Source organism: Oryzias latipes, chromosome 16 (genome assembly GCF_002234675.1).
Source record: "Oryzias latipes chromosome 16, ASM223467v1".
Lineage (NCBI taxonomy): Eukaryota > Metazoa > Chordata > Actinopteri > Beloniformes > Adrianichthyidae > Oryzias > Oryzias latipes.
In genome coordinates, this window is record NC_019874.2 from 2613033 (window position 1) to 2685121 (window position 72089).

Here is a 72089-nt window from a genome sequence, read left to right on the forward strand (position 1 = left end):
AGATTAATTATTCTCTATGTATGGGTCATAATTATACGAGCACTGATCCTTTCCGCTTGCCGTTCTTGGGCACTTTCTGAGTATGCCTTGAGTTTCAGATAATCCATCAAAATGTTCACATATTCCTGTCCTTGGGTGGCTTATTTATTTACAGTTACATATTCATTCCTTAATGTGAGACGTTTGGAAAGTTACACGGCATGTTAGATCAGTCTAATCTATTGCTTTGAGTTCTCTGAGCAGATAGACCTTTAACATCAAAACTCAATATTAATCAAAATATCGCACTGTCTGCACTTTGAGGCAGACGTAAAAGCTTTGACCAAAAAAACAACAACAGTGCACCTTATAATCCAGAAAGCCTTAGATATGTTGTGTTTACAGATGTCAAAGTGATTTTAAAAGGTGCAAAGCGCTTTGTCGAAGTGTTTGTTTGGTTAGGTGGCTAACTTGTAGTGGTGTTGGACTGTTTTTTTTTTTTTGTTTCTAACAGGGTTAGGAGTTAGCATAGTCACAATAACGTCTAATTTAGTGGTATCAGTGTATTTCTACGTGATGCAAACAAGTTTACCCTGACGTGGCTAACGCTTCTAACATGTAGCGTGTTACAGAGCATGTTTCAAACAAGTTTTGAGTTACTGTGAACACAGTTAAAAAGTCTGACTGACTCTTATCTGACTCTTCTGTCTCACTGAATGTGCCTTATAGTTCAATGCACCTCATTAATGACATAAGATTGAAAGTAGACCTTTTATTGATGCATTATAATCCAGGTTGCCCAACATTGCATATATATATATATATATATATATATATATATATATATATATATATATATATATATATATATATATATATATATATATATATTACATTTTGTTGAATCTTTCATACAATTATAAAAGCCTGTGTGGTGTAATTCAAAAGAAAGAAAACTTAAAAAAAAAAAAAAGAAAGAAAACTTTGATTTCAGTTATATAAATTTTTCAATAATCCTAGGAATGTTGAAAATATCTGTAATCATCAAATATGCAACATTTTCTTTTCTGCTGGTCTTTAGGTTGGTGAATATTTTCAGCAATTGTTTTTTGCATGAAAACGATCTTAAAAGTTTGCGTAACTTGTGATCACGAGAGTTTTGAATGCGTAAGTCCGAAACGCATTTACATGTGTTTACACAGACTTTTCATTGGTGAGGCTGGTGTGAACATACATACCATAATAAATGTTCCCTGGAACTAACATAAAAGCGTTTTCCGTTTTTTCGAATTGCTGATTAGGTGTTAATGCACAAAGAGCCACAAAATCTGTTTGATTTTAACCAGATTTTTTTAGCTTTTCCACATAAAAAAAAAAAAACTGCTACGTGCCAGCACTTTTTCAGATGATCTTTTGCCTGTGATGTGGAGACCAGGGATGAAGATCAGAGGAAGAGGAAGCAATTTGCTCCAAAGTGAGTAGAATCAGTACTTGATTTAATAAATGGCTATGAGATGCTCCTTTCTAGCACCTTGAAAAGCAGACCTGGCATGTGCAGGAGGATTGTAAGCGTGTCCGTCTGTGTGAGGGGGGGGAAGGATGACGGCCTAACAGGGATGTCTTAATTCCTTGACATAAACATACACACAGATTAATGAATCCTTGGGAGATTGTGAAGACAGGGAAAGATTGCTTATCGATCCATATAAAAATTTTCATGCTAATCCCAGTCAGGAGACAGAGTGTCTGGTATCAGAGTTAATAATCTGATTTCTAGGCTGTCCAGGACAATTCCAACCAGCGTGAGGCCCTAATCACGGTGCCGTCTTCCCATCTGAGAGCAGCTGCCTTGGCCCAACTGCATGTCACCTCCCCCTCTTCAGCACCTTCTCCCCCAGCTCATGGGCCCCTGGCCCTTGCCACTGGCGTGGACAGTGATGAAGCATATGATAGAAACATGTTGACAAATTACATTTTTTACTTTTCAGAGGAGATTTGCCACAGTGAGATTGGTTGGTGACGGTGGTGTGGAGTGGTGCAGCACTGACCGTTGTCTGTGAGCATGCTCATGGGAGTCCCACCCCACCCCCCCACCACCACCACCACCACCACCCTGCTTGTCTGACTGCTGTGCAGTTTCAGGTGAAAAATCCAGAATCCAGATTGTATTGTTGTAATGTTGCTAGTATGATACTGCAGATACTGCAGGACCCTCAAGCTCGCAGGACTCTGGCAGAGGACCCAAGCTTGTGTAAGAAACCACCCGTGGAGGGTGAGAGGGGCGTTAGTATGAGGATAACATCAAAAATTGTGAAAATAAAGTCCTAAAAGTATGAGAAAAGTCAACATTTTATGAGAATAAATGTGAAAAATTATGAGTAAAAAAGTTTATTTTACTAGATTAAAGTTAGAATATTTATAAGTTATTAACTGAGAATTTACTAGATTAAAGTAATACATTTTTGAGGCAAAAGGCTGTTTACTAAGAAAAATAGAAAAAAATAACATTGTGTTTCAGTGGAGATGTGTAGCACATTTTTAGCGGTTGCATCGGTTTCATCACTAAGGAAAGTCTTTTAGTGAGTCTACATTAATTTATTCCAAGTATAAGGACATTGACAAGAATTTACAGGAAACTGGGTCTCTGTAGAGGAAGGTTCTAGACCAGGGGTCGGGAACCTATGGCTCGCGAGCCATATATGGCTCTTTTGATGGTCACATGTGGCTCGCAGACAAATCTTCAATTTTTTTTTCTTTCATCAGACCAGTCCTTCTCGGGCGCGATGCGATGCCAGAGGCGCGCAGTAGTAGCGGTGCTTGGAGAGAAGGATCTGCGCCAGCATTATCACTTTACTATTATCTATTATTTCACGGAGTTTGTACCAGCCGGAAACCTGTGAATTGCCGTGCCTAAAACTGCGCGCTCCCGTCTCTGAGAAAGAGCGCGCAGTAGCGGGGACGGGATGTGTGAGGGAGAAAGCAGAGGGTGAGGGTGGGGTTGTGGGCTCGGTCAGTAAGGTGAATCGCGCAGGGATTGTAAAAACGTAAAACCTGCTGCCCGTCACTCACTGCAGCGTGTGAGTGTGTGTTTGGCTCCCCGTCTGCATGTGATCAGTCCGTTACATCTACAGAACATTCAGACCTACGATCACATTTAAAGTCTCAACGCCTGCATGAAGCAGAAACTCACCACGTATCAACCAGACTAAACCATCAGCAAAACTACCACGAGAAATACTCATCATTTATTAGCAACAGCATAACGATGTTATTAAAAAGAATCCACAGACTTATTGTACTTTAAAAATGTTGAAATTACACCAAATGCACACATTCATTTGTATATTTAGTTTTAAACATATTGTCGCGGACTGAGTTTAACTGGGTGGCTGTTGGGCCGTGTTATAAGTTCTGGAGTTCAATGAACGCATCATGCAGAGATCTGATTGGCCCCCAGTTCTGTCGCTCAGCCTGTTGTTAGGTAGTTTGGACCAATGGGGTTCATCTATGGGCCGAATAAGGGAAATGGGAGGGCTGGAGCGGGAGCAGGAGAATATAAAGTTAGGAGAAGCGCTCTCGTCTCGGCGGGAGAGATCCAGGAGTTGCTGAATTAATTTACGGCATTTGTTACAGCCAGCATTAACCAGAATAAAGAACCTTAAAAGAGGTTAAGTCTCAGTGTGGGAAAAGGACACCACATTATTGTATGGCTCTTTCGAAATTACATTTCAAAATATGTGGCGTTTATGGCTCTCTTGGCCAAAAAGGTTCCCGACCCCTGTTCTAGACCCACAAGGACTGGATTTCTTAGCAGTTTAGTTGCAGAGGTCCAAACATGTAATGGCTCATGGATTCCCATGATGAACTAAAAGCTTATGGCATCACCATAAATGGATGCATTGATGGATTCAGTCAGCATGTAATGTGAATGGAGGCTTACACCACCAACTTATTTTCCAAAAGATATGGCTTTTTCCTTGTAAAATTAATTTTATGATCTTATTCTTTTAATTTTTTTTTTTAAACAATTTAAATATTGAACAAAGCGCTGTAAATTAAAAGCTTAACTTAATAAAAACGGTTAAAAACCATTTCATAAATAAATGAATAAAAACGTGGAAAAACTTGAAGGTCAAAAGCAGAGAATAATCTCATGTGTGACCAAAAGCTTGGCTATAAAAACAACTTTTCAGTTGAGTTATAATGTTTGGTATTATAATGCAATGCATTTTTCCTCATATTTCTTGACTTTATTCTTGCATGTCAATGTATTGTTTCTTTTATGGTGGCGCCTATACTCAGTGGTACACTTTCTAATAAACCCTGGAACACAGAATCTTATTTTGATTTGCTGCGTGCAGCAGGCTTTTATTTTTTTCCTCTGGACATACTTGTTTCCTGCTGTTGATAAAAGGAATCCTGGAGAGAGGCAGCTGATGTGTCTTAGTTAGACTCATATCCTCGCCTCACATTTTTCTCTATTAAATCTTAATCACAGACTCGTCGAGAGTCACTTGACATTTGCATTTTGCCAGGAGAAGCGGCGACGAGGACGGCTCTCAGGGGTTGGACAGCTTCCTTCCAACAAATACTTTGTTCACTGACCAGCTCTCGTCCTCAACAGATTGGCCATGATGAGTTTGAGTATATTACTCCACAGGAGTGCTGCCTTTTGCAGAGAAAGACCTGTTTAACCATCAAAAAGCTGCAGCAATGAGTTTATGCACGACTAGCAAGCATTTAGGATGTAAGGAGTCAGGGAGCAAAAGAAAACCTATTTTAACAAATACCTGTGTGAGACAAGATAACAAAAAAGAAATGACAAGGACATGTTTAAAGAAGCAGTCAACACTGCTTAAACTTCTCTCAATAATCAATCTGCCCATCTTGATGTTTACAAAAAGAGTCAATAAGTGGAGAAGGAGCTTTGTGATTAGCTTTGATTTCTACCTCCAGTCCAAAGCAGACATTATTGCCTCCATCCCTGTCTTTTTTCATGCCCAATATGACATTGATGACAGGAGACTTGGTAAATACTAGGTAGGCTACACAAACACCACACAAACTAGACACAAACAAAAAACACATTCCTTTACTTGCTTTCTGATTCAAATCTTAAAGACCCACTACTCTGAAAATGGTGTCTTTGGTGTTTTTTACATGTTCTTGTGGCATTTTTATCATGATGGAAGACATATACAGAAATTAAGATTAAAATTGAACTTCTTTTTTTTAATTCAAATTGCTGTGAATCAGAAGGCAGAAGTTGAGACAGGTCCTGGGTGGTCAGGATGAGCTTCCAGATGACTGGGAAACTACAGCAGAAATGATCAGGGAAACAGGTAGGAAGGTGCTAGGTGTGTCATCTGGAAAGAGGAAAGACGGTAAAGACACTTGGTGGTGGAATGAGGAAGTACAGGACTGCGTCCAGAGGAAGAGGTTGGCTTAAAGGAAGTGGGATGTAGAAAGGACTGAGGAAGGTAGACAGGAGTACAAGGAAGCGCAGCGTAGAGTGAAAAGAAAGGTGGCAAAGGCCAAACAGAAAGCTTACGATGAGCTATATGACAGGTTAGACACAAAGGAAGGAGAAAAGGACTTGTACAGGCTAGCCAGACAGAGAGACAGAGATGGGAAGGACGTGCAACAGATAAGGGTGATTAAGGACAGAGATGGAAAGGTGCTAACAACTCAGGAGAGTGTACAGAAAAGATGGAAGGAGTATTTTGAGGAGCTGATGAACGAGGGAAATGACAGGGAAAGAAGGGAGGAAGATGTGGTTGTTGTGGAGCAGGAAGTAGCAGAGATTGGAAAGGATGAGGTTAGGAAGGCTCTGAAAAGGATGAAGAGCGGAAAGGCCGTTGGTCCTGATGACGTACCTGTGGAGGTATGGAAGTGCTTAGGAAAGACAGCAGTGGAATTTCTAACGAGTTTGTTCAATAGGATTTTAGAGAGTGAGAAGATGCCCGAGGAATGGAGGAGAAGCGTTCTGGTTCCGATCTTTAAGAACAAGGGTGACACGCAGAACTGCAGCAACTATAGAGGAATAAAGTTGATGAGCCACACAATGAAGCTGTGGGAAAGAGTAGTGGAAGCCAGGCTTAGGAAGAAGGTGGAGATTTGTGAGCAGCAGTATGGTTTCATGCCCCATAAGAGCACCACTGATGCCATTTTTGCTTTGAGAATGTTGATGGAAAAGTACAGAGAAGGTCAGAAGGAGCTGCATTGTGTGTTCGTAGATTTAGAGAAGGCGTATGACAGGGTGCCGAGGGAGGAGCTGTGGTACTGTATGAGGTCGTCTGGAGTGGCAGAGAAGTATGTCAGAGTAGTTCAGGACATGTATGAGAGAAGTATGACGGTGGTGAGATGTGCTGTAGGTCAGACAGAGGAGTTCAAGGTGGAGGTGGGACTACACCAAGGATCAGCTTTGAGTCCTTTTTTGTTTGCTATGCTGATGGACAGGCTGACAGACGATATAAGACTGGAATCTCCCTGGACAATGATGTTTGCGGATGACATTGTAATTTGCAGTGAGAGTAGAGAGCAGGTGGAGGAACAGCTAGAGAGGTGGAGGTTTGCTCTGGAAAGAAGAGGCATGAAGGTCAGTCGTAGTAAGACAGAATACATGTGTCTGAACGAGAGGGATCAAGGTAGAAGCGTTAGGTTACAGGGGGCTGAGGTGAAGAAGGTGCAGGAGTTTAAGTACTTGGGGTCAACAGTTCAGTGTGATGGGGAGTGTGGAAAAGAGGTGAAGAGGCGAGTGCAGGCAGGTTGGAGCGGGTGGAGGAAAGTGGCAGGAGTGTTGTGTGACAGAAGAGTGTCAGCAAGACTCAAAGGAAAGGTGTACAAGACAGTGGTGAGACCAGCTCTGCTCTATGGGTTAGAGACGGTAGCAGTGAGACAGAGACAAGAGGCTGAGATGGAGGTAGCAGAGATGAAGATGTTGAGGTTCTCCTTAGGAGTGACCAGGTTAGACAGGATAAGGAACGAGTACATCAGAGGGACGGCTCATGTTGCCTGTGTTAGCGACAAAGTCAGAGAAGCCAGACTGAGATGGTTTGGACATGTTCAGAGGAGGGATAGTGGATATATTGGTAGAAGGATGTTGGAGATGGAGCTGCCTGGCAGGAGGGCAAGAGGATGGCCAAAGAGGAGATACATGGATGTCTTAACAGAGGACATGAAGTTGGCTAATGTTAGGGTAGAAGATGTCCATGATAGAGTGAGGTGGAAAAGGATGATTCGCTGTGGCGACCCCTGATGGGAAAAGCCGAAAGAGAAAGAAAGCTGTGAATCAGAAGCAGAGCAAAAACGTGTTTGTAAAACATGTTTTATATAAAATATGTTGGGTGGGCCATAAGCTCCCTGCTCCGCTCCATTCGGATTTTTAGACAAATAGATTTATGTCCGTCTTAGTTTTCCATAACTGAGTTGGTATCTGCATCAAAACTGTACAGATGGATAGCTCCAATATTGCTGGTCTATTTTTGCTGCACCAATGATGTTAGAATGGGGGTAGAGGGGCTGTAAGCTAGTGGGAGCGTGAACAGACGGATGACGGGAATTGTGGGGAAGCTTACTTTACAGAAGGAAAATTCTAATGAACCACTGCCACTTTGTAGAAACTGTCCTAGAAAACGATACAGATTTTTTTTTCTTTTTCGCTAAAACATAAAAATTATGATTAAAAGGCCACTGGGAACATTTGAAAATACATTTAAAGATGATCAGAGTGGGTCTCCAAGATATAGAAACGGTTACCAGAAATAACTCTTGTCGTTCATCATAAATGTTCATTTAGCCTGTCGGGGACAAAATGGCTCTTTAGACGTTTGATGAAATTCTGCTTTTTACTGTTATTATGGTCACACAATACTATATTTGTGATTTTTAACCCACCAAAAAAAAACCTCAACTTTTTATCAAAACAAGCATTTGTATAAAGCTGAAAGGCGTACAAGTGGCCATCTATCCATCTTCAAGACCAGTTGAAACTCTTTTGGGGTCATAGCACTGTGACCCCAAAAGACCCTCACGAGTGGGTCATGGCCACACAATCACACACACTCACATCCAGGGATCAACAAGAATCATCAATGAACCCATGAAGCATGTTTTTGGGCTGTGGGAGGAAGCCGGATTGTCAGAGAAAACCCACACATGCTCAGGGAGAACAGGCAAACTCCAACTCCACACAGAAAGGATCCAGTTGGGATTTGAACCAGGGCCTTCTCGCTGTGAAGTCAGATGGCAAGCCACTGGGCCACAGAGCCGCCCTTCCAAGTAGCTCAAACATTAATACCTCATCCGCCCAGGTGATGTGATAAAATCTACTCAAAACCCGATCTAAACAATTTAGTGATGGCGGTTGTTCACCACAAAGTTTGGGAGATCAAATTTACAGTTTCTATCCAGACAGGTTCTGAATAGAAAGATATTATTTCTTTTTTCTGATTCAAATCTGACAGTTTTTCAGGAACTTTTTAACCTAATAACAGCAGAGGGAGACCCAGAGGAAGTCCACGGACAGTCTGTCTGCACATCCAACCTTTCGTGGATGTGATCATTTTATTCATCCAGGTTCCTCTAGGATAGGAGGCAAAATGTCTTCTACTTATAAAACTAAGACAGATTTCCCTCACTAAAACTTTTTCTGATGATCTAAACGTAACTTCATCCTGAAATTATTTGAAATGCAAACATATACGTATAATAAACAACCTCTTTTCATAAATAACTTGTCTTTCATTCTAAATTGTTGTCACATTGGAGCTTAAAGAAAAAATAATTGCTACTCTTATCTTACTTTTACAGATCCTCCGAGTGTAAGTTCCACTGACCCGAAACAAAACGCTTGCACATGTGCTGTTCACATCTGGCAGTGACTCTAGTTTGTTGGGATTCTTATCTTTAATTTGAGCAATGCTGGTAAGTTAAGTTATACTTTTCCTGTGGAAAGGTTTAATGAGAATGCAGAAAAAGAAAAGTGTTTTGCTCAGTGCTTCCAGAGAATAATAGACTGCTTGACAAAATGACTTTTAAAGCTCAGACATTGAACCTTTTATTGAAATCCTCCATTTACGCTTTTTTCATCCATGCTGTGCATCTTAAAAACGAGCATCTGAGAAACTGTGATTCATTTCTGAGTGTGTGTGCTGTTTCTGTGTTCATGATACTCATATAACAGTGTGCATATGTTCAGGCCTTCTGTGTGAATTGCCTTTTGCAGTGCCTGCCAGTAAAAGCTATAATTTGACTGTAATGCTGCCAATGCACAAACAACACCCGGTTTGATAATCTGTATCTTTTTCAGAGAGCATAAAGATGTGTGAGCATGGCTCAGTATTCCATTGTGCTGCAGCGTTGTCATGGCGGCTCAGGGGAAGACTTATCCATATGAGAGGCTTAGAGAGGCCTGTTCAGATCTGCCAGGATTAGGCCTAGGCTAATACACTGGGTCAGCAGCATGGTGCTCCTAATGAGACAGGTGTACAGTACTTACGACTGTCTCTTCACGTAGGGGAGGCTCAACAAAAGCTGATATCATCCCTCCTGGCTTAGCTGGACTCATATCATGCCTCCAGTGCTAAATACAGTTGTTTTTATCCACTCTAAAGCAGACAGCAGGAGGCTCAGAGGTGAGCTGCGCTGTTTATGGTGGTTTTGTTATTCAGCCAGTGGTCATGGGTCTAGTGGACCCACTAGAGCAGGGGTGTCAAACTCATTTTGGTTCAGGGGTCACATTCAACCCGTCTGATCCCAAGTGGGCCGGACCAGTAACATAAAAGCACAAGTTGGAAAAGTTGGAAAAAATGCCTCAACCAACATGGTAGCCTAATCCCTTACTATGTAAGGGTTAAAGGCCGACGAAGTGTGCATAAACACTTTTTTATGCACGCCGTGGAAGCCTGAATTGTCCAACGCTATATTTCAGGTTGCTTCCTCGAAGTACGTTAAAAAGTGATAACGCATACTCTAGGCCATTAACCTGCTTATACCATGGTCACTTACAAAAGAAATAAATAGTTACCAGTTTTTAGTCCTTAATTCTTGTTTTTTTCCCAATTTCGATCGCTTTTCCCACAAAAAGCGGACTATTTGTTTCGTGGTGCGGTGCAACAAATAGTCCGCGCCGCGCCGCACAACCGCTGCAGTCAAGATTCGGCGATATAAAGTGATATATATATATGCAGATCTTTCCGATGGGTTAAATAAAGCATCAGTTCAGAGAGAAAGTTCACCTCTTACCACTTGTTTTTTTCCGAATGATGAAGCTAAAGGTTGTTTCAAAGAAGCCGGGGCAGTGATACAAAACATTTAAGCTAGGTGACCGGAACTTCTTGTTTCATCGTGCGGTTATCCTGTGGTATACCACTTTTTAATGCACACCTGGCAGCCAATCAGAATCGAGTATTCACCCGGACATTAGTATAAAGACCGAATATTTTACATCCGAGAAAAATTAAACACCTGCCTAAAATGTAAATGTGCAAATCAATGAAAAATTAAACTAAATGAAACTTGCAAACATCTGTGAACACAATAATTTGGAATTAACCTCCCTTTCTTTCCTGAAACTTCACCCGGCCATCAGGATCAGGATTAGGATTCTGTGCAGAAACACATTTACTGTCATTTACGTGTCCAAAACACAAAGAAATGTCCAAGAATATTTTCCTGGTTTGCTGCCTAAATTTTGTGGCAACACCTGCCTTCTTCCTGAGCTTTGATGGGGCGCCAACAGTGACCAGACTTACTTTACGTGACCAGTACACTCCAACATAGTCTAGCACAGTAACTAGAGAGCTGACTATGTCATCAGCTGTTGTTGTGTCTGTCAACTGTCACTGCTCCATCACTGACGTCACGGCTGCAGTAAATGCAGATGGTTATTTTGTCAGTCCAGCTAATAGTTGGTAAATCTTCTCTTTTCTCAACTCCCCTTGCAAATGGTGAAACTTTTCTTTATGGTGAGTCTCATAGGGGTGTTGAATCTTATATTCGTTGAGAACTGCGACCTGTTAATAACATACCAAGCATGCAGGTTTTGCATTCAGCTCCGTGAACAAATAAGTTCCGAGCCGAGTGCCAAGTGTCGTGGAGTGCCTTTTTTCTTTTTGACAACATTTTGGGGGCTGCACGGTGGCGCAGTGGTTAGTGCTCTTGCCTCACAGCAAGAAGGCCCCTGGTTCAAGTCCTGGCTGGGGGACATGAAAAACACAACATCAATGGGGGATCTTTCTGTGTGGAGTTTGCATGTTCTCCCCGTGCATGCATGGGTTCTCTCCGGGATCTCCAGTTTCTTCCCACTATCCAAAAACATGCTTCATAGGTTAATTGGCAACTCTAAATTGTCCATAGGTGTAAGTGTGAGAGTGAATGGGTGTGTGATTGAGGACATTCTACCCTGCAACAGACTGGTGACCTGTCCAGGGTGTCCCTTGCCTTCGCCCACAAATGGATAGACTCTGGTAGCCCCGTGACCCAAAAAGGGACTAAACGGAATAGAGAATGAATGAATGAATGAACAACATTTTGGTCATTATTGTGTCACTACTGATCATTCTTATAGCAATGTAACAGTGGTGAGACTTGTGGGGAACCAAAGTACATCTTACCCAGATGCAGAGCTGATAGGTTTGGCACGTGCAGAGATATGCTGTTTCACCTGTTTTGCTTTTCCTTTGCTCTCCCTAGTGGCGGAATTGCGCATTTCGGTTGTTTCTTTAAAAAATCATAACTCTGGACTAGAAAATGCTTTCTTTTTAAACATCCTTATAATTTTTACTCTTTACGACTGGGCCAGATTGAACCACCTGGCGGGCCGGACACGGGCCGCGGGCCGTTTATTTAACACGCCTGTGCTAGAGTTTTGGACAATTTTATGTTGACAGATGTTTACTTCTTCTCAATTGCAATGGTTAATATTTGTCCTTAACCTTTTTCAGATCACATTTATGCATGAATGTGCAGCTCGCTTTTTAAAATTAAACATAAAAGGAAAGAAAATCAGTCATCATTACCTTTTTTTAGCCCCGGGTCCAATGGTACCAAAATCCCTGTGTGTAATATAAAAGTGTAGGGTGGGTGTACAGAATTATGTTCTTCACAGAAAATGAGGAAAAGCTTTTAAACTTCAGGTTGACAAAATATATATTTATGGTTCATCTTTTGGACAGGATCAAGGAGTAACAAAGAATCAGATTCTTTATAATCCGATATATTGAGCTATATTCATAGTAATAAATAGACATTTGTTATGCATAATCATTTTCCTGCATTTATCGCATATGTGTGCTGAAATAGCATTATTAAGCAAAGTAAAAGGGGTTTACTTAGAGAAAAAAAAAAGGAAAATATGTTCAACAAAATGTATAAACCTAAAATGCAAATCTGTCTTATATTATATATTTATAATGAAAAGCTATTTTAGGAAACAAGCTAAAAAAAAGGAAATGTGTGGTAAAACACCAAGGTGTTCCTATAATTATATGCTGTGCTTAAAGCTCCTCTCTGATCATCTTTTGTAAAAGTGTTTCCAGTGGTTTTCTTAAAATACAATTTGCCATTTTTTGCCAAAATAAAAAACTGTCATTTTCTAGGACATAGTTTCTGTAGAGCGGCAGGAATTTATTAGAAATTCACCTCTGAGTTGTGGGTAAGACTGTTGGCGCAGAACAAGCTTGCTCTGATTTCCCATCATCCCTTTGTTTTTACTGTTTCCCACAGCCCCTCACAACCCCAAGCTAACATTGGCATAGCAACACAAATGGTGAGAAATATTGGAGTTTTCCAGCTGTTCAGTTTAGATCCAGATTCCAGCTCAGACGAGGAAAGGAAGAAAACTTCAGAAAACACAATTTTGAGCTTAATTTACTTCTAATATGTCCTCTGTCATGATAATGAACATGTTAAAAACACCAAGAATACCATTTTCATTGCGTATGCCTTAAGCACTTATTTTCATGCATTAATAAATTGAATAAAGTTTGTTAATCTATTGCTTATTAAGCTTTTTTGTTTCCTTTTTCTTTAATCTAGTGAAAATTAAAAAATTGTAACCCTTTAACACTGCAGTTTCAGCTTTAGTTCTTTTGACTGTTGAAGCTATTTACGCATCAATTACCCAAATTAATTTTGCGGTGCAAAGCCAAAATGAAACGTCCCCTTTGTTTGTGTCAGAATCAGCGGATTCACGTTGATCATGTGAAGGATCAAAGAGTTACGATACGGCAAAGCGAGTGTTATTTAGGTGTCCTGGCAACATCTCTGATGTAAAAGGGTTAAAACTAATTTAAAAATGCACATTTATGTATTTATGTTTTGTACACAGTTGCTTATGATACAGCTGTTAAGCTGAATCCCTGAAATGACCCATTTGGGATCATTAGGGATATTCTGACAAGGTATATAAAACTTTTAGCTTTTTGTTTCCAATAACTTTTCTGTACCTGGACATTTGACACAAACATTTCTCCCATAGCAGAAGTCAACAACCCCCCCAGCATCCCACCCTCTACTCCCTTTGCTTCTCCAAACATTTGTGAAATCCTATTTTCCTTTAATAAAGTATAGTTCTGTCCTGCAGATGTATGCTTGGATAACATGTCATACTCTGTCTTTGTTGAGAATGCGGCCTCGCTGATGTTCCTCGGCAGCGAGAAAATTGCCTTATTGAAACACGTTGCTCGGAGTGACTATAATGCCACACTGAGGGCCAACATTATGCACATGACATATTTGCGACCTTGGAGTGGAAAAACCATGAATATAAAGTAATCAGTGACAGCACCCACATGTTTCTGTACCGCGATAGCGTTGCTTTTGCTTACACCTTTGTCAAATATGATGATTTCATGACTTAAAAAAACCAATTGGTACTGAGCTGACTGCTGCAAGGTGAGTTTTTTAACCCTCTGCAGGATTTAGCTAAGACTGACCAGCAAAAACTAGGGGAGAACGATTCACTCTAGTGAATTCATAGTAAAACTAGGGGAGAACGATTCACTCTAGTGAATTCATAGTAAAACTAGGGGAGAACGATTCACTCTAGTGAATTCATAGTAAAACTAGGGGAGAACGATTCACTCTAGTGAATTCATAGTAAAACTAGGGGAGAACGATTCACTCTAGTGAATTCATAGTAAAACTAGGGGAGAACGATTCACTCTAGTGAATTCATAGTAAAACTAGGGGAGAACGATTCACTCTAGTGAATTCATAGTAAAACTAGGGGAGAACGATTCACTCTAGTGAATTCATATCATCATTTGTGGTTGACCATACAATCTAAGCAGACATCGGTTATTTTGGAACAATTCAATCGACTGTCCTAAGATCAATCCTGGATATTTTTAGCCAAGAATATCAAGGTACCTAAATAAATACCTCACTAAATTCCTGCTACTGAACAGTGAAGTTTTCCAGATTCTTGGATTTCTTCCAGATCATCAAATCTAAATGAAATCTGTGTCCAAACAAACAAGAACACTAGAATAAATGTCAAATTCATTCACATGTTTGTTTCCTAAAGTTCACCACTGTTGTTTTTCCACATCCAAAGAATCCAAAGGGAACATTCTTAGAACATTCTAGACACTGGATGGTCACATGACTTTATTCAAAGTCTGTCCACACATTGGACTGGAAGGATGGACTGATCGGTGTTAAAGACTGGAAGGATGGACTTATCCGTGTTAAAGACATTACATGTGTGATGCACTTGGTCGTTTTCATGTAAAATAAACCTAATGTGGCTCAATTCAAGTGGTATTTTCCAATATCGATTTGATGGATTGATTTCTTTATGAAGTTCTTTTCATTGGTATAGGCCGATTTGACCTGAATATGTGCGAATGTTTTTACAGGCATTTAAAATATATACTCCTAATGATTAGAAACAGACAGTTTGTGAGAAGGCTCTTTTGCTGTGCACAGGGCCTGAAAATAATGTTGTTTCACTGAAGTCAGCGCTAGCAGTTTGAGTTTAATGGGCCAAGCTCTATGTGTGAGTTTGTGTGTGTTTGAGTGTGCATGTGTTTGTGAGACGGAGAGAAAATGTTCTGGGGAGCTGTGTAAACAGAAATCCTAAGCTACCCCAAGAGTGCACTTTTCTGTGAAGTTAAGAGCTGTGTACACATGTTTATTACAATTTCAAACAAAATGCAGATGCTATTAAACAAATGGGGTTGAGGCAAATTAGCCAGGAATTTAATATTTGTCAAGTCTATGATATAGGACATGCTGTTACGAGACAGTGGTCTGAAGTACCAGTGGCGCCTTTCATCCAGCAGGCTCTCTGGAGGATATTTGTAATTAGCATCATTTGCCTAATACTTCAGGTTAATTAGAATATTTAATTGAATAGCTCTAATCTTCTGAGATGACTATATTATAATCAAATTAACATCAACACTATGCTGGCTATTGAACATGGCAGACTGCCTGGCTCCTGGTCTCTTATCTGTTCAATCTCCATAGAGCATTCTCACATACTTAATGGTCCATTTGAACTATGCTATCAACATTTGATTATGCCTGAACAACAAAGGCCGCTGCACAACCATGAGGAATAAAAAAAGGAGATGATAAAGAAAAGCGCTATGGCTCCCATATGGCAGGTTGGGAGAGCATTGGCTCTGTGTGAAGCAGTGGAGCCAGGGAGACCATCAAGGGAAGGACTCAACTCTTCCTTTCCTGCATTCGTCTCTCCTCTGCTCAGCCAAGTGTTTGCCAAGATAAACAGACGAAGGGACATATGTTTGAGAGGCTTTTGGAGGACTATTGAGAGAGTTTTAGCAGTTGAACCAGATGAGAAGAGCTCCGTAACCCTGAGTGTTTATGTCGCTTCATACAATAATTACTCATTTCTATTTTTATCTTTTTTAAGTGCATCAATTACACACTAAGGCTTTTTCTCCATCCCCATTCATTAAGAATCGTAATAGTTTTGCCGGCATTAATTTCAGCTGGAATTAAATCCATCATCCTGGATTTATGAACTCCAAAAAGTCTCACACTCACGCACAATAACCTACCTCACACAGAGAAAAACAAACTAATGAAAAGCTAAATATTACAGTGCGTTCAATTGCAACTAACAGATGGTAGCTAAATGAAAAGAAATTACATATACATTATCTCTGCTTTATGGCTTCGCTCTAATTGAGGCGATTATAACTCCTACCTTTCTACTCTGTAATGAAATGAATTTATTCATTTAGGCTGGAACGTGTCACAATTGTACTCGCCAGTATTTGTGTTTTGTGTCTCAAGTGATATTTTTTGACAGTGCCATATGCTTCCCAGGCGATATTTCTTCTTGGTTGAGTTTTATGAGATCATTTTATTTGTCCCTGCACTGATTTCTTTATATATCTGCAAATGAACTCTTGTTGCAAATAGATGCCCATATGCCATGAGGATGCAGAACAGAGGCCAACAAATATTCCTTAGGCTTTTTGCTAATTTGTTTTCTCAGCCCTGTCTCTCTGTATTGCAGCTGATTGTGTATTGTGGCCATATTAAATTGATAATGAATAAATGTATCATCAGCCCTACCCTGCCTTCAGGAACGAAAACATAATTGTCTTCTCGGCCTGCTCAGTTTCACGCATTGTTGGAAATTACAAAAAGCAACGCAGCAGGTAATCAAGGACCCTGTTAAATATGAAAAAAAAAAACTCTTAAAGAGGAGATAACGGCATCTTTAGAATTGCAGACACTGTATATTTCTTTTAGTAACAGCAATGAATTCAAATTGCTTTCATGCAGCGATACTTTTCTTTCAATTAATTGTTAAATTGTGCCTTTCTTTGCTTTACTTTAGTAATTTGTTTACAATTTCCCACATGAAATTCACAGAATGTTCATTTTAATGTTTCCCTTTGTTTTAATTATTGCAGCTATCATTATCATTTTTATCTGTTATCTCTACTCAACAACGTGTTTCTCTGCATGCAACACAGTGAGGCATTTCCTGTCCAGCTTTACTTACTGGAGTAAATTAACTTTAGTACAGATGCAAATAGTGATTCCCCATTCTTGGGTCAGACTCCATGTGGTCGGTGTTTGAAAGCAGAACTTGATCAAGTCCGTAGATCAAGTAGCCACCAGCGAGATGGACTTTGTTCACTTGAAAAGATTATATGGTTATAATTCCTTTATATTGGCTTTGTCTCTCTTTTGTGTGGTCTTGCAGGGTTTGCTATCATCCTTTCTTTCGTTATTTGTTCCCTTCCTGAAGAGAACCACATTGCATGAACATGTTCAGTACTCCACATACAGAAGGTCCAAGCATCTTCATGACTGGAAATGATCAGTGAGAACAATACAACTTATTTTATTTCTGCCTCTGGATCACATCTTAAAAAAAGGAAAAAAATGAGAGTCCAGATGACATTTACCGCCTGCCACTAAACACTAAACTACACATAACATATTCCTCAAATTTCTTATTTACAAATATATTTTTGAAAATGATAGTTTATTTGTACAAGTTTTCATGATATCCTATTGAGCATTCGAAACTTTAACATCAACAAAAGAAAAACATGTCTGCCTTAACCCTTGTGCTATTCTACGGGGTCGAGATGACCCCACCCTTCCATTGACGTGTTCTCCCTACCATGACAAAGGTGGATAAAGGTGGAAAGATTTCATGTAATCCATGGACACCAGTGAAGATCACAAATCATTGAAGAAAAAAGGTTCAGCGCTCTGTCTAGTGGGTCTAGATGACCCAACTCCCAATGTTAAAGTGCCTAGGATAGCACAAGGGTTACGGCAGTGATAGCAACTTGAAACTTAAATTCATATGTTCTCCTGGGATTTTCATCTTCTGAGGTAAAAACAAATAACATTTGAAAGCTCACTGTCATCTCTCTATTTTTAACTTAAAGCATCTCTAATAACGTTTGCTGTTTTAAATATTACGTTGATTATTTCTATGATGTATTGTGATTTTAATGCATTTTTCTGTTTTGTGAAGCACATTGAATTACTTTGTGTACGAATTGTGCTATACAAATAAACTTGCCTTGCCTTGCCTTACTAAATAATTTTCCTTTAAATGTCAATAATCTTGACTTAGTAAATAAAGAATTTGTTTGTTCCAAATTTATAAATTGTTCCATTAACTCGTTTCTGTTGTAATGTAAATAAATTAGTTTTTTATGTAATATAAGGCCATAAAATTGAACAATAAAACATTTTTAACACATTACAGGACATATAGTGCTTAATGTTTTTCAAAACAAAACATTTCTAACCGCTTTACTTTTTTTCCTGTTTTTTATTAGTAGAAACCATAAGCTCAGTCAGTCTTTTCCAAATAAATGAAAGCTTATAATTATTAAACCAATTTGAGTTCAACCATTTCAGTTTCAGTATCTTCTATCAACTGTTACAATTTTTTTTCCTGAAAAAAAAATCTGTTGCATCATAAGAAGCAAGTACAAGTTTCCATACATTTGAGACGTCACAGATGTCATCTTTATATACAAGAAAAAGAAGAGGACCCGATATGGAGCCTCGTGGGACTCCACATTCAATATTCATGCTTTTTGAGGAATGACCTAACTGTACAAATTGGCTGGTAAAGCAGTAAGTTAAGGGAAAGTCCTCTAACCCCAAGCAAGTAAAACTTTGACATTGAAATAGAATGATTAACAGTATCAAATTCCCTTTTTTTAATTTATAAACAGTCCCATTGTGTATTTATTTTCATCAATTGTTGTTGAAATGTCTTTTGTTACTGTAATAATTGCCAATGCAGCTGAACGTTTGACGGAAAGCCATTTCCACGTCCACCAGCGGCCACCAGTGTGTGAATGTGTGTGTGAATGTGTGTGTGACTGGGTGAATGGGTCGGTGACTGTAAAAGCGCTTTGTCCTAGTAGGTAGAAAAGCGCTGTATAAGTATACACCATTTACCATTTTGACATTTAATAACTTAATAACTAGACTCTGAACAAGTAACTTTTCTATTATTAAAAAAAATGAAGAAAGCAGTGATGGTTGTCTGTAGTTGTTAAAGAAATGTTTGTTGCCTGTTTTATGAAATGGGATAACTTTGGCAGTTTTTATACCTTCCTTATACCATTGTGATCTCACAATACAATTAATGTATAATAATATAATCTATAATTAACTAATGTCTTGTTTTTTTTTTCTTTCTTTTGGACCACTGAAAGTATTTTTATTTCATCCACCTAGTGACCCCTTTTTGACTTTTGTTCTAATTTCCTTGAGTTTCTATGTCTTTTGCTAAATTTGTAGCATTTCTAACAGTCAGGCTGCCTGAATGAAGCACGTAAGGGCACACAAGGACCAGACACTCACCACTTGAACAGCACTAATGTGCTCCTTTCAAGGGTTGGAAAAAATCAAATATCCATACAACCTGGGGACTCCGCTTTGGTAGTGATGTATGGGTAACGACCTTTACAACACACGGAAGTGTTAACCGTTTGAAAATTGGTTATAAAGAAGAAATTATCCCGACCACCCGTGAGTGAAGCCAGGAGACATCCTGGACAGGTCACCAGTATGTTCCCTTTGGATTCTTTGGACGTGGAAAAACAACAGTGGGCGGAAAAACAGCTTAAGAAGATGAAGGAATGAAGGAAAAGAAAAAATTAATACCTGCAGTTTCAAAATTCAGAATTTTTAACTGAGTTTTCCGACTTCCTATCGATTACTATTTTAGATTCTGATGAAATTATAATATTAGGGGATTTTAATATCCATGTTGATGACCCCAGTGACTGTTTAGGAATTGCCTTTGCAGCTTTATTAGATCATGTTGGTTTTCCCCAAAATGTAAATGAACCCACTCACTGTCACAAGCACACCCTGGACCTTGCTTTAACCAATGGTACCATGGGTTAAAATCTCTACACCCATGGTATAGAGATTGGCCAAATGAGTGTCCTTCCTCATAACCCCATCATTTCTGTTCACTTTCTGATTACCTTCCAGTTTACATTAGAACATGCTACTGCCCCAGTGAATAAGACACAACTTAGAAGAACCTTATCTGACCGTTCTGTGTCTGAGTTTAAACTCACAGTTCAACCAATACTTAGTAACATTCTGAGCAAATACTCTGAGACCAGCTCCCATAGTATCAGTCCCAGTACAAATGATCTGTTTGTTAATGATGCCTTACAAGCCCTTAGGAGTACACTCGATGTTGTTGCCCCCCTGAAACCTAAGCTCGTCAGACAAAACCGAGTAGCACCGTGGTTTAACGCTGAAACACGTTCTCTTAAACAAGTAACCCGTAAGTTGGAAAGAGAATGGTGCCGCACCGGTTCAGAGCAGTCTCTGAATACCTGGAAACATAGGCTATTAAATTATAAAAAAGATCTGCATAGAGCTAGAACCCAGTTCTATTCCACCTTAATATCAGAAAATGGAAATAATCCAAGATTTCTTTTTAGTACTATTGCTAGATTAACTCGCAGTCAGAGCTCAGTAGAACCACATATTCCTGTTTCTCTCAGCTCTGATGATTTTCCTACATTTTCAACAGTTAAATCTCAAATTTTGGACATAAGTTGAATCCAGTTATTCCTACTATCGGCCCAGAGAAGGCTGAAGTGGTAGAAGTGAAGGCATTCATAGAAATCTCTAACATTGGACTTCTTCACTGCTGTGGATCAAGCGGATATATTGTCAGTTATGTCGTCCTCCAAATCCTCAACTTCTGTGTTAGACTCAATTCCCACTAGACTTTTTAAAGAAACCTTCCACCTAATTAATGATTCCATATAACCATAATAAATACGTCTCTGGAAACAAGTTACATGCCACGATCTTTTAAATATGCAGTTGTTAAACCGCTTCGGAAAAAGCCCAGTTTAGATCCTAGCAATCTGGCCAACTATAGACTAATATCAAGCCTCCTCTTTATTTCTAAAATCCTAGAAAGAGTTGAAGTTAAGCAGCTTTACTGCCACCTACAGGACAACAGCCACTTTGAAGACTTTCAGTCAGTGTCAGGTTGGGGGGGCTGTGGTAGCGTGAAGGACCCAGAATGCAGAGACTGGAGCACACGGTTCCAGGGCAAGGGGTTTAATCTTAACAAAAGGCGCTGTAGAGCTGGGTAACAAAACAAAAACTAAACTTACTATTGCATAGCATGAAAACATGACATGACGGAAGAGCCTATAAAGACGTTAGATGACATTAAGGACGTTAAGACATTAATGGACCAGCACATGAGGAAGGCAGAGACAAGACTTAAATACAGACAGGAATGACAAGACAAAGGTGAACATGATCAGGGCAGATTGGGACACAGGAAGTAAAACTCAAGAACATGACAAAACAGGAAACCTTTCAAAATAAAACAGGAAACAGAACTCAAACATGACAGAACAAGATATAAAGGAAAAACCAATACAAAATAAACCCAAACCACGACAGTCAGGGTTTACACCTTACCACAATACTGAAACTGCACTAGTTAGAGTCCCTAATGACTTGTTACTGGCCTCAGAAAAGGGAATACTCTGTATTCTGGTCCTGTTAGACCTCAGTGCAGCCTTTGACACTATCGACCACAGTATTTTACTCCATAGATTAGAGCAGGGGTCGGGAACCTTTTTGGCCAAGAGAGCCATAAATGCCACATATTTTGAAATGTAATTTCGAAAGAGCCATACAATAATGTAGTGTCCCTTCCCCACACTGAGGCACGGAGACTTAACCTCTTTTAAAGTTCTTTATTCCGATTACTGCAGACCGCAACAAACGCCCTTCAATTAATTCAGCAACTCCTGAATCTCGCTTCTCCCAACTTTATATTCCCCTGCTCCCGCTGTAGCCCTCCCATTTCCCTTATTCGGCCCATAGCTGAACCCCATTGGTCCAAACTACCTAACAACAGGCTGAGCGACAGAACTGAGGACCAATCAGATCTCTGCTTGACGTGTTCAATAAACTCCAGAACTATTAACGCGGCCCAACAGCCATCCAACTCAGTCCGCGACAATTTGTTTAAAACTGAATATACAAATGAATGTGTGCATTTGATTTAATTTCAACATTTTTAAAGTACAATAAGTCTGTGGATTCTTTTTAATAACATTGTTATGCTGTTGCTGATAAATGATGAGTATTTCTCGTGGTAGTTCTGCTGATGGTCTAGTCTGGTTGATACGTGGTGAGTTTCTGCTTCGTTCAGGCGTTGAGACTTTAAACGTGATCGTAGGTCTGAATGTTCTGTAGATGTGACAAAGACTGATCACATGCAGACGGGGAGCCAAACACACACTCACACGCCGCAGTGAGTGACGGGAAGCGGGTTTTACGTTTTTACAATCCCTGCGAGATTCACCTGCTGCCTGTCCCCACAACACCTCAGCCCCACCCTCTGCTTTCTCCCTCACACATCCCGTCCCCGCATCTGCGCGCTCTTTCTCAGAGACGGGAGCGCGCAGTTTTAGGCACGTCAATTCACAGGTTTCCAGCTGGTACAAACTCTGTGAAATAATAGATAATAGTAACTGATAGCGCTGGCGGAGATTTCTCTCTCTAAGCACTGCTACTACTGCGCGCCTCTGGCATCGCATCGCGCCCGAGAAGGACTGGTCTAATGAAAAAAAAAAAACTATAATTAAAGATTTGTCTGCGAGCCACATGTGACCATCAAAAGAGCCATATATGGCTCGCGAGCCATAGGTTCCCGACCCCTGGATTAGAGCATGACATAGGGATCAGAGGATCTGCCTCCAGTGGTTTGAATCTTATTTGTCCGATAGGTACCAGTTTGTTAATGTAAATGGACAGTCCTTTCAGTGCACTCGAGTTAATTATGGAGTCCCACAGGGCTCAGTTTTAGGACCCATCCTGTTTATGCTTTATATGCTACCCCTAGGAAACATAATCAGGAAACACAACATTAATTTTCATTGTTATGCTGACGATACGCAGTTGTATGTATCCATGAAACCTGACCAGAATGACAATATAGAGAAACTGAATGCCTGCATCAGAGACATCAAGAACTGGATGACAATTAATTACCTCCTCTTGAACCCAGAAAAACTGAGGTCATTATACTAGTTCCTAAAAACCTCAGAGATGCTCTGTCTGCTCAGATAGTCTCCCTGGATGGTGTAAGTATAGCCCCTAATTCCACAGTTGGAAACCTTGGGGTTTTATTTGACCAGGATTTATTATTTAAGGCTCACATATCTCAGGCGTGTAGAACTGCCTTTTTTCACCTGCGGAATATTGCTAAGATCAGAAATATACTTTCTAAGAGTGATGTTGAAAAACTCATCCATGCATTTGTTACGTCGAGGCTGGATTACTGTAACTCCTTGTTAGCAGCGTGTCCTAAGAGTTCCTTAAGAAGTCTCCAGCTTGTTCAGAACGCAGCAGCTAGATTGTTAGCAGGAACTAGCAGAAGAGATCACATCACTCCTGTGTTGGTTTCCCTCCATTGGCTCCCAGTTGATTCTAGAATTAAGTTCAAGATCCTCCTGTTAACCTATAAGGCCTTACATGGACTGGCCCCGTCCTATATTAAGGACCTCATAGTCTCTTACCATCCAAACAGGACACTTCGCTCGCAAAATGCAGGACTGCTTGTGGTTCCTAGAATTAGTAAAAGTACGGTTGGAGGTAGAGCGTTTAGCCACCAAGCCCCTGTCTTATGGAATAAACTCCCAGCTCATGTAAGAGAGGCCGACTCAGTTTCTACATTCAAAGTTAGACTGAAAACGTTCCTCTTTGGACAGGCTTATTGTCAGACTAGCTAGTATTCAGAGATTATTTAACTTAATGTTAATATGTTTAAATTAAACTTAATAACAATAACTATTTGTTTTAAAAGGCTGCTAGAAGTTGAAGCTGGGGTAACTATGGTGCACTGGGGTTCTGTCCTCTTTTCTCATCTACTTCTCTCCTCCTTCTCTCCTCAATTCTTGATCATTTAGTTCCCTCTGTTTGGTGCAGTGCGATTCATGTACTGTCCCTCTTTCCAACTCCCCTCCGGGTGAGGGCGAGTGCTTCCAGATTCCAGTTGGCTCATCTGTGCCCCTGTACCTAACCGTGTACCTAGGCTCTGGCTCATCTCTGCTCCTTCTCCTACACCTGGCTGTGGTTTCTGTTTCCGGTTCGACTCACGCCCCCGACTGTCCCCCCAACTCCAACTGGATAAAGCTCATCTGCTGAACTTTAAATATGTAGTTGTAGAGTTAGATAAGGTAATTTTTCTCTATGAATTCTGGTAAATCGCCTGTCCGTCCTGGGGGAGGATCCCTCTTTCATGTGGACACCCCTGAGGTTTCTTCGTTTTGTCCGGAATCTGTTTTCCTTACCGCGAAATAGGGTCTAAGGGCAGGGATGTCCAGTTTAGCTTAGTCAGTTTGTTAGTTCAATTTAGTATTTTCCTATTGAATTATATGTATTCATGATCCTTTTGATTTTATGTTTTACTTTTTCAATTACCGATATGAAGCCCATCAAGACGACTTTTGTTGTGAATTTGGGCTATACAAATAAAATTGAATTGAAAATGATATGACATCAAGTCGTTCATATATCGGAATACAGCTGTGAAATAAAAACGTGGAGCAAGATCCATGAGATTTGCACTGCTTCTACATTTTGCACCAAGCCTCCTCCAACTATAAGTACATGCGCTAGTATCGAATAGCAACAGTCAAATGTGAGATATGTGTGCTAAAAACGCATTCAAGAATGCCCATTTAGTGTGTTCTAAAGTTCTGAAGTATCCGCTTCGGCATGCTCGTAGAAAAATGTGCATTAACGTCTCACACTACAGGCTCTCTGAGCGGCAGTCTATGATCTTACCATTTTGGGGCCACCTGTGTGTCTAAGCTTCTTTAGGACCGGAGAGTCAGGCTGTGTCTCACAACAAAATGTGCCCATGCAACAACACTGGCTTACTTCCATACACAGTGTCAAAATTCCTATTTCATTTTGTTTACTAGGAGCAGACTATGATGTTGATAATACAACTGCTACAATTAAGAGTCGATGGAAAAGCAAATAATGTTTAAACGCAGTCAGTGGAGAATTTAGGAACTTCAAGTCTCGATTGGCTTCTTAAAAGCCGCTCTCTTAAAAACACTCACAACCCTGTTGACATAGTAAAGCTGCTCTGGCACATTCTGGCAAATTTACAAAACGTTTTACTCTCCCTGCCAGACGGAAATGAATGAAGCGCGCACCCACATGAGCTGAGTGTACTTCTTTAACTATACCAGATAATTAAAAGGTTCAACATGTTTGTCCAAAGCTTTAAAGGTTCTAATCATTTCCACAAGAAGCCAGCAGTCCTGTAAACATTTCAATTTTAGAATATTTTTGTGCGGTTAAACATGATTAAAGTCAGACCGGTTATATGAAATACTTCATTATGTTAAACTTGTTACACTTTTATTCAGGAAGTGCGGTATGGTTAGTTGAGATGTTCGGATTAAATACAGTTCAAAGTGTGTGAGTCTCAATGCCACATGTTTTGATATTAAAATAAAAGAACAGAAAAGTCTGAACCATCTGACAGCATGCTTTGAAGCTCACACAAAATGGAAACTATTGCGTCAAAACAGGACAGTAAACGCTGCATGTACAATTAAAGTGGCAAAACGATGGTTGAGGTGTTTAAAAGACTGTGTTGACTAAAGGCTGAATCACACGATTCGGCTGGATGATGCCCACTTGCTGAAAATCCTCCTGGATCTCCTACGGGGAGAAAGAAACTGGTGATCTTTATTAGGATTGTTTAAAAAGGCCTGCGCCGGCCCTCTCCTTGATGGCCGAGGCAGTCAGACCCCAGTGTATGGTCAGAGGCGGTTTGATGCTGGGTTTGATGGAGTATGTCAGTCCAATCAGCCCAGCTTCCAGAGTCTGATTGGGTCTGCCAGCCTGAGAGGCAGCCCTGATATTAGCTCTACAGCCAGCTGACAGCCGGCATAGAGGGCAACTTATACGACACACCACAGAGCTGGTGCGCAGATGGGCCACACTCTGTGTGTACGGCTCAGTGCAGATCAGAGAGGGAGAAATTTAAAATTGCATGGTGTTCTGCTGGAGCTAAACTACTAAGCTATTGCGACTCTTGTAAAGTACATAGTGCTGTCTTTTCATAGAAAACATTTGGCCACAAATCAGCAAATATTGAGTTGTCTTAAAAGAAAATGTGACAAATGTAAAATTCTGAAAATCGCTGCTGATATATAAAAAAAAGAAGAAAAAAAAAGTACTTTATTTATCCCACAATGGGTAAATTCTTTCTCCGCACTTGACCCATCTCCTGGGGGGAGCGGTGAGCTGCAGGCTAGCCGCACTCGGGGGGGCAACAGCTGGCTGGGGGGATCGATGCGCCAACCCTTCGAGTGTTGGACGACCTGCTCTACCGCCTGAGCTAAACTGCTGCCCAAATGCAGTTTTGATAGCAAGTCTTCTCATTCAAATCCATCAATGGAGGCGGAGTCGTGCACAAAGTGTCACCATTTGGATTCAGTTTACCAGTAAACTGTTGACCGTAACATCTATGGGCTACCACCTTAGCAAACACCTCTCAGTCAACACTGCTGACGCTCAACGGTTTTCCATTGGTGGTGGGAAGAGTTCTGCCAGCCCGACACCCAGCCTCTAAGCTGATCAGATGCCATCCTTACAGTATAAAAATCACTCCTAATCTACGGAAGCCCCACCCAAAAGTCTCATAGGCGATCCGGCATGGCCAAAGTGGGAGACCGACTGAAGACAGCTAGCTGAAGTCGGTGTTTTACTGGTGAGAGTTAAAAGCTTTGGGAAAGTTCTGGGGGATTTTCTTTCCTCTAGAGTTTATGAGCCATAGCAGATGAGTAGATGACCCAAGTTAATTATTATTGAATTTGTTTTCTCTGCTTCACTGACACTTACCTCAACCCCATGCAACAATGACACCCAGAGCTTCCATTAAGGCAGACAGCGTGGCTGCAGAGAATGGTTTACTGTTCACATGGCAAATTATCACTTGTCTAAACCTGTTAGGCATCATTTGTTGTGTTTAGTGTCTTACTTTTATAAATTTCACAGGAACATCATAAATCTGGAAACATGGTGTGCTGTTTGTTTAAAGCAAAAGAGCGGTTAACTGTTGTCACAGCTTTTGTTTTGGTCCTAAACACATCTTTAAGTGACAACGTTTTACAAAAAAGACTAAATACACAACTCAATGCGTTAGCAAAATTAGCAGAATATTGAATATGGAGAATAAGGAATCAGAAAAACAAAAAATGACTTTTGGTTCATTGAAATAACTAAATGTGTCTTGTCCAAACAATGTATGAAATGATCTGCAAATTTTTTGATTTGATTTGATTTGAAATGGTTTATTTCAAGCAATAAAATAAGAATAGTACACAAAAACAATACAATCAGCAGTTACACATTCATACAGAAACGTATCAAACTTAAGATAAATAGACATTTTAATAAATATTGCTTGAAAGGGAGTGGAAGGAAGCGACCTTATATAATCCCACCCCTGTTCTACCGTAACCATTTTATTACATGATTTATCATTATCATTATTCATAACTTTATCAGACAGAATTAAGAATCCTTAGCTATCAATAATATGGTAAAGAAACACACGTCTTCTTTAAGATGTTCACTGGTCTTAGTTCTGCATTGAGGGACATTTTCGTCAGCCACTAATAAACTGATCTAAAATGGTCAAATAATAAATACTCTGCCTCATACGTTAAATGCCAGGTTATTGAGGTGATGATTTGCTTCTTAAACAATGAGAAATGTTGTTTCTTGTGAAGGCAGCAATTCCCAAAACATACAATTTATAACAATTTTACTTTTGAATTTTTCATTTATAGGATGGTATGGAAATTTACAGGATATTTTTTGAGAGAGTTTTGACTTTTTAATCATTCAAGCATCTCCTATCCAAAAGGGATTTTTTGAATCCGACTGTTTAAAGATGTTCTAGCATCAAAGAAGCGTTTGAGAATCTTGTAGAACAGAAAAAAGCTTTGTATTTGGTAAATTCCTGATAAGAAAAAGAAAGATTCATTTTGAAAACTTTTTTCAACCCTGTTAATTTGAAAAACCTCAGTGAAAGTTGAAAACACTTGTTGTGAAAATCACAAATAGAAATGTAATGATTCCAATGCATTTGAAAAAAGAAAACACTCGTCAGATTATGTTCTAAGGAGTAGAGACATTTTCAAATAGTGTCACCTTCATTGCTGTAAGAGTACATTTGTTGTGTGATTGGAGATGAACGATTTGGAAGAAAAGGATGACGGCGCCATGTTCACCAGGCACCGCTGCATCACTGTCATCCTTGAGAGTGCTGAGGGCGGGTCTCACAGGAGTCTTCACTTTGTCACGGTGAAACTACAAGAGGGGGAGGTGACAGAAATAGAAGCCTCATGTTATCCATGGAAAGAATGTCATTCCAAAATGCCTGAAACCGTTTCAAGTGTCCATACACTCTGAAAAAGGAGACTGAATATGAGAAATCGGCCCGCCAATCGATGGTTGTGTGCTGCAGTTGCACGGGCTCCTTCTTTTAACTCAAATGAGAGACGCAAATTCAAAAATACTCAAACTTTTTGTCAAAAAATATTCTGATAAACATCTCTAAATATTTTTTGCCCTTCCTAATTTACTTTGTCTTCAGTTATCAGGAGAGAAAATATTGGGTAGCCTGAAGAAAATAATTCATCTGGAGTGTAAAGGACAGAATGTATAGCTGAAGATAATCACAGAGAGTCCACTGTGGACAGAACCGACGTCTGCTTGTCTGGCAGATGCTGGTTCTTCATCAGTTTTACCACGAGACGTAGCATAAATCTCTGAAACCGTCTCTGTAAGTAGTAAAACCTTTTTAGGCTCAAATTTAAACATGCATTACTTCATAACATTTCATCCGCTCTTTGATAACCCTACTTTTTATAACTTTTGTATTCATATATTGTTAAACGCCCTGCTGTCTCCCAGCATGAATTTAATGTCATCCTTACCATTCCTGATCCGTTTTATTGAAACAAAAAACACAGTTTGCTTTCCCTTCTGAAGGCTTGTATTCCCACCTTTAGTGTGATGTCTGGTACTTTAGTGAGGTCTTCCAACAGCACTTTTACGATAGTTATCCTTGAATGCAGCAAAAATATTCATCTTTTTGCTAAAAATGAAACAGAATTTTAAAATTTTAGGGTGTATTCAGACTGGAAAAATCCTTTGTTTCGAATCGAGTCTGCTTAATTTGTTCCGGATTGAGTCCTTGCGTTTGGTGTGTATTCAGACTGGCATCACGCGGCCCATTCTGTTACAAACCAAAGCTTGTAAACAAAACCATGTGACTAAAGATCTCTTCAGTCATTGGTCAGGAACTAAGAGTGCGGGTCAAAACAAAGAAAGACAGACGGACGTGCTGCGCTTTATCAGGACAGTTAACTTGTCAAAACTTTATATTTCAATGACCAGTTTTGAACAGCGGGAAGAACCCTTGTTACTTTGGTACAGCGGTTCATGCGGCAAAGTGGTCACTGTACAGGAGACGTGCCGTGTGCTTTAACTCAGAGGATGCTACAAACTGCAGGGATGAGGAGACAGGTATGAAGGCACACTGAGTGTTTATGAAAAGCACTGTGTGTCACATTGAAAAGTCTGAATTCATCCCACCACATTTCAATGAGTTGCTGTGTCTCAACGTTGTGGTGTTATAGCATTGGTTTAAGAGAGTTCCGTTAAGGACCTACCAGGTAGCTTCTAGGAAGTGTCTGTCGGGCGCATGTCGCGTGTCGAGACACAGAAAAGCATGTAAGAAAAATACGTTGCTACATTCCTACTCTGTTTACGGTGGCCATTTTAGCTCTGTTTCCCCGCCGTGGGAACAGATCGCATTCAGACCAAGGAATCTCAGAGCAAACCGAAGCGATTGGAGACGAACCGAGACCCCCTCCAAAGATGGGACCGCTTGGATCAAAAAGAAAGCAAGTTTCTAGTCCATTCCTGTGTAACCTTTTTATTTATATCATGAATCAGGAGGAGACAAGATAAACAATGTTAAAAAAGTGATGTAGAACGCACGCTGTGGCACAAGCCCTCTGCTCCGCTCCATTCTGACGCATCTACATGTAGATCCATGAACGACTTTGTTTTCCTCGTCCAAGCAGGAATCTTGATTTAAACTGTTTGCTGCATAGCTCCAATTCTGCTGAGGAGGGGCTGTAAGCTAGCAGGAGAGAGTGTTAAAAGATGGATGACAGGAAGTGTGGACAGTCCTAGCCAGCACTAACAGTCCCGCCCACAACTCAGAGGGGAATTTGTGATGAAGTCCTGCTGCTCTGCAGGAACTGTCCTAAACAACGACACAGGTTTTTGGATTTTGTCTAAAAACATGATTAAAAGAGCGCTTGGAGGGCTTTTTGAATAAATCATAAGATGATCAGTGGGACTTTAATAAGCAAGGATATTTCAATATGTTTGATGCCATTTTGCTTCAGGAGCACTGATCTATCAGCAAAAGCTTCTCATCTGCTTTCTACCCCATATATTAGTTCCTCTGTTCCACCTCAGCTTCACGCTGCTGCTCTCTTATTGACAGGCCCCCACTGAGATATTTATGTCACATATTTAATATGGACATGGGAATGATTATCAAATCCATAGTTGCCAAGAGAGTCCGATCATCCTTAAATAATGGATGAGCAAGGATGCGACTCAATTTGTGAAGCTGCACAAAAAAGACTGGGCAAGTGTCGGGATCGACCCCCTCCGCCCACCCCTAACGCCTCCCCCCCTCTCTGGAACGTCATTATTCTGGTCGATCCTTTCGCCCCTCACTTGACATCATTCAATGTAATCATCCTTCAATAAAAAACCTGCTTGTAATAAAAGGAACAAACCGGGTCAATACACAGAATATGGAGAAGGATGACCCTGAGCTGGAAGACAGCGTATAAATGGGCCTCTTCATCAAAGCAGATAGCTGCCTGGTGCCTTAACAGGAATTCGACCGTGGCTGGAGTTATCATTACTGTTACCTTTTGTATCATCAGTGTTTGTGCTCTGTGAATATGAGGAAGAATGATGGCTGCATTAATGAATCAATGAGCTAATGAAGCAGCCATTGTGTTGGTTTATTGAAATACATTGAGAACAATTGAAGACTTCTGCAGCGATGAAGCTGAGTGCTCCGCTGTCATATTACCTGACAGTCATGCACAGCAGAGAAGGAAGAATGTCAAAAACTGCAGTTACATCCATCCTGCAAACCGAACTAAACCTGAGAAAAAAAGCGGAAAAGAAAAGAGCAAAAGTTTCAGCAAAGGCCAAAACATCGTATTTTTCCAACTACACTCAACAGACTATGATAACCAAGGAGCTGTGTGGAGTGAAGATGTTTTGAGAGGTCAAATTAGCTGACTGGGTAATCTTGTTCGGGCGACATGCAGAGCGGCTGATTATCCCTGAGCTAGCATCATTTTTTGTTTATCAAAAAATGTTAATTGCCTGTTTTTACGAGTTGGAAAAAGATTAAAAGTTAATAGGAGAGACTAAATAAACACAATGCAATTGCGTGAGGCTGTAGAAGTTGGTAATTAATTTGTGGCCACCCCTGAGCTAATTAGCCGATATAAAGGAGGAAAAAAGAAGTTAATGAGGCTTAATGTATCTGATACTCTGAAAAGTTTGAGCTAATGAATTTATGAATGTGTGAGGAAATGCTCGCTCCAACTTTCACAATCTCCTGCAGATAAAAAGAGAAAAAAAAGACTTTCTTACTGCTTTCTGGCTTTATCACCTTGAGTGTGCAGTGTAAGAGGCTGGAGTTATATCAAATTTCATAGCTCTGTTTGAAGCAGCGAGTTAAAGGAAAATCAAAAGTACCACCTCCATGCTGAGAGTGAGATAGTGGCCCACAGGAGGGCCCATAACAGCCCAGCAGTTAGCTGCTTTCTAAATCTTTTGGGTCTACCTGGTCTGAGGAAACAGAAGTTTGGATATTAGAAGATCTGGGGAGGTCACTATAACAGGAAAGCAAGGAACACATTGCAAAAAATCTGCTTTCAGCATTCAACAGGACTCATTGTGATGAGTGTAATGTCATCTGCAGGTTACTTACCATGTCAACCACATCCTACCCTAACCAAGTCATTGATTCATTTGATATAGATATACATATACATACATATATATACATATATATTTCTTTGAGTGTTGGTCCTTTCAGTCATTCAGATACTTATATATTTTAACCTTTACCTCATATAAACAATTGTATATTTTAATCATAAATTTTCCACATCTCATTAGCATTGGTCCAAACTTTCTTTTAAAACCCATTGTGTATAATTTGGTCCATGTGTTCTGTCCTGTAGTTCACTGCTATTCCATTAGGGGCAGTAGAAGGACTTTTCCTACTCAATTCAAAATGACCTCCATGAAATCTCAATGACACTTTTGGCGAGTAAAGTTTAGTTAATTTTTAAAACTTTATGATGATAATATTTTTATCTGTCGTTCATCTTTTTTTTTTGAAAGAATACTACATTCATTGTTAATGAATTCTTTTATAATTCAGTTACACTATGGATCACATTTCTGACAGTCAAGACCATTGTTATGGAAAAAGGCCTCAGGGACAGCGCACAGCGGTGTGTTCCCATAGTGACATATATTTAAAAAACTGGGAATAACTTCTTAATGCAACAATTTTCTTCCTCATTTATTCTGTACATTCAAATATGTTTTTTGAGCTGTCTTAAAATGGGCTAAGTGTTCAACTCAACTCGATTCAAACATAGATTATTAATTCAATTCTTTCATTGTTGTGCCAGATTCACATTAAAGTGAAAGAAAAATCATAATTTTTCACCACATTGTTCTTCAATTTTGCTTAAAATGCTGCCAATAATAAAAAGCATGACAAAAGCAGCTAGAAGGCTTAGGCCATTTACTACTTTTAATCCCAAAACAGAAGTCAAGACGACCCAATCAAACTGTTGCATGTTTGAACTGTATATCATGCTTAAACACAACATAAGGCTTAATTAACAATAACATAACCACATTTATTTTTTAATCTCCACTGAATAAATACTGCACATGATAAATCATATCTGACAGTAACTTTTGTCAAAGCACAACAGTTTTTCAAATATCTTAAAGTTTTTGCAGTGCTTGACTTGAAAATGTTTTCTTACTGCAAACTTTTTTTTTTACCACAATTTTATTTTTTAATTTCTGTAACTTTCTCCACTCATTTTCCAAAATTCATAAAATATGAATTAAATAATCCTAAATGACATAAGATGTTTTGGTTTGTTTTTTGCTGTTTTTGTATGTGGAGATTGTGTGACATTTTTGACACTTTGTTATAAATGATGCAGTAAATGCTGGGACGACATTTGTTCATGCATACATTTAAGGTCAATATAATGCAATTTTATTGCTTGTGTGCATATCTTTACACATTAAGCATAATTCAAATGGTGACTAAAGTCAGTATACACTGTTAAACAACCTGCATGTCAGCTTTTATGTCATTTTACATCACATTTTGCAGCCTAATTATGAGAAGCTATAATTGTAGGTATTGTTTCTGTAAATATGTATTCATTGTTAATCTGTTTCCTTTTGTTTATGACATTTCAATGCATTTCAAAGCTTTTTTTAAAAATAGAATGGATCATTTGTTTCAAAAGTTATTATAGCTTTGAATACATTGCATTAGTTATTCTACTAAATATGACATTTTGGTTAATCCTAAATTGGTTGTCAACATTAACAATCATTTTTTCCATCCACTTTTCCTCTTTTTGGTCTTAATCTCATTAAATATATTTCACAGCAGCAGAGCGGTTCTGTTCATCAAAACATAAAGATCCTCACTGTTGAATTAGGTATTTTGCTGGAAAATTTCAATGTATTTCCCAAGTTTTGAGCTTGAGGGCGAACAAATACTGACATCGACTTGGCTCGCCTCAGATCTATATGAAGCTTGGTTTTCCTACCTGTTGAGGAAGCATGTCTAAAGCTCAGTGACAACAATTTGTACGGTAATTCAAAACACCAACACAGACAACATGCAAGGCTCATCCACGTACAGCCTGACTGACAGGTCAGGCCACATCATCACGTGAAGAAGGACAGAATCAGAAAATGACCCGACGGCCGGTGTTTTCTGTAATGACCCTTTGTTTTACCCCCAGAAATGGCCTTTAGGGGAAAGTCTGTGAATGGAAATCACAAGAGGGAGATGACAAAGGCTTTGTTCATGGGTCAAATACTCATTTCATAAAAGCCTCCAGCAGAAAACTGAAACATGATAGGTCAAATACAGGTCTAAATGCCTTTTCCAGTTTTCCTATTTTCCCATTTCCACATATCTGTCCACGTTCTCCTGCCTCTGTAATGGAAAACTATTGCAGAAGCATTTCTCCGTCAGAAGAGGTCAGGGGGTCATCACTGATGTCACTCTCAAAGTAACCAGTGGCAAATAGGTCCTGACATGTGCTCTCCAATGAGAGAATGAGACCGGACAGCTCCTCTGGCTTTTCGAATGATAAGCCATAGAGAAGAGCAGACTAACACCAGCTGCTGCATTACGGCACAAATAACCATGGGTGATCTGAAGCTTGGTCAATGCATTATTCCTTTCCTTTTGTTTGTCGCCAACCACTCCTGACAAATTCAAAATGTGGCTATTGGATCTCTGTTTCCATGTTTTGATGAAGCTTTAGACAGCAGACGAGTCCTGTTTGGGGTGCTATACAACCTGACCAAAGACCCACTTTGAGGAAAATGGTGTTTTTGGAGTTTTTAACATTGTTTCCCTGTCTTATTTATCTGATGATGGAGAACACTTTTTTTTTAGGAAAACGTGGCTTAAAAATTGTGTTTCTGAGCATTTCTTTATTCAAATGTGTCAAATCAGGAACAGATGGAAAAATGCAACTGGAAAATCCTGAAGGTGTGATGCAGAGAACCAGTGACAGGCTCCAAGCTCCCTTCTGATGAGTCTACTGGACGACCAGATCCACGAACGTCTCTGTTTACCTGGTCCGAGCTGGCGTCCAAACTGTACGGCTGGACAGCTCTGATATTGATCACATTTGTGTTGCAGTTAGCTAGCGGGGAGGAGTCTAAACAGATGGACACAGAATCGAACCTCTGATGAATTACTGCTGCTCTGCAGAAACTGTCCTAATTTTTGCCTAAAAGCGGCATAACCATAATTAAAGATTCCTGCGAATGTTGAGTAGGACTTTCATAAAATGTAGTTTAACGTTTCAGATCAGCTGTATGCATCACTCCATGGGAGTAGCACTCCATCCCGCTTTTTTCAACCTTGTTGTCATCAGAAGTGATTAGTTTTGTCTTGTTCAGATCTTCATTTCTGTTGTCTGTGTGCAGACGAGCAGTTTGTTACCATTCATCACGGCTGCTCTCTGTCCTCTCCTCTGGCCTTTTTTGCTTTAAATACTTCAGATGTGAATGTTTATAATAGAAAATTTTATGTTTGAGTACAATTTTTCTGCATCACCTGCAGTTAGAAAGAGTGAGAGGTTTAACTCTCAAATGAACTCAATCAGAAGCTTAGAAAGAAAAAGAATTGATCCCAGGTGCCTGCAGGACTGTTCAGTGTCCACGCTAACACAAGACATGGGGCGGCAAATGTTTTAGGGAGCATTGCAGAAATCCTCCTAGTCACTTTCCTGCCACTCAAACAGTCATCTTTCAGCTGTCCATAATGGTCTTTTATAGCAATTATTGCCCTCACTGAGCAGCTGACAGGCTTGTGATGTGACGGCAAGTGGCTGTAATCCTGAAATGACGGATTTGAAGGGAAGCTATGCAGTAATTTGTGACAAAGTAAGTGAACATAAACGTCCACGCTTAGATACATGAGAGCGGTGTGTCGTCATGCTGATGATGCGTGGGTTTTAGTGGGCATCACTATTCAAGTCATAAATTGAAAAATTCCTGCTGCGTGTCCGTTTGGTGTTTACTGTCCATTAATCAATAAAATGTTCCATTTGCTTTTTTGGCAGAAGGAAATAATCTGCAACGGTTTCTTTTTTTTATCTTTTGCATGGTAGATTTTGTTTATCTCACTGCTTTGTTTGCCCTGAAAGGAGCTGAAGCAGGCATATTCACAGACAGGTCATGAAGATAGTCGCTTTGTTTGACTGTTACCCATAAAAAACCCACAATGCCCCTGGCTTGCAATTTTTTTTTTCTTTTTTAGCCAAGTCCTTCAGTCTTAAAGCTTCCTGCCTGTTATATTTCCTCCCCATCAATATGTCACCTAGTTCCGCTACGGCAGGATGTCAGCTTAATGCAACTCTGGGGTTAAGAAAACACCGTCTTTGCTCGCTGACTGATCGCCTGTCGGCACTCTCACAGAAAAAGTTTAGAAATTTGATCCACCTGTCATCTCGCCTCTGATTATGAATCTCTTCCTCCTGCCGCTCTGAGGTCCATTCAGATTCATTCTAGCTTGACCTCGCCCTGGATTGGTTACATTGATGAGAAAAGGCACCTCAGATCACTTCATGCGTGTGCGTCTGAGAGAGAATCGTCTTGATGTAAACAACCGGGCTCAGAGTTCAGCTCACCGAAATAGACGCTCCATCAGGGAAGGTCTGTTGGAGAAAACCCTGTAATCTGATTTTACTTGTAGCACAGATTAAAGCACCTGGATCAAATAGTCTTCTGCTTGTTAGTAGACCTGCATTCACGGCCCCCTTTGTTTTACTGTTTCTTTAAGACAGGTACACCAAAAAGGAGAGGATGTGTTCTTGTCTTTACTGAACTGCAGATGACCCTCTGACTGAACTGCATTAGCTTTTGGGTGGTCAGGCTAACGTGTGTGTGTGTGTGTGTGTGTGTGTGTGTGTGTGCGCATGGAGGGTGTGAGAAGTGGGTAAAAGAGAAAAAGGAGGGGGGTTCATGCTCTCCATTAGGGTTGTTTAGGTTATGGGGTTAACTCAATGAGGCTAAGTAAGTTTGAGCTGTGAAGCACATCAGCAGAGTCGCACATGCACTCATGCACAAGTGCAAACGTCCAACCAAGACGTAATAAAGTTAGCAGGGCTCTAATGCATCAAGCTCCATTTGCTTATTGTGACGTGTGTTTGTAGAAAAATGGGAGCAGCTCTTGTTCATGAAAGGTTTTACTTTACTGCAGTCAATCGACATTTACCAAGCTAAAGGAATTTAGAAAAGTAGAGTATAGTTTGCAGCAGCCAAAAAAGCACAATAAAGAACAAAAAAATCGTATTTAAGTACGATGTTTGGTAAAAATGTATTGAACAAAATACAGAAGTTAGAGTAGACACTTAATCTTGAAAGGCAAATCAGCAAGTCGGTTTTTATCACTTGTGGAATTGTGGAATTCTTGCTCTTCTGTGTTGCAGTGGAACAATAGGCATTAGACGGAGTGGCACTTCTTCTTCGCTGCTGTCAATAGTAAATACTGATACACACACTTACACTGCCCACTAGCTGCTGTTGCTGTTTCTTTAAAATAAAATCACATTATGCTACATTCAGACTGGTTTATGTGTCGTGTTTTTAAGAACGCGACGAATGCGACTTCTTCAATGCGTTTTTGGTATGCGGTGTTCACACTGGTCTGTCGTCACCCAAAACCAGCTTGTGTACCCACAGCTGGAGAGGGCTGAGTGCGACATGTCAAAGCAAATCTCACGAATCTTAGTCTAGCTAGTTTCTTTCACAGCTCTGTTCCAATATCTGAAAGGCTTGGTGTCATTGAATTCTGACCCACATTTGACCCTCCATGGTCAATTTTCAAACAGTTTGCACATTCATGAAATAAAAGGGAAGCCATCCAAACGTCCCTAACAAATCCAAGTCCCTGATTGGTCAAAGTTCGACTAGTTTAACCCTTGTGTTATCCTAGGCACTTTAACATTGGGAGTTGGGTCATCTAGACCCACTAGACAGTGCTCTGAACCTTTTTTCCTCAATGATTTGTGATCTTCACTGGTGTCCATGGATTACATGAAATCTTTCCACCTTTATGCACCTTTGTCATGGTAGGGAGAACACATCAATGGAAGGGGGGGGTCATCTAAGATAGCACAAGGGTTACCGTCCAACGTGCGCTCAGTGGCCGCGCGTTTTAGAGTCCATAAACAGACTTCACGACTTGAGTAGCAACATGAGTTTTGAACGGGAAGCTGGACATGCACCTGAGTGATCATCCTCCGGCCAAGCTATGCAAAAATCCAGATTTATACTCTGAAAAATACCGCATTTCAAAGCTTTTATCCCATTTGTCCATGAATCGTCTTGGCAGCAAAGTCTTTCAGTTTTCCAACAGTGTTTTTCTCTTGTTACGGATAGTGTCTGATTTATGATGGCTTTTCTTTGTTGTGATTGTTTTGTTGAGAAACAGTAGGGAAAGATGGATCTTCCAGCTGCTTTAGATGCTTGGGAGTCCTGGGAGTCCTGGCCCGGCTGCCCTACCGGCTGGACCAGCAGAGCGGGCATGCGCTGTTGAGGGCCGCAGCAGGGGGTTGATGGGGCTGCAGAGGCTGGGCCACAGAGGCCACAGATGCCTTAAATGACTTGGCATGATGGGATGGCAAAGGGTTAGAGGCACGATTCGCAAGTAAATCAAAACAGTTTTTCAGTGAAATGTGAGCGTGTGCTGTATTTGACAAGGAACTGAGGAAACAAAAAAGTAGGTGAAGAAAATAAAGCCACATAAGAGTCATATGTTAGAGAAACGTTTTTTTTTTTTTAGATAAAGAATCATGTTTTTGTTATCTTTCTTTTTCATACTAATAGATGAAAAAGAAGGGTTACTAGACCTGATGGACATTTGTACCCATCACACCTGGCGTAAATACACCATCAGGTTTTTTTTACATTTACATTGAGCAACACAGATTTTTGCGCTCATCTGATATCATTTGATCAAAATAATGTTTTGATATATTTTATAAAGCATGTTTTGTCCCAGTGAAGCTGGAATTCGGAAGTATTTTGGAAAATATTCATTTTCCCACTGAATACCATCTCATAAGGCAACCTGCAGGTTTGGTACTAATGATTGTTTTTTAAATATGTCCAGGAAGAATCAATATTGATATGAGTAAACATTTTTTTTATTGCTTGTTTTTAGTATTTTAAAAAAACCTACTCTGATGAAAATTGTGTTCTTGTTGTTTTTAACATGTTCTCGTTACTCCTGTGAATCAGGAGCAGACGAAAAAATATAGTTTAAAAAGATTTTAGCTGTGACGTGGGCGGAGCCACAAGCTCCCTGCTCCGCTCCATTCTGATGCATCCACTTCCAGGTAAATAGGTCCATGAACGTCTTTGTTTCCGAGCTGGAATCAGGACGGCTGGATAGATCGGATGTGGTTCGCTATTTTTGTTGAACTGGTTATGTTCGGTTGGGGGGTGTGAAGGGCTGTAGTTAGCAGGAGAGTGTGTAAACAAATGGATGATGGGAAGTGCGGTGAGGCTGACTCTTTACTAACAGTCCTGCCCACAACTCAGAGGTAATTTCTGGTCAACTGCGGCTGCTCTGCCAACACTATGTCCCATAAAAGGACACAGGTTTCTAGATTCTGGCTAAAAACGGCAGAATCATATATAAAAGACGACTGGGAATGCTTTGAAAATAGATCAAAATATGATCAGAGTGGAAATGTAGGAGTTTCCTGTCAGCCAAAATACACATAAAATGTACAGAACCCATTACAATCTATTAAACCATGAATACCAAATATTGTAAACTAGTTGATAAATCCCTTTTTCAAAGATAAAATACAAGGAATATTTGCTAGAAACAAAATTAATGTATTTGTTTAGTGCAAAGCTACAGCTTTGCAGTGTTTTTTATGTATTTGCACTTCCATTCTGAGCCGTTCCTCCGTTCCCCAGCACCAAAGCCCCCAGTGTGGAATGCCACAACAAACATAGGTGATCAGGTGGAACTCAGGAGGGAGAGGCACAAGCCAAACTAGTGGCTTTCAACTTTCTAAAGACTTTTTAGCATTTGTTCTGCACACTTACCTACGCAAACACTATGGGGCCACAGTGACTGGGGTCCCATTTCGGGCCCAGCATGGAGCCAGAGAGCTCCTCAGCTGTAAAATGAGAGCGCCGGAGTGCGGTGTGAAAATGGATTAGGCTCGCTGAGATAAGGGGAGTCCTCAGCGAGCCGTGCACACTTTCAATGGGGGAAAAGAGCTGCTGTACAAATTGTTTTTGCTACATTAAGTACCTGTTACTTTATTTCACAGATGGAAAACAATAACACAAGCTCTGGGGTTGGAACCACTGCTGTGCTAGGTTAGGCTCACCTAGCACCCTCAGAGTTTGCCCCTTTTTTCTTATTATACAAAGTGATCTTCATAAGTACAAGTGACTGAAGGACTTCAGCGGATTGACACACACAACTTATGATGACAAATGACGAAGTGCTGGGCTGGTAGCCACCGCCCTCTGAGGGAAATCATACAGAATATTCAGGTTAATAAAAAATAAAATAAAATAGGGTGACTGTTCCCTCTCAGTAAACAGGGCAGGGATTTTTCATTAATAGCCCCGCTGCTGCACCAAGGCCACCCAAATTAAATGAGTGTGTCAGATCCTGGATGATTTATACATTTGGACTGATCTAACAGCTCTGAGGAACAGCTATGACACCCTGACAAGCCAACAATGGATATGAAAAATGAGCCAATACCACAGCGCTAAATCTGAGACTTTCAAAGCCAAATGCATGCATAGAATTGAAACCTCTGACATACTCGCAAGTATAATGAAAATAAAGTGGAGCAAAAAAAATTCCCATAAGAATCTCAGCACAGTTTTAGCTAAATCATTCAGTGTTTATATGAATGGAGTGATGGAGACAAATTGGTCAGAGTGGAGTGTGGCGGTACTTTGCTTTTCTGATGTCTTTTTTGTGGCTGCAAGGAGAGCACATCACTTTACAGCTAAATGAGATACCAGGCCTATTTCTGAGCTTTGACTCAATAGGAAAATGTCAAATCAAGTTAGTGTTGATGGCTTCTCAGCACACCTCTGTTGGCTTTCTGTTCCCATCAAATTCTAAATACATATGCAGTTCATTGCACCTTTTCTTTCTGGTGCTCTAATACAAAGAAATTGTTTTGTTTTGTTAGTAAAAAAAAAAAAAGACAAATGTTTTTCAAAATACAAAAGCTGGGTGTGTGATTTTGGTGTGAGGAAGGCTTATTGCCTTTTCCAACTTGTTAGATGAAGTGATATAAACCAACATGATGGGTTGGAACATTTTTGCTTTTCTTAGTGCTGTCCTTTTACCCTCTCATTCTCTGTCTGATGAAAAACTGGTGTTCCTCAGAGCTCAGCAGATTTAGAGGAAACAATTACCAGTCCGGTGATCTCTGCCTCTCAAGTCCCGCCGATAAACACCCAGTGCCCTGAGGTAGGGTCAGAAAGTGATACAGTTTTAAATGGGTTAAATTTCATTGTTTTCTCCGTCTGACCCTGCTACTCTCCCCCTCAGAGGTTTATTTCACAAAGTGAAACCACATTTTTTTGTTTTGATGGGGGCAAAAAACCAAGAAACAATAAAGAATATGAAAAGCCAATCTTCACAGAACATTAGACATCACAAAACAACCCTAAGCTATGATTGGATATATCCAAACTGACAAGTAAAAGTTGGTTGCTGAGTGTCGGCTGATTGGACCATACCTCACTAGGAGAACACACCTCATGCTTGCTTTTACAGTGCAGTAAACCCTGCTGCACTGACACTAAATTAGACATTGTATTGAACCAGCTAGCCATTACTCATTTCGCATCGTGGATCAATTCATTTAACCAGAAAATTGTAACAAATTCTTTTAAACTGCACCCCAAATGTTGCCTTAATGGAGAAAAAGTTGAGTTGGTTAAAAAGGGATACAAAATATGATCTAAATATGTACATTCCATTAAACTACATGAAGGGCCTGTGACAGACTGTCCAGGCTGTACCCCGCCTTTCCCCAACCAAAGTTGGGACGACCCCGTGACCCCGAAAGGGATACAGAGGTTGAGAAAATAGATGGATAGATAGATAAACTACCATAAGATGTACTATGTGCTGGCTTCTTTTGCTGTCAAAACTTGTAAAAGCATATTCATAGAGACTGCTATTGTCAGAAACTCTTTTTTTAAGAAATGACAAAAGAAAATGTAAACATGTTCTCCAGCTTGTCAAAAAATAAGGAGTAATGACATGTTGTGGTTACAAAGAAGAATCCCATGCACTTAGCCCTGGACCAGGTTTGTACTCAGTATGTCACAGATGTAACCCAGGCACATTTGGACAACTTTAAAACTTTACCAAGCAAATTAAAGTTAGCAAATCCATGTTTTTATGCATTGCTAACCTTTGTAAAAGGTCAAATTTAAGTTAAATGTAACACTCAAACATCTACATTTGTTTCTATTTGGATGTTTTTTGAGAATTAGTTATGTTTGTACCAAATGGCAAAAAAAATACTAAAGGTCTTTACGAATGTTGTAACTATTTTTAATACTCCAGTATAAAGGTCTTCACTATCAGCATAGTTTTTACAGACAGATGGGATAAAAGTATAAAGCAAGGGTCCCTGTATGGACCCCTGAGGCACTCCAACATACATGTTTTTAAATAAAATGAATTATTATTCACCCCGACACTGCTGTCAACCATTTAAGTAAGATTTGTTTATTTTTTATTTTTTATAAAAGACACAAATTGTTTAGAATTTCTACAGTTATAGGAAACATGCATGTCCATGTGCAGGATGTTGTGTTGACGTCCAGCTACAGGGGTTCATGCACTGGAAACACAAAAGGAATGCCTTCTTGTTTGTGAGAAAGGCTGGTTAGAGATGAGAAGTTGAGGAATGACACTGAAGCCTATTTGATCATGTAACATTTAGTTATGACGAGCACAGAGTGATAGAATCATCTGTAATTTGTGTCTTCATCCCCAGCAAGTGAAAGGAATGGATATGGGGAAAAGACAGGGATGAAAAATAGGCCGTGTGCTTTCATAGTCACACACTTGAGCCGTAGAGATGGCCAAGCACAGCACAGCCCAGAGTGATTGAATGATCCCATTCGGGGCTTTTTGTTAGACACCAGGCAGCCATGTATGAAGATTGATACACAAGTGCTCAACTCGCTTTGCTGGATCATCAAACGGATTGATATTATACTCCAGCCAAGGATGAAGACAAAGTAAGTGTTATCATACTCAATACTGAGGCTTGTCAGAGGCGGGAAATCATCTCGTGTCACTGGTTTCGGGAGCATTTTGCAGACTGTCTGGAAAATTTATCTCAAAGATGCCGAGCTCTATGACAGGCTCCAGTCTACAGTGAAAGCCCCATCTGCACTGTAAAGATCTAGGCTGAAAGTAGAATTATGGGGCCTTCTTTATCATACATTTATTTCACAGCATATTTGTCCCCACAGACGCTGTAAATCCCTGCTCTTTCTTTCAAGAGCCAATTTACTGTCATTTAAAAAACATTATTCATGATCATTTTATGTGAATAATTCACACATTTGATAATGGTACATTTTCTACTTCCTTTTATTTAGGTGTCTTATGCTGCCCCAAGTGAAAGAATCAAAGTGGAAGTAAAAAGGGATAATTACCTCCCTAAAAATGGGAACAAAGCGTAGTAAAATAAACCACAACATTGAAAAAAAAATAGTTCTAATTTAAACTCATGGCAAATTTTTTTTGTTGAATATTTATGAATCAATTCAGCATCTTTAAGCGATGCTGAATTCAGAATCATCAAGTAAAACATCACTATCATAGTTTTTATACAAAACTTTGCATTATTTACTTCAAAGAAAAGCATTGAAACTCACATAGGCCTTCTGCATTTTCCACACTATAGGACGTCCTGGATTATAAGGCGCACCTTCAATGAATGGTCTAAATATGAATTTATGTCACTCAAAAGGCGCACCCACATTTAGGGACCCTTGGTGGGGAGGTGATTTGATATCACTGTGAGTAATCAGGAGATCTCCTCTCAGTACCCTACCCCCCAATTTTAACTGCACCCCTTTAGTACACACACCCTTTACCCCTCAAAGATATACACTCCAACACACACACACATACATGCACACACACGCTCACAAACACACACATGCATTTCACAGGGAAGGTGGGACCTCAGACCATCTGTCCCATACCCCATTCGTAGTAGGGGGTACTGGGCCCTCGGCGACGGCGGCCGTGTCCCTTGGGTGCTGGCTTCCTGGGCCCGGCAGTCCTCTCTCCATGCAGGGAGGGGGATCCCTGAGTTCTTTGGCAAGACCATGAGCCGGGGATAACATCACATCTGAGCCGGGGGGTGTCCGTGTCCCTGTGGTGGGGGTTCTGGTCCTTGCCCCTAAGCGCTGGGCCTCGCCAAATTTTCAACTGTGGGCGAGCCTGGTGATTACCTCTTGTGCACCCCCACTTCACTTGGGCGTTTTCCTCCTGGGCGGGGATGGCTGGCCCCTGTCTCGCTCTCTCCTGGACCAACTATGGGTTGGGTGGGTGGGTGGGTGGCTGTCTGGGGTGGGGGTGGGGGGATGCTCAGAACTCCTGGGTGGTGGTGGACTGGGTACTCTCCCTCCTTCTTTTTACATTCCATCATCCACGTCAGAAGAACATAAACACTCACTTTATCACAGCTGTTAGCTCAGCTTTGCACAGGTGGTTTGTGTGACTGAATGAAATGTTTCACATGTGTTGGTCTGAATGCATAAGTATGTGGATATGAACATTAGTTGTATTGCGTACATCTTAACATGTTTAGTGAACATTTTTGGAGCCAACAGGTATGGTTATAACGTATGAGTGTGTGTGGACAGGCCCCGCCCCCTCTAGATTTGTTACTTATAAATCTGACTGTAATAATTATAAACATCCAGCAACTTGTTGCTTTATGCTGCTTCATGGTCCCCGCCCCCCCTTCTATAATCACCCTCCTACCCCCCGCCTCTAACATCCCTCTCTTTTTCCCTCCTTTTCCTCTCTGTCCGGTCCAGCAAAAAATTGTTACAAATATGGTTCAGATGAAGAAATGTTAGTATGAATTACAAAAGGGGTTTATTCAAATATGCATCTGCTGTGTCAAAGTTTCATAACCCCTACTGTAACAGTAAAATATGTCCAACACAAGAGGCCTTCAGCTCTCATCTGTCTGCTTAGCTGTTGGAAGGGACAAGTTAAAAAAATAAAAAATAAAATGAAAGTACACCAAACTATAAGGCGCATTGAGCGAGATAAAACAGTCAGAGATACGTCCATCAGTCAGTCAGACTTTCTTAACTGTGTTCACAGTAACTCTAGAACTTGTTTGAAACACGCTACATGTTAGCCACATAATAAGCATTAGCCCTGTTAGCATATTCACAAAACCTGTAACTCCTAACCTTGTTTGCAACACATAAAAAAACAGAATGATAACACTAAAACAAACATTACTGAGTCTGCGCTAATTCCCAGCCTTGTTCAATCAATCAATCAAACTTTATTTATAAAGCACTTTTCATATAAAAGAATAACACAAAGTGCTTTAAATTAAAACAAAACGAAAAATATCAAAACAAGCATGGAGATTAGAATAAACAAGCACAAAAAATAGATAAAAATAAAAATAGGGCCCCCTTCCCCGTACCTACACAACCCTACACTTCTTACACATCCCCCACCCCCTAATTGATGGGGAAAGACAATTAGGAATAAAAAATAATAAAACGCTGATAATTGGAACCTCCCTGTCTGTGAACAGTTGCATGACCAGCCAAATGAAGCATCACAGGCGGGGACCGCTCCACCACAGCTTAGTGGTGATGCAGGCCCCATCCAGAGCCACAGTGGCTGAACAGCATCCGACCCAGAGGGAGAGGTCCCAACTGAGGAAGCACCAGAAAAAAATAAAAAAATATAAAAGAGAATGAAAAATATCAAAGAGAATGAAACAGTAAAAATATTGATAAAAGCAATAAACAATAAAACATTTAAACAAGTTAAATTAAAATTAAATTAACACATTAAAATCTAGTGTAACTTCATAAAACAAGATCAAATGGATAAATATAAATAAATAAATAACCAAATAAATAAATAAATAGTGGTAGTAAAAAAATAGCTAAAAGCCAGGTTAAAAAGATGGGTCTTTAGCCTTTTCTTAAAAGCATTAATGCTCTCTGCGGCTCTCAGGTCCTCTGGCAGACTGTTCCATAAACGGGGGGCGTAGTGTTGAATAGATGCCTCTCCATAGGTTTTGTTTTTTACAATCGGAATGGTTAACAGACCAGCCAGAGGATCTCAGGGTCCACAAGGGTTCATACTTTACTAAAAGATCTGATAAATAAGAAGGCGCAAGACCGTTAAGACATTTAAAAACTGTTAAAAGTATCTTAAATCAATCCTGAAGCATATGGGGAGCCAATGCAGGGATTTTAAAATTGGGTTAGTCACATGTAAAAAAAAACAACACATAACATATAACATTAGTTTGATGGAAGCGTTAGCGTATTCACAACACCTCTTACCTCTAACCTTGTTTGCAACGTGTAAAAAAACAGACTGATACCCCTAAAACAAATGTTCCTGTGACCATGCTGACTCCTAACCTTGTTATTCACATGTAAAAAAATACTTTTTGACAGCACTACCCATTCTGAACTCCTGATATCAGGGCATCTTTGACTGTAAAAAGAGGCAGACCAAATGTGGGCAGTACAACCTACAGCAGGGTCGTTTGTCTCAATATTAAAATGCTTCAGCTGTTGTGTTTGCTGACAATTAAACAGTACATGTTATGAAAGTTGGGTTCTATTAAACATGGAAGCAGAAAAAAATGCAACCCACAGAGAATCAAGCTTGTCTTGTGTGGTCCAGCCTCAGTGAGCGTAGCTTGACCAGCTCTTTCAATTATTCTTACAGAGGACGTAATGCAAAGAAACCGAACCGTAGACAAGAAAAAAACAAAAAAACAGCATTGGATACTTTGTAACTTTATTTTTTTAATATTGTGCAATGAAACAACATTTTTGTTTGCTGAATGTGATTTTTAAACATTTTTGATTGAAGGTTTCATGTTCTGTTTCAGCCAAACCAAAAGTATCAGATGTTGCAGTACTTTAAATGACCAGTGTGGGCTTGTTTTAAGAAAACAAGACTATCCTATCAACTCCCCTGCCTTTAACTTTACATCAAAGCTAAAATGTAGGAAAATCCATGTATAGGTGTTTTTTTTATTTTTATTTAACTGTCATTCATGATAGGTGGAGCATTTTTAATGACCATCTGTCTCAATTCTATTAAATGTTATGATTATTCTTGATCGCCTTTTTAATTTTATTTAATTGTGGTCGTTTATTTACTGCATTTTGTCAAAATGAAGTTTAAAGCTAACATTTTATCCCAGTTAAAGGTCCATATAGGTTGTGTTATTTTGCAATGATCATTTCCTGTTTGCCTGACTTCTAGAAGCTTCCTCATGTGAATTTCTTAAGACTAGGAGAAGCAGGCAATACAGGTACCGTTATGTATATCTATGCAGAGGTTTTACGTGCATTGTAAAGCTGTCATTTACCTTAGCGCCTGTTGTGCCTTCTCTGTCGCCAGTCTGTAAAAGCCATGCAGGGCAATAACAGCCGGCCATTGCACTTATGTATATTTCTCTTTACATTCATCATTTTTACATGTGGTCCCCCAGAGCCATAAGAGCTGTCACCAAGACTTACAGCTTTTCATCTTCATATTGAAATTCAGTGGAAGGGTTGTTGTCATCTTACTTGTACATTCACGTCTTTTGTTGTTAAGATTTCAAGGGAAAATCAACAAACAAGGACATGTTCAGTCAAGGGGTGTGCTTGACCCGGGAGGAGAATGTAGTCATTTGGTCTTGGTTGGATCGCTCACTGAGAGTGGCTTGCATGTGTGTGCGTGTGTGTGTGCGTGTGTGTGCAAATGCGTGTGCAACACAGGGATGTCTGGTGGTGAAGAAGTGAGTGCACGTTTGAGTTAAGGGCTCTATCAGGGGACAAACTTCTTCAGCTGAACAAAACCACATGATCCATCAACCTTTTTAGCTGTTGTCAGGACCAGTTTACGTGATGATGATTTGATGCTTGGGCACTGGGTCTTGTTCTCACTGGCTCAGATTGAGCTATATAGTAAGAGCTGGAATCTCTGGGATCAGTGAGCTGCTGGGATGCAGCCATCAGACACCCACTACAACAATGTGTCACTTAGAAGAACATTGGTAAGGCTGGCTCTTTGTTCACATTTATGTTCCTTTCAAAATAAAATCCCAGAAAACACTGCTGAAAACTCTCACTGTATTCCATAGACAAAAAACTACTAAAATCCTGTAAAAGACACATCTACAGTGACCTTGGTAAAGAAAAGTAGAATTTATCCACATGTTTGATTTTATAATTTTTGTTGAAAACATTGGGTCGTTTCACAAGAATTCCTGTTTCATATTAAAAGAAAGTAACCATGTACCCTTATTTTCTGAAACACTGTAAACCATTTTTGGAACAATTTGACAAACCAGAACCTCTGACTCTACAAACACAATCTCAGAAAGGATAAACAAAATATTATGTAATCAAATTATTATGTAATAAAAATAATGGTGCATTAGTTTACTCAGTGTCAAGTGAAAGACACTGCATCATAATGATACTTTGCATAAAAAATTCACCAATAACTACGTATCTTTAAAAACGTAAAAATGATTTTTGACTTAGAATTCCAAACTTTAGATTTTCTGTCCAAACCTACTCCAGTTTTTGTGGTGATTCATAAAGGATCCAGTTAGCAATATGTAGATTTGGGGGAAAAAAAAAATGGATGTAATACACCATATTTTTTTCACTTTCTTTTTATTTTCTCCAAAAAAGGACAATGAGCCTTAAGTTTGAGCATCTTAAACATGGAATAGTTCTGGAAGTGCTTACTGATAAAAAAGTTATTTTCAGAGCTACACGACGTCAAAACGTCAGTCTGTTTGGGTGTTATTGTAAATATGTGGCTATCATGTAGCGTTTTCTCACTGTGTTTTTTTTTACATGTTACTAACAAGGTTGGGAGTTGGTGTAGTTACAAAGTCTGTTTTTATGTCTTGCAAAAAATGGTTGGGAGTTACAGGTGAAGACACTAACAGGGCTAACGCTTCTAATGTTGGTAATGTGTAGCATGCTACAAGCCATGTTTCAAACAAGTTCTAGAATTACTGTGAACGCATTTATTAAAGTCTGACTGACTGATGGACTTATCTCTGACTCCTTTGTCTTGCTTATTTTCTCCTTATAGATCAGTGCCTAATAGCCGACATGACATGAGTTTGTAAATAGACTATTCAGTGACAGTGCGCCTTGATTACCCAGTGAGGGATATATATATGTGTATATATATGTAAACAGTTATTTTTATTTAAATATTTGAGGTAAAGACATCTACTTGTTTGTCTTTCTTTTCCATTTTAATTCTTGATTTAAAAATAAATATATATTTTATGATATATAATATTTATGGCACTTTGGTGATTTTTTGGTATCATTTAACATACAAAAACGAATAAATCTGCAGTATTTTCCCATCAGGTGTGGCTTTAAAGCAGTGAGCGTGTGGTGTTTGTGCTGCGCTGTGTAACAGTGTAATAAGTCAGTCCCCTGTAAACTGGCCGGGGAGGCTGTGTGTAAATGAGGCGGTTCTGCTGCATTAGCTTCATAACGCTGTAATCCCTTCTCTATAAACCATTATATACACGGCAACATTTCTGATTTATGGGGGCTACAGAATCAATGGGAAAAAATTAATGCTCCCAAAATGTCCCAGGGACAAAATTGAGCAGATTTTAATTGTGAATTCATTCGAGTGGCTGTTAGCCAGATGATGAATGGTGGCTAACCTTCCACTAAGCCAAGCACTGGAGAGAGTCTTTAATATGACAATTAAGTGTCTGTCTTTTAGATTTTATTGTATCTTTCCCTCTTGCAGACGACTCTGCCCTCCCCCCTCTTTCTTTCCCCTTCATTTCCCCCACCCCTCTTTTTTCAGTTCCTATCACCCCTCTCTTGATATAACTTCATCTGTACAGTGCAGCTTTTGTGCAGATTAAATTGAGACTCCGGTTTTCTCCATCTCGCAGCACTTACTTATGTTTTATGACACGCAGTAAATCAATTTTATGTTGGTATTGATTTCTGGCCCCCCTCTTATTACCCTCTTACTGAAATCGACACAAACCATTTTGCCTTTTGCTCCACGAGTTTTCCCACTCTTGTCTTGGTGGTGACCCTAAGACAGAAACAAATCCATGTGTGAGGCAGCAAAGAAGAAAAGAAGAAAAAGCAAAAACAAAATGCACCTCTGTAGAAATCATCCAACCTCATCAGAAAGTTCGACACAAAACATTTTTTTTTCTTTTGTGTTTCCAATAAACAGATTTTTCTTGTCCTTGAATCCCACTTGGCACGATAAAAGTTTCAAAATCATTTCAGCTCTAAAATAATTCATTTCCATGAGCAAAAATGAAAAAGTGGTTTGGAGGGGTTTAAGTTTCACCTTCATCGTTGCAATTGACATTGCTTTACGTACGTAGAAGGACTCTCTCCATATTTTGTGTTTAATCACAAGAATTTCTGCAAGCTGAGCCAACTATACTGAAAGCCGCCATTGAAGAACTCAAGTATTATCAGCAGGATGTCATTGAATAGCTAAAACCAACGTAGAGCAGAAACAGTTAAACAATTGAGAAGAGGGACAAAGGAAGCGACACACAGAAAAAGTTTGAACAACAGTTTCAGCTTTCCTTTGTAATTAGCTTCAATATTGGTTTAACTGGAAAAGTGCATGGGAATAATGCAATAAGAGCTGGCTTTATCTCAATCAATCTGTCCCTGGCTGTTGGCAGGTGCCCAGGCCTCCCCAGTGTTGGCTCCATCAGGACTCCCAGCAGAGAGCTAAGCAGGAGCATCAATGTGGCCATTTAGAGTGCGGTCTGTGCAGATGCAGTGGGAAGGTCGGGCCTTTGTGCGGCCCTCCTCCCTCTGCCCTCTCACTTTACCCTCCAAGATGCGCCTCACATCAAAGTTGTTATTGAGGCTCCTCAACCGGAAATCCTGGTTTGGCAGGGAAGCGAGGTCTTTAAGTAAAGAATGGCAGCCTTGACCTGATTTCAGCAGCTAAATCAGCTCACCAACAGCCACAAGGAAGATTAATACTCATGAGGACTGTGTACACCTGTTCAGGAACAAGCCACAAGTCAACTGAGAATGGATTCACAAACAAAAAATAAAGTCTAAAATGACCGTTTATCTATTATGTTCATTTAACTTAGCCATAGTCAAGATCTCTATAGCCTATAGACATTTGGTGTTAACAAAGGGATCTCTAATCTTCTTTATTATTATGGTCTAAAAGTTAGGCTGCATGGTGGTGTAGCGGTTAACCTCACAGCGAGAAGACCCTGGTCCAAATCCCAGCTGGGTCCTTTCAGTGTGGAGTTTGCATGTTCTCCCCGTGCATGCCTGGCTTTTCTTTGGGGACTCTGGTTTCCTCCCACCATCCAAAAACATGCTCCATAGGTTAATTGATGATTCTTAATTGTCCCTAAGTGTGACTGTGTGTAGTTGTGTTGCATCTTCGTCCAACAATATTCAGTGGGTTCTGAAGATGGAGGGATGTCCTAAGAGTTAGGTGTTGGCTTCAGCTTCTGTAACTCTTGCATGTGTTTTGAGTTTGCAAAGAAACTAAACCAAAAATGTTTTCTTCTTCAAAACATTATAACATAACACGGTTCTCAGTGCTTGCAATTGTCAGCAGGCAGATGAATGGTAATGTCAACATATGCCATTCAGTGAGCATCTACTGATGCAGGGTACTCTTCTCTAACAGAGGGCTGCCTCAAAGGACACGTCACATCCAAGTTAAAGCTTTTCTTTTACCAGGGTTAAAACTCACTTCATCTCAATTGAATATAAAACTTTGGTGTGAATACAAACAAACATTCAGTCAGCTGATGACAGATGGAGAAGAGAGTAATAGTAGCCTAATGTTTTACTTAAAAGTAACAGTTGTACTTAAGTAGAAGTAAAAAACTGAAACGACGCAAGTACTGAGTAAACATAACATCTGATTTATTGTTGAGATTGTTTGTTTAGGCTGAGTAGTATATTAAATACTAAATAATATACAATTTATCAACATCTAAACAGTTTACAAAGTTCTGTGCAGAAAGAAAACTTTTGGGCTTAAAATGTCAAAAAAAACCTACTCAACTATACATGAGTTTACCTGAGGTTTTTTTTTTTTTTTTTTTCGTATACTTTATTTATCCCTTAATGGGGAAATTCCTCTCCCGATTGACCCATCCCCTGGGGGAGCGGTGAGCTGCAAGCTTTATTCAGTAGAAAAAATGAAGAAAGACTGAAATAAGTTATCTTAAAGAGAATACTTTATTATCTAATCATTGACTGAACTGGACTGAGCGAGTGTGACGTGACCCGTAGAAAATGCGTTACTGGCTCCGGCTCCAGCGAAATGAAGCCAATTCAGTTGCCATGTTGGAGCCAGTCAACAGCGATTGGTCCGAGTCGGTCTGAGTCACGTTTCTGTGGCAACTACTGTCGCCAATCCAGTTCTCTGTATACAGTCAATGCATCTAAGTCAGTGGTCCCCAACCTCGCCCCATTGGACATTTGGTACTGGGCCGCAGGGAAAAGAAAAAACAACAACCTACATTTTTTCCATGTTATTCTTAATCTTATTCTGAAGGAAGTTTTGTTTGGGAAAACTACTGGATTCTCTGCACCACATTCCACTCATTCTTGACGCATGTCAAGTCGCTCGGTCACATGTCAAAAATCCATCTGCTACCTTCATAAAATGATGGCACCAACCACTACATTGGAGCCCCCAAGCAAGCAAAATTAACAAAAAATAAATGTATTTGGAAAGTGTTTATTAGCAGAAAGGGCCCAGAGAGAAAACAAAAAGAAGATCCTCTGTCTTCAAAATAAAAGAAATCAGCATTTAATAGACAGAACCCAGGAGTCTTTACTCCAAATATGGGTTAATTGGGACAGTTGGTTTGCAGACCATATTATTAATGCCGAATATTCAGCAACCGGCTGTCTAATGTTACGAGGATGCTGCTAATAAAGTTGTTCAACCAGAGATTCATATTATTGATTAGAAAATACCAGTTTCAGTGACCTTTTTATTTTTTATTTATGCATCGCACCTTAAAAGTTGGAAGAGGTTGAAGTTGGGGTTTGATTTTTTAAGCTTCCACTTTGACAGTTATGGGTGAAGAGAAGATCTATATCATAGTTTAATGATCCCTGCATAAAATCTAGTGTTCAAATAAAGTTTAAAGCAGCAGCAACTTTATAGAGGATGAAGATAAACTTGACCTTCAAAAGTTAAGAGAAACTGGAAGCTAATTATAAAATCGGACACCCACTTCAGCCTCGTACAGGCCAGTCTGTTAAAAATACTGTCCGTGGCCTGAAAAAGGTTGGGGAGCACTGCTCCAAGTTATATACATTTAGTTTTTCCAATCAAATCATTTGTGTTGTTTCAGGCTTTTGAAGCAGCAAACACTTAAGGCAGGTAGTAAAGTGAGGGACACAACGGAGACAGAGACTGTGGCTGATCGAGTCTTTTTTTTCCCCTTTTTCTGTTCCTAGAGGAAAATCTTTTCAAATTATGATGTGGATTGACGTGCAGCAGCTGTCCCCCCTCCTGGGTCCTGTCCGTCACCCCACCGGTCACTGCTGACAGCGCTATGATGGATTAGGAATTGTCATCCAGGACGCTTGTCACTTGTTTACAAGTCGGCCATCCCTCATCTCTCACCACAGGCCTTATAATCTGGCCGACATTACTCCGACACCCCTCCCACCAGCACCACCAGCTCCTTCCCCCTGCTGCTAGACACGCTGCACAAGACAACACCACACATTACAAGAGCTCCCACCCCCCTCTCCCTAACCCTTTTTTCTCTCTCCCACTCCTACATCCCTGGGCTGAACACAGTCAACACATTTAATGCATTAATATATGTGTTGTGCACACCAATCTCTCAGGGACGGAGGCGATGTCTTCTTCCGTCAACCTCTACCCCTGAGAACTGACTGGCTTTCATACAAACATTCCGGTAGCAGAGGGAGGGGGCTCAGATCCAACACATATTTGATTTTGGTTTGTTCTTAAATAAACAATGCAGGAGTTTCATGCAAGCTGTGGCTCAAGCCAAAGGCCTAAACCTGCAACATCTGCAACCTGCAACTAAAAAAGCCATTCAGTCCAGTTTCCTACTGACCAAAAACCAGCGAGAGACGGTTTATTTTACAAAAAGAAACTCTGTTTATGATTTTGTGGCCATTAAACCAAGCATTTCTAAAGTGTAGCTTTTAAACATTTAAAAAATCTAATGACATCAGCGTAACATTTCTCTTATATTACTTTTGGCAGCAGCACATACAAGTTCCTTTCAAAATAAAATACATCAGATGATAAATAAGATCTTGCTGATGTAGATTTGCAATTATACTTCAGAACGCTGGCTCAAGACAACAAGATTTAAAATAGGAAAATGAGTTTTTTCTAATACTAGACCGCTCTGACAATAGATCCACCCCGTCATCGTCCGTTTGCTCAGTTATCGGACACGTTTGCACAACGGAGGACTGCTAAAACTCTTAGTGCTTCTTGATTTAATGTAATGTCAGCAGTGGTTTAAAAAAGAAAAAAAATCCTGTAACATCACCTCAGTTTAACAATAGAATAAAATAAATAGCAAAATTGACTAACAAACTTTTTATTTATTCAAATTGTCCAATTTTTTCCAGAGAGCCACAATGGAGGACTAAAATAGCTTCAGGCTGCAGAACCCCTGGCCTAAACATAACCCTGAGAAAAGAGCCTCTACTTATGAGATCTTGTTTTGTTTCTTTTTACCACATTTTCCTCTTTTGCTGTGTGTGCAGTTTTAAACAGATATTCACAGCTTGTGGCAAACACATTTAAGCCGTCCTCTACGACCAGGATCTTCCATCCGCTTCAAGCCTGCGCTTCAAGTCAGGGTGGAAACCCTGCAGAGCAGATGCTGATCCTCATTGTGGTGTCTGTCAGCCTGCGCTTTGCTGGTTTATTTTCTCCGTGTAGGCGCAGGCCAGGCTGCAAGAACCCGCCTGTCTCTCCGCTTTGGACCTGCCAGCTGTGCTCCTGCAGAGAGGATGAGTGGATGCCATCTACCGCGCACTGCTGAGACCCTCCCAGTGCGGCCCTTGAGAGAGACCATAATCTTCTCCTGTCTGCCTAATGTTTCCCTCTGTGGATTCAGAAGGGGCAGGCTGGGAAGTGGAAGCAGCCTGCTGAATCCTACCACGAGCATATTGTCATTAAATTAAAAATTTCCAAACGCTCCCTTGCTTGTGGCATAAATGCCGCCGTGAGAGCCATCATAATTGGCTCTGAAAACAGGCGTAATTGCCTTCAGCTGGCGTTCTTTTACAGTTGACATTGTTGAGGCGGAGTGACTGCTGCATTCACCGCGCGGCTTGTTTCACAACGGCGGTCGTAACTGAAATATGGAACGTGTGAGGGGAAGATTACATTAAAGCTCCGGGATAATCACCTGACGGGGGGCGTCGTTCAGTTGACAATCTGCCGCAGCGTTTCGGGGAGCGGGGGGGCCGCAACAAACGGCTGAGGACGGCCGAGAGAAAATGCTCTCTTTTGATGCAGTTTCCTCTGTTTTTCACTTCCCTCCATTGCAATCCACCTTCAAGATGGGACTTCATGAAAGTTGCACTCTAATTCTTATTTGTGGCCCTTTGATCAACATTTCACTCCTTTACTGACTCGTATGGAAACTCAAATTGCTCACCAACTTCCCATCAGCCATGAAAGAAAGGAAGTGTCATTTTAACATCCATTCTGTTGTCGTTTCACGGAGGAAAAGGAAGTTCAGTTTTACAAATATTTCAAAACCCCGTCTGCTTTCTGCAGACTCATGTCTGTAAAGCGATGCAGGAGGGATGGTTGCTTCGTTCTGCACAGACGGCTATCTGGGCTGTTGTTGCAGGTGCCTCCTCTCTTTCATTTTCTCTTTTTTTTCCACCATTATCTTATATTTGGTTATAAACACACACACGCCGTGCAACCCGATAATATGCAATTAAAAACAAAGATCATTAAAAGTTATTGGTGTCTGCCTAATTACTATAACTTTACCCCCCTTATAATGAGCGTGCATGGGTATTGATTTGAAGCAAATCTCCCCTTCCTCCTGGAAAAAAGCAGGTAGTTACTTTGTGTTAAATCATTAATATAGTAATGATTTTTCCAGAACACTCTCAATTAAGACCAAAGCAGAAAATGACCCAGGGGAGTTGAAGCTCACGCTCTTAAAAGTGTGATGTTCCAAATATATCTGTATGCTCCTCTCACTATAGAGTATGGATAGGGTTGAGCTGTGTTTCTGAATAATTTAAAGCGGAGCGTGTTGATTACAATGAGTGTAGATGGGCTTCTGCCTCCTTATGGAAGACAGTTTTTTGCTAAACGTGTATGCAGCATTAAGCGAGTTATGTGTGAGCAGCAAGTTTGTACTGTAGTGGTTTGGTTCAACCTGCAGGAGGGGACAAAGAAGCAGTCAGATGAATAAACACAGAATAAAACCACAGATAAATATGATTAACCACTGATTTTCCCCAGAAAGTACAATAAAGTTCATTAAACTCATGTTAATCTGCTCCCATGACCTGCATGTGGTGTTTACATGGAATTCAAAGATACAGTTGTGTCTCTGATTCCTAACTTGCTCTATATTTCTTGTTATAGCTTTGTTATTGTTTGATTTCTATTGTTGATGTCTATTATTTCACTACGGATAGCATTTCTAGCTGCTGTCTGAGTTTGTTAGGTAAACAAAAGCTCAGATTTGGTCGGATGCCAGCAGTCCTGTCGTCCCTCTGTACAGACATTTTATCACTTTCAAAACGTCGTTTTCAGAAAGCATTTGGCTCATTCTTTATTAGATGCTGTGGTTTATGTCAAATGGGCCGCCTAGACACAGTGTGCTGCGTGTTTTCCACATTGCCCTGCTAATGCTCACCTGATCAGCTCATCATCAGGTTCTGCGACAGTGACAGTCATGAAAGGCAGGTGTGTTTGAGCAGGGTTGGACTGAAAACATGCAGGACAGTGTTCCCTGAGGACTGGGGTTAGGAAACACTGGCCTGGTGCTCCCTGCTTAACCCTGATTGGTAAAGTAGTGAAGGCTGTGAAGGCTGTGCTCCCTAAAGCCTTTTTCAGAAACTTCTAAAGGACATGGCGAGATTCACTCACATTTCTTTTATATTTTATTTAAACAGCTCAATTAAAGCAGTGTCAAATTTCAACATTGTAGAATGGGTTATGAAGAGGTAAAAAATATATAAATAAGCAATGAAAAAGTATTTTAATAAACCGGTAAAACATTAGTAAAGAATTAGTAATAATGATGGCAGATTCAAGTTATCCTGGGACAAAATATTCTTAGAATATCATTGTGTTCTTTTTTTAAGTGTAATCAATTTATTTCATTAAAGTATGTTAGCATTGACATACTAACTTATATATTCTTTCATCACTTCTAAATGGGACATGAAGCTGCACCTCTACTGAAAAATTACACATCATATGTGCTTTAATGATGCATTCAAGTACCTTTGTTTAAAGGCAATTGTGCCCATTTGGCAAATATTCCTGGTCTGGCCCATAATGCACAAGGACAGTCCAACACCTGGGTGTTCATCAGAATCATAGAACTGTGAGGATATGGAACTGCACACCTAGAATCAAAACAGACACAGAAATGCAGAAGTGTTGTCAAACGTGTGATGGTGTTGCCCCAAAGTGCACGTGTGGGTGTGGGTGTGAGTGGGAGGGATTGTGTGTCCTGCGACTGACTGGCAACCTGTCCAGGGTGTACCCCACCTTCGCCCAACAATATCTGGGACAGGCTCCAGCAACCCCGTGACCCCAAAAGGGATGCAGTGGGTCAAAAAGAGGGACGGACACAAGGATGTTGCTCCAAAGGCTGATGAATAAGCTTGTAAGCATACACTGGTGCAGCCCTTCCACTAAACCTGTGAAGTAAAGACCTAATGTTTTTTATTGATATATATTTTATTTTTTTACGATTCCTTCTTTTATTTTCTTACTTTTTTGTGCAGTGACCAAGCCCTGGTACCCTGTGGGCCTTATCTGGGGAACGGCCTGCCTGATGATGTGTGGGCTTCATCCACTTTGGAGGCTTCTTAAAACAAACAAACGTAAAACTCAGCTTTTCAAACCTTTTTACAAATTTTAGTGGGACATTATAGACTGTTTTTCCCTGTTTGTTTTTGTACAATCTGGATGTGTGTTGGGGGGGTATTATAATTACTACTTTAACTATTTGTTTATTTTATGTTAAGCACTCTGAGGTCCTGTAACAGGAAAAGGTCTCATTAACCCTTGTGCTATCCTAGGCACTTTAACATTGGGAGTTGGGTCATCTAGACCCACTAGACAGTGCTCTGAACCTTTTTTCTTCAATGATTTGTGATCTTCACTGGTGTCCATGGATTACATGAAATCTTTCCACTTTTGTCATGGTAGGGAGAACACGTCAAAGTAAGGGGGGGTCATCTAAGATAGCACAAGGGTTAAAAATAATGAATTTAAATTCTGCAAATCATGTTAACAAATTTGATTTCAAACCGGTCAACTGGCAGGAATCAAATCACATTTTAGGAATCAAAAATTCTAAACCTCTCAGTATTTTTTATCCTATACATTCAACTATAAATGCTCAACATAACAAAAAGCGTCATTTACGCATGTGCACACATAATGTTGTTGATTATTATTCCTTATTTCTTTAGTTTATTAGACAGGGACCGTAAACAGGAGCATTAATCCAAGAATAGAGGCTTTGTACCAAACTACAGCTCTAAGAGCTCATTTCCATCTGCAGGCACCATTACAAATGCAGGACTAGACGAATAACAAGCTATAAAACACACTACATATTTAACAATGTTGACATGTCTGTTTTGTTAAAAATGTTTTTTCAATTCTAAACCAATTTTTGGGAAGGTTATTGGTTCAGAAGAAAATGTTGATTTCCTTTTTTTAGGTGTGTTACACTGACCGTTGGATGTGGACCATTTTGTTCTGCTTATTTGTTCTGATGTCAACATAGCAAACCTTTGGAGGAGCCATATTATTTGTAATCTGAAACAACAGTTTGGATAATTGATGTTTGGTTAATATTTTGTAATGATGAAGATGTCGTGATTTTCTATCAGGAATCGTAAGTGCTTGTTTGCACACGAATTCCAGAGGCTTGGTTGTCATATTTGCTTTTGCGACCAACATGAAATATCAAATGTGAACTGAGGCATTATTGTTTCATTTGTGTAGGATTTGGCTCTGAATGAGTTTGGTAGGGACCTAACATTTGACAGATTAGTGTGTGACAGACCGTTTTATACAGCTCTTGAAAGTCAATGCCAAGGTATCATATCAAGGTTAATTTACAGTTTTAGTAATTGCCCCTTTAACCTTAACTAGGTTTTATTATTGACCTCATAATGGTCTATTTCTAGATTTTGCCCACTTTTAGGCCCACACTTTCCTGGAAAATCCTCAAGTTTAGCAGATTTTTAGAAAAAACCCTTTCCAAGTTTAGCTTTTTAGTTGTGTCTGTCATTCAAACACAAAAAACACGTCAACGTTCTTGTTTTAACAAATCCTTCATTTTGAAAATGTGCTAATAAAAATATAAATGTAAAGACTTCCTCCTTCTTTTTTCACTTAGAAGGTGATTCATTTCATTGTCCATTTAATTGAGAATATACCTCCCCATTCATTCTCAAAACGTTGCAGAAATTCTATCCTCACATCTGAGGGACCAGTTTTCATTGCCTGGTTTTTACAAAGTGTGGACCTCATCAGGCCAACACTCCTGATCTTTTCTATGCTTGACATGGAATTATGAAAGACTGAGTTCATGGCCAGAGTTCAGAGGATCAGTTTGGGTTACAATTATCAGTCTGAGTTGAATGAATTAAATGTAGATGCCATGCATTGTCATTCATGATTTTTCTTAGGATAACTCTCTTATAGCCATAATGATAAATTACCAGAACATTTTACTCCGTTGTTGTCATCTTTCCACTTGTCCAAACAGCATCCTAAAAATGAAATCAATGATCTGATGTTATTGAATAAAATAGTATGTCTTATCTTACAACACTGCTGCTTCACTGAGTCTGCCTCAGTTTCACTCTGATCTAATCTGGATATTTAGATATGAAGATTTGGCAGATTTGTTTTTACAGAGTTCTGACGCCTGTTTGACTCAATTCCTTCATGAGATTCTCCAACAATGACATCTTTTGTTCATCCATTATCTTCACCCCAATAGAAAATCTGTCTCAATTTTCCCCTCTGCTTCTGATCTTGTCTCCCTTGCTCTCTTGCTCTGTGGCCCCCTGCCTGAGACGCTGGTACGGCCCCAAGCGGGTTCTGTGTCTGTTGGACTTTGCCGTGCTCCCATGAATTATGTCCATGCCAGGAGCCTGTGCCAGTTCAAGGCCCTATAGCCCTCAAATACTTATGGTAACCCTGTCTTTTCTTCTTTTTCCTCTCCTCTGAGGCCCCTGTGCCAAACAAACACAAGACTTGAGTAGCAATACACAGAAAACACCTCAGTCTCCTTCCCTCTTTTCACTTAGACCCATAATAATCTCTCAGTGAGGACCAGCTGGGACTGGAACAAAGGAACCGTTGGGTCCGGGCAATGATTCATTATCGTCTCCATAACCACGCTTTACAGCAGCTTTCTTTTGAAATGCTTGACATTTTAGTTTCTTTTCATTAGATATAGTCGGCGGGTACAGTGCGTCATCTTTGTTTGAGTTTATCACACGTAAAGAGGTGTTTTCTCTCACTTTAATGTCATCACCTAGGTGACCAACAAGTTTTTAGCAACAGCGTAGAAACGGCCAATTTGTCAATGGAATGTCTGAAGTGTCAATATAAATCTATCTGATCCCCCTAAGCTTCATTCAGGAGCTAATATTTCATATGCATATGAGACTTTTGGGAGCATTGCTTTCTCACACTCTATTAGAGGAGTGAGACAAATGGAAATGTGGCTGAAGAAGAGAATGGTGGCACCAGGGAAATGGTTTTGTTGAGGAAGAATGCGAGTTATTAGTGGAAGGTTGACAGGAGACAAAGTTTTACAGTTGAACTTTATAATCACTTTGGAATCTCCGCAAAGTCTTTTTCTTTAATTGGTAGAAACTTTTTAAAAAGTAAATTAATAAATAAACAAGCACTTTCCACTTTGGTAAAAAAAAAAAGTGCCAATAAGAATGCATCGGCTTTTTCGTTCTTAAACCTTTATATGCCTTTTTTTCCTCATCAGCAGAGAACAGACAGACAAATGTTGGATTTTTCTGGTGGCTTCGGATTTTTTTTAATTGGTACTTTTTGGCTACAAATTGGAGAACAAGGCTACAAACACACCAGCCATGCGACGCATGTTGAAGAACGCAAGTATAGCCCATAGTCTTCACAGTAGACATGTCAGGTTTTGAATAAGCTGGACCCAAATGCAGACAGGAAACAGATTTATTGAGAAGAGGAGTGAGTCTTTGAGAGAGTTAACTGGCAGAAGATCCAGAAGGCGAGGCTGAAAAGTGGTGGGCTTGGCTCGTGTTTGAGCTGCTTGGTTTGGTTTGCTTTGGTTCGGCTTGGCTAGGCTTGACTTGGTGTATTGCAGCTTAACTTGGCTGGACCTTGCTTGGTTCGGGGCTGCTTGGCTCAGCTTGGTTGGGTCTTGAGCTGCTTGGCGTGGCGTGGCGTGGCGTGGCTTGGCGTGGCGTGGCTTAGTCTTGAGCTGCTCAACTTGGCTTTGCTTAGCTCTTGCTTCAACCAGCGGGGATCAGTGGTCTTTTCCATAGAGGAGAACAGACGAACCGACGATGGCCGGAGGAAGAGAAGGACTTATAAAGGCCGACTAATCAGATGTAGAACAGGTGCGGGAACCAGCGGCAGGTGTGCGGGGACGGCCTCGACACCTGACAAGACAAGCAGAGAAGGGATGCTTCTTCTGTTTCTACTGAGTACTCGCACATGTGCACCACCTCTAGTTGGAAAAGGCTTGGTAAAAAATGTCAAAGCGGTACAAATCTCGCAAATTTTTATCCAGGTTTTTTCTTTCACAGCTCTATTTCGAAAAACGAAAGAATTGGTGTCATATAACTCCGACTGGGCACAAACCGCAATTCTTAGGTTGTATTCAGACTGGACGCATTTGGTTCGCTAAAAGTACACCAGAGTTCATTTCCCTCAATGATCCAGAACTAAATTTCAGTCTGAACTCACCCAAACAGACCCTCCTCTGGGACCAGGAACCGCTCTGAGACCCATCTTTGGAGGTGGTCTCAGTTCGTTTCCAATCGGACTGAGCTTCAATTCACTCTAAGATTCCTCAGTCTGAATATGTTCTCTGCCCTGAGCGAAACAACTGAGCCAAAATGACCGCTGTAGCCGGTCGTCATGTGATGTAAACAGTTTAGGAAAGAAGCAACGGATGAGCCATGGACAAATGTAAAGGAACGATTGTCGTTGAATCAGACAGAAAAAAAGGGTCCAAGTGTTTATCTGTTAGAACGTTCATTTTAACACGGCAGCCTAAAAGCTACCTTACCGGAATACTCCTAAAACAACTCCATGACACCACAACGATGAGACAGAGCAACTCATGGAAATGTAGTCAGAAGAATGCAGGCTCATTAAAACAACTTTTAACGCGACACACAGCGAGTAAAAGGCCTTGATGCACACGTTCAAAACTGGTCATCAAGATATAAAGTTTAAATAAATAAACTATCCCAAGAAGGACTGCAAAGCACAGGACTTCCATAATTTCTGATTGTAGTTGCTTTGCCCACCTTTGTAATTCTTGGCCAATGACTGAAGAGATCTTAAGTCACATGGTTTTGTTTATAAGCTTTATTTCAAAGCAGAAAAGTCTGCCTGACATCAGTCTGAAAACAGACCAAATGCAATGTTCAGGACTCGATTCGGACCAAAATACATTATCACACTGTTGGTGACACAAGCACCGAGAAAGAAAATAATAAAACTTGGACTTGGGCTCTCATTGACTTGACCTTTTTCCCGCTGGCTCACCAGGTCCTCCCCCAACCCCGCTCCCTCCATCTAGAGGTAAATCCTTTTGGGTGGATGTTGTGAATGTTTTCATCATGTTGCTTTTATTTATTGACTGTTGACAGGGCCATGAATTCTGGGCCAAAGTGAAACTCATATTGTTATCAAAAGCATAAAATTCTTATCACTTTAGATGTCAGAGCAGAGACAAGAAAATGAAGCAGGTACTCATAAAGCCGGCAGCTGCAGTAAATCAGGCGAAAGCGCCGGAACAAGGAGACGCTTGATTAAATAAGAGGAATTAGGTATTTGTGCAAAAGCGGGAAATAACATTGATCTATGCTGCTGTCATGGCCATGCTTGACTCTGTTGTGCATTGTTTTTTTCTTGCTAGTGTGGTTCTTGTGTATCAATCTTCCACTGACTGAATAAGTGAGAGCAAACCCTGCTTTACCTTGCTGCTGTGCTCTATGTCACGGATAAAAAAACTTCTCCAGAATCTTAATTTACCTTCTTTGGTTTCTCCAGCAGCTGCCCCCCCCCCATCATATCCTGTCGTTTTGTTTACGGGGACACATGTGAAATGAACCAATAGGGCAACAGTTTTCCTACTGTGCCAAAGGCATCAAAAGGCAATTTAAGGTCAGTGAGGGGTGAAACTCCTCACCGACTCAAACCAGGCTGCAATCAAATTCCATTGCATTTTATCGGAAAACGCTTCATACAAACAATTTCTGTTCTTCTTAAGAGGGTTTGATATCCGTTTACTGAGAATTATACGTGTTATTGGAAAAAATGGGTTTTTTTGTCCAACTTCTCATAACAGTCAGCATACATGCTTTCCTGGAGGACCAGGATACACTGATCTGTTTAAGAAATTCCTTGTTAGTTCCATTCCATTCAACTCCAATACATTCTAGTTCTCACCAATAACCCGTTTATTTGCCAAATGTTTCCATTTGAACTCAACAAATGTATGATTTCTGTAGCATTTGGCTCCTGTGGTGTGGTGGTGTCTGCATGGCTGATGGGATCATTGAACTCTGCAGAGTGGGGTGACGACCTTCCACCTCATCCATCACTCAGTGATGGACATGGGAAGCCAGCCCCTGACAGGTTGGGAGGACAGGCAGGGGGGGAAGGTATAAATGGGGTTAAGGGTAGGACGGGAAAAGGGTTTTGGTCGCTGCAGCATGGCGTCTGGAAGAACAACGGGGGGAGGGGGTGGATGGCGTGAGGTGTGGGCCGGATTGAGGTCAGGCATGTGTGACTGGGAAATGAGATGAGCCCCATTCGTGCACTGGGGGCACCGTTGGATTATCTGAGTGTTTACGCCTGTCTTCTGTGTGGCAAATAGCATCGGTGTATTGCGTCACAAATCCCAAGTCTCTCATTTTTTGCACGGTAAAACAAAAACGCATGTTGGTATTGTTGGGTACAGTTTTCCAGCTGACATTTGTGAAACATTACGATTCAATAGAAATGATGGATGTGGTAAGCAGGCCCACTGTCACTCCATTCTCCAACTCTTGCTGAGGTGTAATGAGTCTCCGAGGACCACTTGCTTCTTCCACCGACTGCAACAGACACCAAAGTCATCAATCTTCAGTGTTTAAAGGTGCCCTTCAATGGTTCTTCCCCTGACCTCAAAAGAAAGCCAGCTTTATTTTCAACCCCAAACCATGTTGCATGTTTTGATGACAAGAGGAAAACCTCCAACGTGGACGGAGACCAAATCGTAAAGCTATGATGCTCTGCCCACACGCACCAACACTAGCGTGAAATGGGTTCAGTAACATTTGACCTGGCCTTCAAAGTGTCTGTTCACACCACACACTCCCATCCTTCTGTGCATGAAGGCAAGATCATATGTTTTCCTCCATCTGACCCAAATATAGTCATGTCTAGACACTTGTTCTAATGTTGCACTGCCTTTATTGTTTACCTCATGTCAAAAGTTTACCTTTTTCAGGAAGTTAAACAAGACTTCTTCCCCTTTTCTGTCATCCAGCAACTGCACAGCAAGAAAACCAGGAACTAACCAGGACTTAGGGCTTTACTTTCACTTATTAGTCAAAGAAGTCATTTCTTTAATACTATGTTTTATTGAATCAGAGCTGTTTGTTATCTCTTCTTCCAGTAGCTTTATCAGAGCTTATGCATTTGCAAATCTTGATACAAATAAGAAGGCTTTGATCAGATTAAATCTTTCTTTCTTGTAAACAAGGATAAAGTATTGTTAGAACATGGAAACAACAGGGATTGACACACTTACAGTAGAATATAATCTCAAGAAAGATTTATGATGACTGATCCTGTTGTTCTGACGTCTTTAGCAGCTCCTTCATCAAAATATTTGTTAAGAAGTCCTTGTCTTAGTTTTCATGTTGTTTTGGAGTTTGGCCACCAGCTCTGGATTTAAGATGGACACAAACACTCACACAACATGCGTGCCACTTGTATACGGTGTGACGGACGCCCTTCGTGCTGTTCTTTCCCCGGTCTCAGTGGGTTGGACAGTTTGTGAAAATGACAGGACATGCCAACAAATTGCATCACTTCTGCCTCTGTGGCTGAGGACAATGGGCCACCATATGTTGAAGTGGGGAAATGAATGGAGCTCATTTGTGCTGGCACCCAGAGCCCTTGCTTCCCCCGACCCCAAAGGGGGCCTCTGTGGCATGGGGGCAGACACACACAGACAAGCCCACTCTGTGCCACACTGCCAGGCTGCTGTGCACAGCCAGATCGCACAACAAGGCCAAGACAAGAGGACAACAAAAGAATCCAGGAAAACAAATCATTTCCAACAATGAGGCCACGGCAGGATTTGAAGTAGTTTGGCAATGTTTCAGAAATTATTATTCCAAACATTTGACATTTTAATGGTAGGTCTACAAATATTTTTTTGCTTATTTCTGTTTGGTGTGTGTGCTCAAGCTTGAGAGACCACAGATTTGGGATGATAGCTGATGATTAAGGAGTGGTTGCTCTGTTGACATTAGATACTAATGAGGATGAAATGAGAAGGTCAGGCCAGGAGAGGAGAGACGAAGCCTATCTACCTCTACTGTTTCCACCTCCCCCTTTTTTATCCTGGTACCCCAACTTGCTTCCTTCATCAGGACAGACGACTAATCCTTCACATAATTGGTGCAGGCCAGTGCGCACAAATGCATGTGCACGTAAATACACATCTGAACAGTGAGGCACCTCTGATCAGGACCCTACGTCTTCATAATGGCAGTAATTAGCAGTTTAACTAGGCTTGCTCAGCATTATGATTAGCACTTCTGTAGAGTGCACTCACAATCTGAAGGTGCTGGCCTTTGCTCTGAGGTCTTCTCTGCACTGTCAATGCAGCACAGAGAACAAATTATTATAAACTGTCTTTGTTCTTTCTTATATTTGTTTTTATTTTGAGTTGGAACTAACTTGTTCTTGGTTCTTTTTTCGTGCCACTCCTGTGCCATGTTCTCATCTCAGAAGCATATTAAGTTTCGATCCCACCCATTTAGGATGACTTATGACAGCTACCAGCTGTACATAGAATCTCCAAAACATCACACGAGTTGCAGTGCGTTGATACCAACACGATGGAATTTAGAACAAGAAGCTTGAGAGACAGGTGTTATTCAAAAATCCAGCCAGGTTTGTCTTCAGCACCTCAAACTAAGGATGTATTGATTCATTTTAAAAAGGATTTGATTCATATTTATAATCTGTGGTCGCTGATCCGACTCATATTTGTTCATTTTGAATGATCTGATTCTCTGAGCTAAAGTGGATCCAGATCATCTTCATCCAAACTTCCAGCAGAGAGACTCAGACAGAAATTCCAGTGAAGTTTTCCAGATTCTTGGATTTCTTCCAGATCATCAAATGTAAATGAAATCTGTGTCCAAACAAACAAGTAAACTAGAATGAATGTCAAATCCATTCACATGTTTGTTTCCTAAAGTTCACCACTGTTGTTTTTCCACATCCAAAGAATCCAAAGGGAACATTCTAGGCACTGGATGGTCACATGACTTTATTCAAAGTCTGTCCACACATTGGACTGAAATGATGGACTGATCCCTGTTAATGACATCACATGTGTGTTGTCCGCTGATGCACTTGGTCGTTTTTACGTTAGATAGACTTGCCATGTCTCAATCCCAATGGTATTTTCAATATCGCTTTAATCAATTTATGTAATTTTGAAACTATTTTCTACTTCTATAGGTTAACAGTTTGGCTCGGACAGATCGATCTGTTTGGATCGTATGAACATAAATTGATTTATCAATTAAGTTGGTTAATCGTTACATCCCTATCTCTGACATATTTTGAAACCATCTCAAATGATTCTCAGTTTACTGTCAATCATTTGAAGGAGGGTCAACATTGTTAAAGGTTGAGGGCAAAATCAGAATAGCTGAGATTGAATTGGAATTAAAGCAAATTGGCAGGCAATCACAGCATACAGAACAAAAGCAGCAGGGCTGCTAGTTGGTGAGATTCTTAATGCATGTTTAAGAAGAAGAGAAGAAGGAAGAGACACGTCTCTGCCAGAGAGAACATAAAAACCAAAGAAAATGCCTTTTTTGCTGCTGTTGTCCAGATTCTTGACACCGCTCATTGTGTTGAGTTTATTGTATTCAGCTATTGCTCTGTGCTGCACAAGCCTTAGAAAAGAAATGGGTTTTATTACACCTCTGGAATTTACTTGTTTAGCTATAGACATTCCCAACTGCAAACCTGAAAGTCAAAAAGAGGTAAAGGCAGCATTTGTGCATATACCGAATAAAACACACATTCCAAACACTCCTACACACTCACAACATACAAGTTCATACAACACCAGAGTCACATCTGTTGTCATTCAACACGTCTACATGGTCCATGTGAATCTGTGCTCTAATTTCAATGTGATGTAACCATAGATGTATATACACTAGACCAGGGGCGTCCACACTTTTTTGGCATGTGAGCAACTTTGAAACGACATTGTCCAAAAGATCTACCTATATGTATAGAGAGAGAGAGAGAGAGAGAAAGAGAGAGAGAGACTTTAACAGCACTCATCCTGGACCAGAGTCATAGAGGCTCAGATCTACTACACCAGATAAGACCCAAGGTGTAGGCTGTGCAAAGAGGCGCCTGAAACAATCCAGCACATAACTGCAGGGTGTAAGATGCTGGCAGGTAAAGCATACATGGAGCGCCACAATCAAGTGGCTGGAATAATATACAGGAACATGTGTGCAGAATATGAACTGGAAACCTCAAGGTCAAAATGGGAAACACCTCCGAAGGTGGTAGAGAATGAGAGGGCAAAGATCCTGTGGGACTTCCAGATCCAGACTGATAGGATGGTAATGGAGAACCAACCAGACATTGTAGTGGTGGATAAAGAACAGAGGAAAGCCGTTGTGGTGGATGTGGCAGTGCCGAGTGATGGGAACATCAGGAAGAAGGAACATGAGAAACTGGAGAAATACCAGGGACTCAGAGAAGAACTGGAGAAAGCATGGAAAGTGAAGGTGACAGTGGTGCGTGTGGTAATAACCCCCGTGTGGCAGTAACCCCCAAGCTGGAGGAGTGGCTACAACAGATACCTGGAAAGACCTCAGACCTCCCAGTCCAGAAAAGCGCAGTGCTAGGAACAGCTAAGATACTGCAGGACCCTCAAGCTCCCAGGCCTCTGGTAGAGGACCCGAGCTTGGAGGAGAAACCACCCGCGAAAGGGCGAGAGGGGCATTTTTTTTTGTGATAAACATAGTATTATGAACTTTTAGTACAACATTGTTTATGTACTGATAATTCAACAACTACACAGTACACAAATCTTTATGAGTAGATATTTAGTATTAACAGATGAGGCGCTTTATTACAAATCAGAAAGCAGTGACTATCATGTGTCATACTCTGCTGTAAACCATCCAATGGGGGCAGCATGGCATTTCTAAAGCATGAAAGGCTCCGTGAGCGGTGCCCCAGAAGCGCGTGCTACACTGCTGCCTCAGTGAGTTCAGATCCATCGGGCCGCAACCGCGGAGGCACGCGGGGCGATCCGGTGCCTCAATAAACACCCCAGTGGGCCGGAGTGCTCTTCTGCCGGGGACTTGATGTGCCACGGGGCAAGTAACGACTTTCTGATGAAAGACAGAATTTGCGCTTAGTTTATTAAACCCTTGTGCTATCTTAGATGACCCCACCCTTAAACTGACGTGTTCTCCCTACCATGACAAAGGTGGATAAAGGTGGAAAGATTTCATGTAATCCATGGACACCAGTGAAGATCACAAATCATTGAAGAAAAAAGGTTCAGAGCTCTGTCTAGTGCAGGGGTCGGCAACCTTTTTTACTCAAAGAGCCATTTGGGACCGCCCCTAATAAAAAAGAAAGCACTCGGAGCCACAACCAGTTTTGACATCATTATATATATTATGCATGTATATATTATATCAAGGGTGCTCATTACGTTGATCTTCAAGGACATGAGTGTAGATCGCGGGCCAGAAAAGATTTTTAAAAAAAGTACTTCTTTAAAATCCACCAGCCAATCAAAATTCTCACTGAGAAGTACGGGACTTGATTGACATGTAGATTGAGCAATTGGACATCGTCTGAAGCATACGTCGCTGCAAATGCACATTGTGTTCTTTAAAGTATGATACCGCGGCCGCGTGTGGGTGGAGTTACTGGTTCTGGTCTGATCGCTGCATGGAGCGATGTGTTTATCAATGCATGATAGACACTGTGAATGTGGAGAGATCAGTATTATTATTTTGAAGAGTTCTACTTGGTAATCATGTTTCCATGTGTGAGTTCATAAAATCATCCGAGAAAGTCTCTGCTTACACTCCCGCAGGGAAAGCTGCGTCTGAATCTGACGCCCGTGTTTCCATCTCTCTCACAGAGTTTGAAGCCAAAGCCCCTCCTCCGCCTCTCTACCTGCTTTTCCTCTCTACCTGTTCACCTGTTCACATCCTCTGCAGCTGAGAGTTGTTTCCCCCGCGCTCCTCAGTGTGTCCTACACAGAGAGCGCTAAATACGATAGTCGGGTCGCTCCAGCGAAGCACAAGGATGAAAGAGCCGGACGCAGGTTATAGCGGGGATAGAGCGGGTTAATAAAATGAATGGAAGAAGGCGGTCCGCTGAAAAAATATTCAATATTGTACACATTTTATTATTGGTCAGAACTATCTTTTATTTATAAAAATCTTTTATTTTGATGTTTGATTGGACGTTATGCATGTCAATCAAGTCCCGTATTTCTCAGTGAGGATTTTGATTCTTTGTCAGATTTTTAAGAAATACATATATATGTATATATATTTTATTATCTTTATTGGCCTGCGATCTACCCTCGTGTCCTTGAAGATCAACCGGTCGGTCGAGATAGACGTAATAAGCACCCCTGCACTAGACAGTCATCTCTATAGTCAACAACGCGCTTCAGAACAACTAAGAGAAATCCGGATGGACACACTGAATGCATTTCATGGCACCCACCCAATTAGTAACAATCGCAACAATAAATTCAAAACAATTGGTTTAAAACATCTCTACTATCGCTGCAGTGAATCTAAAATAAGGAAGTAAGCATTGAAAATTGCTGCAACATTTTGGTTCTACTGGGTTTGCTTAAATTCTAACTCAGAAATGGAAGTTGGGGGTTTGGGTGTAACAGCGGTTTTTCCTAAGGGCAATGTGGGCGGTCACCCAGGACGCAATCTCCTAGCTGCAGAGGATGTGAACTGGTAGAGGACAAGCATGTAGAGAGGACCCCACAGCAAACTAACTGCTGCTTCCTAATAAATACATAAATAAATAGTTGTCATTCATAAACTCAATATATTTTATTGGGTTAACTAGACTTTTTCAAAAGTGAAAGGAAAGAAAAAAAAGGAGTCTGCATCAAAGTGAATTTGTTTCCATCATCTCACTCATCTTAACTCTGGTGTTTGACAGATGGAAACGTCTATTCAAGGTTGTGGAAAATGGACAAAAGATCAAAGGAAACATCAGGTGTCCACTTTAGAAACAAACGAGAAGAAGAGGAAGAAAAACTCTCTGAGGATAAAGGAATGCAGGCGGTGTCCAATTATAACACTTGCTAGGCACCAAATACGACCACATTTACTGTTGGAGGAGCACATTTTTGAGTAACATTTGCCACATGGCTAATGAATGTTTGCACTTCATTAGACTAGTCTTGTTAATTGTCTTATTGGTGGATTTCATCGAAGCTTCTCTGCTTTTCTCATTTACAGTCAATGCTTCAGATGCAATGAACACAATCATGTCTTTTTCTGTTTCATTTTATGCGACACTTAAGCATAAAAACAGAAGACTATGTCCTTTGGTTTCCATTGACGTTCATTCATGAAGCCAACAGAAATGACCAGAGTTTAATTCATTCATAATTCATGTCAGGGTTGTTTTCAGATCAAGAAAAATAAAAAAATAAAAAATGTGGCAATTTTAGCAGAGATAGCCAGCCAGCCTTTTAAAAGTAAACACAAATGCATGTTAAGTGTGAAATAACGTACATCTTAATTTTGAATTTAATTATACAAGTATATTTTACAAATGTGATTAATAAAGTGAACTAAATGATATCTTTTGTTTTGAGTTTGTCTGTGTGCAGGCTGGGGCAGGGCTGGAAAGGAGGGTGAGGGTGGGGGCAGGTTCCCATCCAGTGTTTCAGCCAGGACCGCCTCTGGTAACACGGTCATGTAAAGTTAGTTTGAGTGATTTCAAGCAAAACTATCTACATTTGCAAAGTTTCTTGAAAAATTGCTGTGTTGTCTCAGATAATGAAATAACTGTCATTTTCAAAGGT